Here is a 69,495-nt window from a genome sequence, read left to right on the forward strand (position 1 = left end):
AGGCCCGCTGGACTTGGTGATCCAGGTTTGCTCTCTGGGCCTCAGTTTCCCCCTTCCAAACAGGAGCTTGTGAGGGTCCCTCCATTCCTTAAATGTCAGGACGGCCGGGAGGCAGCACACAGCGTGTGCTCAGACGCCGAATCGGGTGGTGCTGGTGTTTCTGTGCATGCAAGCAGGCAGGCCAGGTGCCTCTTCGGTAACATAGCCAATGCTCCCGGTGGGCTTGTCCACACCTGGAAGGCATGAGTGCTTGGTGTGGCCCTTCTGACCTCTGGACCTAAGGCACCTTGACGTGGGTATCCAGGAGGACCCCCATGAGGCTCCTGGTAGGTGCACAAGCCCACTCTCAGCGGCCTGCAGTGCCTGGAGGCACCCCAGCCCTGTCCCTGGGGGGTTGGTCCCCGTCCACCTTTGCTCCAGGGTCTCGCCCAGCTGAGGGCCATGGCCCTGTGGAATGCCACACCTCCAGAGTCACAGCCCCCAGTGAACTGGCTACATTGCTCCCAGCTGCCTCCCACCTCGGGGCAATTTATGGGGTCACAAACCACCTCGAGGGTGCAATTCCCTATCCTGGTGTCAATTGGTCCCCAAAGTGCTTTACAACCTGCTTGTAGCACCGAGGAAGGCAGCAGCCCCTGGACTCCTCTAACCTCGGCGGCCCCGCCATTTGGCCCCAGGCTAGGGCAGCCAGGGCAGCCCAGGTCCAGCCACCTGGAGCCCAGCCCGGCCGGGCCGCGGCGGCCCTTCCTCCTGCCCGGCTTCTCTGGCGGTGTTGACAGAAGTCACCTATGGTCATTTTTGAAGTCAAGCCATCCAAGTGCCTGGCCCCCCAGGATGGGAGCAGGAATCCCACCTCCCCGTGTAACATCATCCACCTCGCTGGGCTTTGGGTTCTCTAGGTGTGAAAGGCGGGTAATAAAAGCTAGTTTCAAAATTGTTGTGAGGATTAAATTAGATGACAGATGTCAAGCGCTCAGGGGATGGTTATGATTTTATTAACATGAAAGTGGAAATTACCCAGCATTTCACCTTCCAGAGGTCAGCCTGCTACTATCTAGGGTCACTCCTTGGGACCTTTTGCTTTCTTCTTCTTGTTTTTGTGGAAAATAGCATACATACTAGAAAGTACATGAAAGACAGTGCAGTTTCACTGGAAACCTTTTAAAATTGACGTGTAGTTGGTTTACAATGTTGTGCTGGTTTCTGATGTACGGCAAAGTGATTCTGTCCTACATATATATGTGTGTGTATATATATATTCTTTTTCATATTATTTTTCATTATGGTTTATTATGATGTAAGAGTTGGACTATAAAGAAAGCTGAGCACCAAAGAATTGATGCTTTTGAACTGTGGTTCTGGAGAAGACTTTTGAGAGTCCCCTGGACTGCAAGGAGATCAAACTAAAGGAAATCCAAACTAAAGTCAATCCTAAAGGAAATCAATCCTGAATACTCACTAGAAGGACTGATGCTGAAGCTGAAGCTCCAATACTTTGGCCACCTGATGGGAAGAGCTGACTCATAGGAAAAGACCCTGATGCTAGGGAAGGTTAAGGGCAGGAGGAGAAGGGGGTGATTAAGGATGAGATGGTTGGATGGCATCATTGACTCAATAGACATGGGTTTGAGCAAATTCCAGGAGATAGTGGAGGACAAGGAAATGTGGCGTGCTGCAGTCCATGGGGTCACAAAAAGTCAGACACGACTTAGCAACTGAAAAACATGGTTTATTACAGGATACTGAATGTAGTTCTCACTGCTATACAGTAGGGCCTTGTTGTTTATCTATTTTATATATAGCAGTTTGTATCTGCTAATCCCAAACTTCTAATTTATCCCTCCCTCACCATATACCCCATTGTTCATTGTGGTTATTGTTCAGTCGCTGAGTCGTGTCCAACTCTTTGTGACTCCATGGCCTGCAACACAATTTACAACAGCTAAAACCTGGAAAGAACCTCAGTGTCCATCTACAGAGGAATGGATAAAGAAGAGGTGGCACATGCAGTGGAATATTGCTTAGCCGTAAAAAAGAATGAACTGATGTCATCTGCAGCAATATGAATGTACCTAGAGATTATCATACTAAGTGGAGTCAGTCAGAGAAAGACAAGTATCGTATGATATCACTTACATGTGGAATCTACCATATGACACAAACGAGCTTATCTATGAAACTGACTCACTAACAATTATAAGGCAAAGACCCACAGAAGCAACACCCAGCACGAAGAACCCTCCCTCCGGCCCTTCTGCAGCCCCATGCCAGCCTCCTTTCCCCAACATAATCACCCTTCTGACTTTTGTGAAAATAATTTCCTTGTTTGAACCTGGACCCACCTCTTGATGTTAGCTGCTCCGCGCGTTGCCTTCTCCCTCTGTGTTATGTTTGTGAGTTTTGCTCCTGGGGCCCCATAGACTTGTAACTCATTCATCTTTCTTAGCTGTGTGGTATCCCACAGTGTGACCATGCTGTGCTTCATTTATCCATTCCCCTGTAGAGGGATGGCTGGACCGTTTCAGGTTCTAGCTATAGGGGTGCAGCTGCTCAGAAGGGCTGGTGGGGCAGGCCGATCCTGCTGGGCAGTGGGATTGTGGGTCATGGCGCACTCGGAGCTTCTACATTGCAGAACGATGCCAACTGTTTTTTAAAGCCAACTTTTTTGCTCTGCGTCTATGTAGCCCCCTTTGAAATGGCAATGGGGTCAGTATGTGCCCACACAAAACCAAAGGCTCCCCAGTACCTGCTTGTGCGTGCAGAGGACGCTTCAGAAAAGAGAAGTCCCAGCCAAAATCTGTTAGCAAGCGGACTGCTGGGCACGGACCTAAGTTTACGCTTCATTTTCTGCCCTTTCGATGGTGTGATTTTATCACCACGGGCACATTTGCTTTATAATCAGAACGGGCTTGTACGTGGGCATTGTTTAGAAGCCTGGGTTTATTAAGTACCTTGAGCTCCGGCAAATCCACCTCGCTCCCAACTGGCACAGCTGCCCATGGTGTGAGAGTCAAACCATCTCCAGGAGCTGGACTTGCAGGTTGGTTTCCATTTCTTACTCCAGTGAGTGAGACTAGAACGAATTTACCTGTGTATACATTTCTACCCATTTCTGTGATCTTTCCCCCAGTTCTAACCAGGTTTGTTTTTTAATCATTATAGATGTAGTTCATGGCCTTTAGAGAAAATCTGGGAATTGGAAGAAAAAGAAAGAGGCAGGCAGAGCCCGCCACACCCCCACCCGATGCCGCTGTCGCCTGGTCTGTTTCCTCTGGTTTTGTTTCCCAGCCATGTTGGGTTTCTATTTGCCCTGAACTGGAAGCCACTGTACATATACTCCTGCACTGAAGGCCTGAGTTTGGGGTCACGCGGTCTTCCCTCAGCTGCAGGTGGCAAGCAAGGTCATCATTTTACTGCCTCCCTCCCCGCCAGACACAGGTCAGCAGCTGCGTTGTCTCTGAGAGCCCGCCTGACCCACACCCCAAACCCCCGACTTCTTCAACCCTCCCGTGGGGAAACCGGGGTGGGCAGTACGCAGAGTGAAGGTGGGCCACCCATGGCCGCCCAGAACTCTGGGCTAGCCTGTAGCTCGTAAATTTCCCTTCACCCATCTTCACCCCGCACATGAACCCTGACTTCGTTCAATCCAGAAATATTTCCCAAGCAGCTACGTCACTCTGGGCAGGTGCTAGGTGCCGGAGAAACAGCGACATTCAGGTGGACAAGCCCTCAAGAGCCGTCAGCATGGGAAGCATGAAAGTCAATGAACATACAAATAAAAGAGTCACGTTATGTCACGTCGTGTTGGGGTAGAAGGTTTTCCTGAGTCTCTTCTCTCCCCAACCCCTCCCTACAGTTATCCAGGCAGCATTACCATATTGAATCACCCCAGGATCTGTGGAGTTGTGCAGTGCACAATCTGGGCCACTGGACATGGTGGGCTTGAGCCAGGGCCCCCCAATTCACAGAGACTAGGAAGCTGACAAACAAAGCCTCCTGAGGCCTGGGTATTCTGATCCACCTTTCCTATAAGTATCAGCATCATGCAAGAAGCCTCTAGGGAGGAAAATACCTCCTTTCCAACTGACTGGGTTGCTGGGAGACAGAACCAGAAAATGATAGCATTGACCGTGTGCCAAGTACTGTGTACGGTGATTCCATTCATCATTTTATTTCCTGTTCGGAGGAGCCCCGTCTTCCAGATGAAGACAACGGCAGCTCAGAGAGGCTGGGGAGCACCACAGAGCAGGTGAGTGTCAGGCTCTGGAGCACCTGGGCTTTGCTCAGAGTCAACTGGCCCCTGAACTGTAAAGGGGGAGCCCCCTCCCCCCTTGGAAGAGCCACAGGTGGCAGCCCCCAATTTGTTCCCTGCCCATTAACAGCCCCGACCTCTGAGCCACACTGGGCGTCAAGGAATTAGGGCAGAGATATGCCACCTTTTGGGAGCTGACACCCCACTTCTTATTTAATTCTCCCCGCCTCCTTCAGTCTCTCCGAGTGTCAGCTGGCAAGCATCTGTCCACTAAATCAAAGCCCTCCCGATTCGCTGGGTGTGACAGGTCTCCGAGAATTTCATGGAGCCCTTGGGAGGAGGCATGGTCGTGAACCGCGAAAGTATTTCACAAGTTAAAAGCCTGCTTTGTGAGCACAAAGTGGTCTCGAGAGGCTGGACCCCGGGGGGAGGTCACCGCCTCGGGCAGACATGGATTCCACCCAAGAGGGCAGCGCCCCGACCCTCCAAGGAAGCGGCAGGAAGGTTCCGGCTGGCGGGGCCGGAGTGGCCAGGCCATTGTGCCCAGAGCTGGGGAATGTTTGGGAGGAAGGTGACACTTGGGGACTTGTAAGGCTGGGCCGTCCGCACACCTTTGACCACTGAAGCCGCACGGACGTCCCCGCATGTGGTCACGCAGTGTTGACCGATCGGAGTCACTCAACCAAGCCTCGGGGATCCTTTGTCTGCTGCCCTGAGTCAACGTCTCAGAAATAGTTGATTCTAGAGCTTCTGTGTTGCGATTTTAAAGATGATCCGTTTTCAGTGTAGCGCAGATAGAGAAAGCACAGACATAGGCGAATAGGAATGAAGTGGATGAGTTATCTTTTTCCTGTAGCTCGGAGCGTGTTTTTATTCTTTTTTCCCCCTTCTTGCTTTCACAGTCAGAAGGTCGCTGTGCACCCAGCCGGTGTCCAGCTCTGCGCGCTCAGCCTCCATGGAGACGATTCCAGTTGGGGACCCAAGAGTTTGGTTGCTCCCCCGCTCACCTGACTGTGTGTTTAGCACTGAGCATGCAGCCTCCCCCTCTGTTTCAGAGTCACAGGTTTTCTCCCCAGGCCTCACCCACTATGGGATGCAGAGGCCCAGCTTCCAATTGTTGGGTTTGGCCTGGTGGGACTATGCCAGGGTGTTCTGGGGGCCTGGGGAGGGCACATTGGGAACCTGGCAGGCCAGAGGGAAGCCAAGCCAATGAGCCCTTCGGCCCCCAGGGTGCCAGGAGGGGAGCCCTTAGTGAGCTAGCGTCGAGAGGCCGCCTGGCCCTTTCCCGGGGTGACCCTCTCCGGCCAGTCCTGGGCGTCTCTCCCGGCTTTCCAGAGGACCCCTTGCCCGCCCCCTGGGGCACACACAGAGGTCCCCTGCCTCTGCTCCAGCCCTCCTCTCTGGGCAAAGGAGGAGCCATCTCGGGTGGACAGTGTGGGACTGACCGAGCCACCTGCTGACAGGGGGCTGACCTGTGTCCCCCAAGGATGTCCACCCGGAACCTGTGAGTGTGACCTTATTTAGACAATAGGTCTTCACAAGGAAATGGCAACCCACTCCAAAATTCTTGCCTGGAGGATTCCATGGGCAGAGGAGCCTGGGAGGCTACAGTCCTTGGGGCAGCAAAGAGTTGGACATGACGGAGTGACTAACTTTCTTTCCTCCCTGCTGCTCCTGCTGCTAAGTCGCTTCAGTCGTGTCCGACCCTGTGCAACCCCATAGACGGCAGCCCACCAGGCTCCTCCATCCCCGGGATTCTCCAGGCAAGAACACTGGAGCGGGTTGCCATTTCCTTCTCCAATACATGCATGCATGCTAAGTCGCTTTAGTTGTGTCCGGCTCTGTGTGACTCCATAGACGGCAGCCCACCAGGCTCCGCTGTCCACAGGATTCTCTAGGCAAGAATACTGGAGTGGGTTGCCACTTCCTTCTCCAAAAATGCACTAAAGCTAAAAAACTAGCTAGACACTAAACAGGAAAACTAGAAGGCTGAATTCAGAATAGCAGTGTGACATGTAATGAAAGTGATCAATATTAAATTCTAAACTTCAAACCCCAGTTCAGCAGCAAAGATCAACCACAAAAGAAATACAAAGTTGAAATTAATCACAAAATAATTATACCATATAGAAAAATCATACTTACATTTCGATGGAACTGTGTAAAGGACTGAATCACGTAGAATCGATGCATGTACACTGTAGCAGTGTTGATAGTCAATTGTGAGATGTAATCAGGGAACTTGAAATGAGATCGTCCTGGTTTACCCAGGTGACCCCCGAATCCATGGATGAGTGTTCTTATGGGGAGAGGCAGAGGGACATCTGACACGGAGAAGAGGGGAGAGAGAAGCCACGTGATGATGAAGGCAGAGGCTGGAGAGAGGCGGCCACAGGCCGGGGGACACTTGGAGGCCCCCGAGCTGGAAGAGGCAGGATCCTCAGATACTCGGGCAAGAACCAGCCCTGCTCACATCGAGATCTTGGGCTTCCAGGCTTGGGACGGTGAGAGACAGGCTGGTGGGTGCAAGCCGCCCCAGTTGGGGTCATGTGTGATGGTCACCCCTGGACAGCGATGTGGAGCCCTGCGCTGCTGCCCGGAAGCGCCCTGGCCCCCCCAGAGGGCAGCCATGCCTTCGCGCAGGGGTGAGGACCTGGGTCGTGGTAGAGCCTAACGTGTCGGAGGTGCCTGGAAAGGCCATCAGGTGATTTGCAGTCAGAGAGGATGGGAAGCCAAGGGCCACCCCTCAGGAGTATCTCCTGCAGCCTGGTGGGAGGCGGGGGGCCGTAATGCCTGGTGGGGGGTCTCAGGGCTGCGGGAGGGGCCTCCCCTGTGGTCAGTGCAGCTGCCGACCTCACGTCAGAAAGGGCAGAGGAGCCAGGGCTCAGCCCAGCTCCTCATCTGGGTCGCTGGTTCCGAGATCCAGAGGAAAAAATCCCATCTCTCCAGCTCTCTCTCTCTTTTTTTTTTTGAATTAAGCAAAACTATATTATAAACATAGAATGCTTCACGACTTCATGCGTCATCCTTGCCCAGGGATCATGCTTATCTTCTCTGTATCGAACAGATCCCATCACCTCAACGCTCTTGAGGAAGCTTCTAGAAGGAACCAGGAAGAGATACAAAAACCATGGGAACTAGACACTGAAGATGGAAGAGGAAGCTCCGCCCACCACAGGTCAGGTGTTCTGCACTGGGAAGGGGTCCTCTCCACTGCCTGGGGACCAGCAGCTCTGCAGGGGACACCCCACAACCACCCGCCCTCCAGGGTGCTTAAACAGCCTTCTGGAGCAACCACAGGGCCGCTGCCAGACTTAGGCCTTCGAATCCAGTTCAAATGACGGGCGTGTCATACTTGCCCAATGGTTAATGCTTATCTTCTCTGTATAGAACAGATCCCATCACTCCAACACTCTTGAGGAAGCTTCTAGAAGGAACCAGGAAGAGCTACAAAAACCATGGGAACTAGACGCTGAATGGCAAGGATGACACGGGGCGGGGAGGAGTTGGCGGGGAGGAGCGGCCTGTGCGTGATGGGCCCCAGTCAGGCCTCCTCCAAGGCCAGCCTTGGGTGGGGAGGACCTGGTCCATCCATGGGACGGATTCCTGGCCTCCTGGGATCAGGACCAGCTTGGAGAAGGTGCTGACGCTGGTGACCCCTTCCTGGAAGACAGGACAGAGATTTGGGGGCTCATAGGTCTGGCTCCAGGGACCAGGAATGAGCCGATGCTGTTCTGTAAGGACACAGGGGTGACATCGAGACCCGAACCAGGACTCGGGGCTGGGCAGTGTGTGGGAAAGAGGGTGAAGGGGTTGGAGCACCCTTCTACCTCCACTGGTGAAGGTCAGCTGGCCGGCTGCTCCCTGCCTCACTCTCCCCGTCTGCAGAAAGGGGCTGCGTCCTGTAGACGGTGGGAAACGAGACTCAGGCCAGACACAAGGGGTCGGGTCACCTGGGCGCCCACAGGCCGTCTTGGGATGGAGGGCAGGCTGCAACCAGCTCCTGTGGACCGAGCGGCGGGGTGTGGGCCAGCCAGCCTGGGAGCCCCCCGGCAGCAGTGCTGGGGGCGGGGACCAGCCAGCCTCTGGAAGGAATCTCCAACCCCTTGGTCTGTGGTATGCGCAGCCAGAAACCCTAGCTGGAGTGGAGGTCGGAGCATCTGTTTAAACGCCTCAAAACAGAAATACCTCTGGTCTCCGCTGACCTTCCAGAAAGGCAGGGCCGGAGGCTTGGGCGGCTCAGGACGCCACTCTCGTAGGCTTCCCCCCTTCCCTCAGTGGACATTTATCAGGTCAGATGCACACCAGGGCCAGGCGGGGCCCCGAGGCTTCAGTACCTGCCGACACCTCCAATGTCCCCACCACGGAGCTCACGGACACTGGGCAGAGGGCAATACGGGACCAACGGCTGAAACCATCCTTTGATGAGAAGTGCGGTAAGTTCTGTAAACGGGGCCAGGGTCCTTTCTGAGCTGCATTTCCGCAGCTGTGAAATGGGGACAGTACCCTCGGGGGGCCACGGCCGGAGCCACAGGTCCCAGGGGCTTGTGCACACAACCACACACACATGTAGGTACACGCTCAAGCACACTCGAGTACACGCCTTCATGCACATACACACATCTGCACATTCACGAGTGTGCACACACATGCACACAGCGTCTGGCCCAGAGCCTGGACTCAGCTCCACGGTGAGGACCGTCAGTAATAAACGGTACAGAATGCTCTGGAACGTTGGGTCAAAGCTGGACTTCTCACCACCTTCCGATTCCCCAAAGGGCTATTCCCTGTTTTCTAGGCTTGGGATTGCCTCTTAGGTAACCCCTTCCAAGAGGGGGCTGACTCCCCACTATGGAATGAGACCGCTCTCCCAAGTCTATAAACATGGCTTCCCATTTTTAAAAAACAGCATCACAGGGACTTCCCTGTTGGTCTAGGGGCTAAGACTCCACACTCCCAATGCAGGAGGCCGGGACTCGATCTCTGGTCGGGGAGCTAGATCCCACATGCTGAGATGAAGATCCGAGATCCCGAGTGCACCAGCTAAGCCCAGTGCAGCCAAACAAACAAGCAAAGAACCAGCATCGCTGATGAGTGAAGAGAAGCCCCGTCGGAAGCCAGGCTGAGCCCCTGTCTGCTGGCAGGGAGGGGCAGGGAGGAGCCTCTGAGGACTGGAGAGCCTTTGGGGTCAGTGCCCAGGGGATGGCTGCCTCGGAAAATATGTCCTGTGACATCAGGGAGGCGACGTGACTCCGGTTCACCCAGGAGACACGCCCCCGGAGGACCCAGAACAGCCCGACTCCTCCACCCCCTCCTGGTGCCGCGCCACGCGTGGTACGGCGGGCCGGCCACGTGGCCTTCCGGAGCTCAGTCTCCTGCTCTGGAAAGCGGTGAGATGATAGCAAACCTGGGGAATCACAGCGCTCTTGCTGCGCTTCAAAGGGAGCGCGCCTGGGAACCTGGCTGGGGGCTGGAAACCCCTCCCCAGTGGGCCAGTCGCTGCCTGGACGAGAAGCCGTGAGTGGGTTCCAGGCAGGTGGGTGGGGCTTCCCCCTCTATGTTTAATTTTGAAAAATTCCAAACCACCAGAGAAGTTTCCTGAACAGCCTCAGAAACCCCCATTCCCCGCTTCCTCCACAATTACTGACGTCTGCCACGTGTGTGTCTTACTCTTCTGTGTATGTGCAAGCTCAGTCATGTCCAACTCTTTGCGACCCCGTGGACTGGAGCCCGCCAGGCTCCTCTGTCCATAGGCTTTCCCAGGCAAGAATACCGGAGTAGGTTGCCATGCCTTCCTCCAGGGGATCTTCCCACCCAGGGATCGAACCCTTATCTCCTGCCTTGCAGGCCGATTCTTTAGTACTGAACCACCTGGGAAGCACTCCTTACTCTCCTACACACATGTTTTTCTGAACCGTTTGAAACTTAGCTGTGGATGTGTAACACTTTTATTTCTAAATACTTCACAAGCAAAGACACTTTCTCCAGAACCACAAGAGAAGGAGCAAACTCAGGAAATTTAACCATCACAGACTGTTAACCAACAGACGGTCCACATTCACACTTCCCCACGGGTCGCAGGAATGTCCTTTATAGCAGTTTAGTTTCTTTTGATGGGGTTAAGACTTTTCAATGAAAGAATTTTTAAGTATAGTGGAGTCACAGTGTTATGTTAGTTTCCGGTACAGAAAAGTGATTCAGTTATATGGCTGCATGTATCTGGGCTTCTCAGGTGGCGCTAGTGGTAAAGAACCTGCCTGCCAGGGCAGGAGACTTAGGAGATTCGGGTTCGATCCCTGGGCTGGGAAGATCCCCTGGAGGGGGGCACAGCAACCCACTCCAGTATTCTTGCCTGGAGAATCCCATGGATAGAGGAGGTTGGTGGGCTATAGTCCACAGGTCCGCAGAGAGTCAGACACAACTGAAGTGATTTATCACACACGCGCTCATATATCTATTCTTTCACAGATTCTTTTCCCATACCGGTTATTGAATAGAGTCTCCTATGCTCTACAGTAGGTCTTTGAAGATTAACTATTTTATGTTTAGTGGTGTGTGTATGTTAATCCCAAACTCCTAATTTATCCTTTCCCCCACCTTCCCCCTTTGGTAAGCATACATTTGTTTTCTAAGTCTGTGAGTCTGTTTCTCTTCTGTAAATAAGTTCATCTGTATCCTTGTTTGTTTTGGCCTTGCTGCCCAGCTTTCAGGAGCTAAGTTCCCTGATGAGGGACTGAACCCAGGCCACAGAAGTGAAGACGCTGAGTCCCAGCCCCTGGACTGCCAGGGAATTCCCTCGTTTGCATCATTTTTTAGATTTCATATATAAACGATATCACATGATATTTGTCTTTTTCTTTTTTATTTACTTCATACAATCATCTCTAGGTCCATCCAGGATGCTGTAAACGGGTTTATTTCATTCTTTTTTATGGCCGAGTAGTATTCCATCGTATATAAATGTGTCACATCTTCTTTATTTACTCCTCTGTCGACAGACATTTGGGTTGCTTCTGTGTCCTGGCTGTTGTAAATAGCGCTGCTATGAACACTGAGGTGCAGGGATCTTTTCCAAGTACGGTGTTCTCTTGATATACGGTTGAGCAGGTGTGTTTTGTTTGTTTAATTCTTTTACTTTGGCAGTACTCTTCTAATTTTTAAAAAAAATGTTAACTTGTTGATGCCATGCAGGATCTCAGTTCTCCAATCAAGTAGCAAACCCAGCCCCTCTGCCCTGGGTGCTCAGAATCTTAACCACTGGACCACCGGGGAAGTCCCTGGGCAGGGGTGTTCAGAGTGTGTGTGTGTCGGGGGAGGGTTCTTTTTTTAAAGACTTTATTACAGATCCAATGTCACACTAGACTGTGTATGCTTTTTTGGGGGGGAGCAGAAGGAATGTCGCTACAGTAGAGTATGTTCCTGGGGACTTCCTGGCGGTCCATGGGCTGAGACTCTGCACCCCCAATGCAGGGGGCTCCAATTTGACCCCTGGAAATAGATCCCACATACTGAAACTAAAGATCCTGCATGATGCACCTAAGACCCAGTGCAGCCAAGTAAATAAATAAGCTTTTTAATTTAAGAATGAAAGCATGGAATACGTTCCTGTCCCCTCTCTTCTGTCCACAGGCTGGAGGTCTCTGGGCCCATCCACTCCCCTCCCTGGTTTTTATTTTGCTCATTTATGGATGAGGAGCTTCTAGGAAACCGTCTCGCAGGTCCTGTCCAGCCTCAGAATTCTGAGCTCATCCACTTCAAGTGAGCTAGGACAGCACACTCAATGTCCTGGGCGCTTGCCAGGAGGCTCAGCGGTAAAGAGCGCACCTGCCAACGCAGGGGATGCAAGAGACTTGGGTTCAATCCCTGCATTAGGAAGATCCCTTGGAGGAGGAAATGACAACCCACTCCAGTGTTCTCGCTTGGAGAATCCCATGGACAGAGGAGCCAGGCGGTCTATGGTCCATAGGGTTGCTGAGTCGGACATGACTGAGTGACTTAGCACGCATGAGCTTAGCATCAGGGAGCATCCGTCCTGACTCAAGGTCTCCGGCCAGGCCTGCGGGCAGTTGGGCCAGGTAGGAGGAGACCATCCCTGAGCCCCCCCGGTGACCTCACTCAGTTCCTCTCCCAGAACCCGCTCCTGGTTCCCTCAGCCTTCAGTGGGTCTTTGCCCCCAGCCTGGCTTTGAGCCTCCATCTCTCATCTGTCAAATGGGTCAACAGCCGACTCACTGCTGCAGGAATTCTCTGCAACAAAGGCGGAAACTGCAGACCGTCCCCCAGAGATGAGGTCTCTGAGGCGCAGAACGGGGTCTCATCGCGGGTAAAGTCGCCATTCCTCCTCCCCGCAACACTGGTGGGTTTTTCTCCTTGTCACTTTGTCTCCAAGAGGAATTCCAGCATTCCTCCGGTCAAGACGAACACGACAGCGGACATCTGAGTCCAGCAGTGCTCTCCAAAGTGTAGTTACGGTACAGGGGGCTCTCCTGCTTTGGACTTCTGAGAAAGTTCTCGTTTACACTACCCAGTGGGCCCAAATCACCCTGTGACTGAAATCCCAACCACACCCATGCAGGGCCTCCCTGCCTGCATCTCTGGATGCCCCAAGCACACCCCCGGTTGTGGGGGAAGCCCCGATTCCAGGGACCGTAGGGCAGGAAGAGGGTCTGACACAGGAGGTCTGACCCATCAGAAATGCTCAGAAGGGCTGGCAGATCAATGCAAAACCGACACGGTGATGAAAGCCAGAGAAGGATGGACGGAATGAACAAGGAAAGGATAGACAAAGAGTCCAGCCCAGTGAATTCATGGCCACGTGAACCCCTCGTGGCTCCTTTAAATGATTTGAGGAATGTTTCTTGACCACTGACTTTGAGTCAGAATCTGCACAAGGTCCGAGGAGCTGTGTCCAGGAGGGGGCAGAGACAGAGCCGTGATGACACCAAGCCCCAGGTGTGACTGAGCCGGGGCCACTCTGAAGTGGGGGGGTCTCTCTTGCTCTCCTGCCTGGAATCAACCCAGGGGCTCAGATGACCACTCTCGGAAAATAGCCAGACAAGTGATGGGCTGAAGAATCGCCAGGCAGGGTCCTGGCTCTGGGCCAGCCTCTGAATCTGGGTGGGCCTCTCAACTTTCTGAGAGTCTGCTTTTGGTTCTCCCTTCTTTCTGTTCTTCAAAAATAGAGTGAAATGATTAAAGAGTTTTATAACTTGAGTTCAGACAGCACTGGATTCAAATCCAAATTCTGCTGTTTATTATTTGTGCCTCTGGGCAAAGTACTTTCTGAGCCCCACTTTCCACCTCTTTAAAATGGGTCCTTTGTATTCACAAGTGCCAAGACGTGGAAGCAACCTAAGTGTCCAGTGGCAAATGAATGGATAAAAAAGATGTTATATACATATGTGTGTGTATGTGTGTATAGAAAAGAATATTACTTAGCCATAAAGAAGAGTGAAATAATGTCATTTGCAGCAACACGCATGCTCCTAGAAATGATCACATTAAGTAAAGAGAGTCAGACGGAGGAAGACAAAGTATCGAATGATATCTCTTATATGCGGAATCTAAAAAAATGATACAAATGGACTTGCTTGCAAATCAGAAACTGACTTTCAGACACAGAAAACAAATGCATGGTTATCAAAGGGGAAGGGGCGGGGGAGGATACATTAGGAGTTTGGGATTAACACATACATACCACTGTCATGAAATAATCAGCAAGGACCTACAAGTATAACGCAGGGCACTCAGGACTCTGTAATAACCTATATGGGAAAAGAATCCAAAAAAGAATAGATACATGTATACATATAACTGAATCACTTTGCTGTATATTTGGAGTAAACACATTGTAAAGCAACTAGACTCCAATAAAAATACAGTGGGCGCTGTGAAAATTAAAGGTGACAACATAAAGAGCCCAGCACACTTCTTGTCATGTTCTAAGCATTTGCTAAGTGCCTGCCACCCCCAATCCCGTCCTCATCCCATCACCAGGATCACCATCACTGGCATCACCAAAACCAGCAGAGCGCCTGGTATATGACAGGCAGTCAGCAAACTGGGCTGGCTGTGCATCTCAGGATTTCCCACAACCTTTGAAATCAGAAAGAGAAAATGCATTTGTTGTTGCTGTTTTGGAGAAAGGCAAAAAAAAAAAAAAATTGTGTATCAAGTCTGAAAGACAGTCAATTGGTGGACACTGGGTTGGCAGCCTGGGGTCCTGGTACTTTCCAATTTCAGTATTTCAATTGTATCTTAAGGACATCAGAACTAGCATGGTTACTGTTTGCTCATCAAGCTACATTTTTTCCCCCCACTGGATCACATTTACAGCCTTGCTGCATTTTTACATCGCTACACTAATGGGTCAAAATCTTTTCCATTGGAGCACATTTCTGTTCTGATGAGAGAGGCAGTGAGAAAATAGAATTCTCAGGCAGAAATCACCTCTGCGGCCAAATAGGCAGGGATTCATCCATCCCAGGAAAAGCCTGCCCTCTCCTGTTATTGCAAACGACAAAAGTAAGGCACAGCCACACCCAGGCCCCACTGGACATGGGGTGGGGGAGTGGGGCTGGTCGGCCGGGGGGGTCTCAAGCCCTGGGGGCGAGGATAAAAGAGAGAGAGCGTCTGAATCAGCAGCAAGAGAGGTCGCCAATCCCGGCAACTCTGCCCCGTCAGTGACCACTGGTGGTGGCCGTGACTTAAACACAGCGTCAGACTCACCCAATGGGGAACCCCCTGGCGGTTCAGTGGTTAAGACTCTGTGCGCCTAATACAGCGGGCACAGGTTCGATCCCTGGTCGGGGAACTAGGAACCCACACGCTGTGTGGTGTGGCCAAAAATAGAAAACTTGTGAATTTTCAGCTGAAGCTGAAACTCCAATAGTTTGGCCACTTGATGTGAAGAACTGACTCATTAGAAAAGACCCTGATGCTGGGAAAGACCGAAGGCAGGAGGAGAAGGGGACGACAGAGGATGAGACGGTCGGGTGGCATCGCTGACTCAATGTTTGAGTAAACTCAAACAGACTCAGAGTTTGAGTAAACTCTGGGAGCTGGTGATGGACAGGGAAGTCTGGCGTGCTGCAGTCCATGGGGTCGCAAAGAGTCACATGTGACTGAGCGACTGAACTGAACTGATGAATTTTTGCCTAAAAAAATTATGATATTTTGATTCCACTTGTTTGACTTATCATGAATAGAATGCTAGGTTTCTAATTTAAAAAACAGATATGCAATGGGCAGCAAAGATTTATTGTATAGCACAGGGAATTATAGTCAATATCTTATAATAACATATCATGGAAAATAATTTTAAAAATAAGTATATATGTACAACTGATTCACCTCGCTGCGTACCTATAACTATACCTCAACAACAACAACAAAAATATGTATATTTTTTAAAAAAGCAAAGAACAGATTGGCCCTGATTGTCTCTGGAGGAAGGTATACCTCCCTCAGTGTGGACAGAGCAGGGTAGTTCCCTAATTCCAGGAGAAAGTCCCCACAGCCTGCGCTGACCCAGTGGCCTCATGCTGACGGGATCCACTGGGAACAGAGTCCAGTAACTGCCCTTCCGAGAGCGGACAGGTGTGAGATATGCCTCCACGGACATCCTCCCCTGTGTGATGTGGGCGGGGAAATTGGAAACAAGCTAAATAGACAGCAACAGGGGACGGACCACACGCCCCGGGGTATCCCACTCGGGTTTACTGGCACGGAGAGATGCCACATGCAGAAGGCCACCTCATGCCACGGGAGATGATTACAGTAAGCAGGTAATGCGCGTGCGTGCACGCTAAGTTGCTTCAGTCCTGTCCGACTCTTTTCCACCTTGTGGACTGTGGCCCACCAGGATTTCTGTCCGTGGGATTCTCCAGGCAAGAATAGGGCATGGGTTGCCCTGCCATCCTCCAGCCGGACCTTCCTGACCCAGGGATCAAACCCAAGTCTCTTGGGTCCCCTGCATTGGCAGGGGGATTCTTTACCACTAGCGCCACCTAGAAGCCCGAGTTGGTAACAGTTCAACTCAGTTCAGTTGCTCAGTCATGTCTGACTCTTTGCAATCCCATGGACTGCAGCACACCAGGCTTCCCTGCCCATCACCATCTCCCAGAGTTTGCTCAAACTCATGTCCATCGAGTCAGTGGTATCATCCAACCATCTCATCCTCTGTCATCCCCTTCTTCTGCCTTCGATCTTTCCCAGCATCAGGGTCTTTTCCAATGAGTCAGTTCTTCGAATCAGGTGGCCAAAGTATTGGAGTTTCAGCTTCAGCATCAGTCCTTCCCACGAATATCAGGACTGATTTCCTTTAGGATGGACTGGTTGGATTTCCTTGCAGTCCAATGGTCTCTCGAGAGTCTTCTTCAACACCACAGTTCAAAAGCATCAATTCTTTGACGCTCATCTCTCTTTATAGTCCAACTCTCACATCCATACATGACTACTGGAAAAACCATAGCTTTTAGGTTGGTCATAACTTTTCTTCCAAGGAGCAAGCGTCTTTTAATTTCATGGCTGCAGTCACCATCTGCAGTGATTTTGGAGCCAAGAAAATAAAGTCTCTCACTTTTTCCATTATCTGCCCATCTATTTGCCATGAAGTGATGGGATCAGACGCCATGATCTTAGTTTTTTGAATGTTGAGTTTTAAGCCAGCTTTTTCACTTTCCTCTTTCACTTTCAACAAGAGGCTCTTCAGTTCCTCTTAGCTTTCTGCCATAAGGGTGGTGTCATCTGCATATTTGAGGTTACTGATATTTCTCCCCGCAATCTTGATTCCAGCTTGTGCTTCATTCAGCCCAGTATTTCACATGGTGTACTCTGCATATAATTAAATAAGAGAGGATGACAATATACAGCCTTGACGTACTCCTTTCTAGTCTGGAATCAGTCTGTTGTTCCATGTCCAGTTCTAACTGTTGCTTCTTGACCTGCATACAGATTTCTCAGGAGGTAGGTAAGGTGGTCTGGTATTCCCATCGCTTGAAGAATTTTCCACAGTTTGTTGTGATCCACACAGTTGGATCACAAGTTGGTAACAGGAGGATGCAATTCAAGTACTTTAAAGGAAAAAGAAAAAGCTATGTATACACTTTCAAAAGTCTGAGGAAGAAACTCACCCAATTAGAAAGGGTGACTCAGAATGGGGTCATGATATTCCAGGTTTCAAAATTTTCCTTTGTGCTTTCCTGTGTTTTCCAAATTTCCTACCAGGAACAAGGCCTGTTTTTGCAATGAAAATGTTAAATATCAACTATATTGAGGCTTAATTTAAAATAAGATGTCCCCTAGTTTGGACAAACGTCATTGCCTGTCCCGTCGTTCCAGAAGGCATCTTCTAGGCCTTTCCAGCAGATCCACCCCCTCTCCTGCCTTGGGCAACCAAGGCCAGTTTTGTGACTGTAGGTTAGATTGGCCTCTTCAGTGTTACCGCTACATTTTAAAATAAATAGTAAGCATGGCAAAGATAACCCATCTATTACATACCTTCATTGGCCAGGTGGATGCTCTGTAAGTATGGAGCACTCCTTTTTCTGTTTCACAGACAAGGAAACTGAGGCTCACAGAAGACCTCCCCTTTTTGGCCTAGCGGGGAGCCCTCTTTTTAGAATAATGATCCTAACAGGGAGAAAATGGGCTTTCGTGAAACAGAACACTCTGGGGGAAAGGATGCACGTCCCAGAGCGTGCGTGCTACGTCGCTCAGTCAGTCGTGTCTGACACTTTGCAACCCTATGAACTGTAGCCCACCAGGCTCCTCTGTCCATGAGGATTTTCTAGGCAAGAATACTGGAGTGGGTTGCCACGCCCTCCTCCAGGGAATCTTCCCACCCCAGGGAATGAACCTAAATCTCTTATGTCTCCTGCATTAGCAGGGGAATTCTTTACCACTAGCGCCACCTGGGTAGATTCTGGCAAAAATATCAGGCGAAGACTCAGATGCCCTATTCCCCACCCAGAGCTCCAGCCTAAGGGGGTCCAGAACTCACTGTGTGGCTGCTCCCCCTCCACCCCTATCCAAAACTTCACTATTTTTCTGTCCCCTAAGTTCTTATTTTTTATTGATGAAGATTTTCTTTCTTTCTTTTTAACCAACACCCAGAAGTTTCTGTAATGACAAAGTACTTCTCCACCAAGGGGTGGGGGCTGGGGGTTTGGGATGAGCACATAGAAGTGTTTGTGTACTTAAGAAGGCACGTCAGAGATTGTAACGTAAATTTCTAACCGAAAAGTGAAAAGAAAAGGGATTACTTTTACAACGGCAAAGCCTGGAAGTCAAGCTAAAAGAGGAGATCTTCGCAGCTGTTGGGATGTGGGTTTAGAAACAATGGAAAATGACCACCATCAGAACAAAACCAACAAGCTTAGATGAAGGGGGGAGACCCCAGGAGAAGGGTTTAGGGCGGTTAAAAAGGGCAGCTAACATCAGACCCAGAACAAAGCCGCCAAGCCAAGCCCTTCTGGCCATCTGGGCCTGAGACCGCTGGGGCCCTGCGTGGGGATGGCGGGGGCATGGCGGGGATTGGACCTGGCTTGCATTGTCCACTCCACTCACCAGGGTGAGTCAGATGGTTCAGCCACCTGGACCAAATCAACGCAGCCCGAACACTGAGCACCAGCCCCGCCCAGCTCACCGGGGCTGCGGGGGCGGGGTCTGCGGTGCGCAGCCTGGCGGCTGGCCGCTCCTCCCCTCCATCAGGCTCGCACCAGGAGAGCCCCACAGTGGGCGACAGCGCCCCCCGCTGACCAGCGCCGCCTTTCCTCTGCGCTTCCCCGCTTCCTCCAACCACACGGACCAGTTCAGCCGCTCAGTCGTTTCCGACGCTTTGCGACCCCACAGGCTGCAGCCCGCCAGGCTCCCTGTCCTTCACTCTCTCCCGGAGTTTGCTTAGATTCATGTCCACTGAGTCGGTGATGCTGTCTAACCATCTCATCCTTGGTAGCCCCCTTCTCCTTTTGCCTTCAATCTTTCCCAGCATCAAGGTCTTTTCCGGTGAAAAAGGCTCTAAAGTTTTGGAGCTTCAGCTTCAGTATCAGTCCTTCCAGGGAGAATTCAAGGTTGATTTCCTTTAGGATTGACACAGACCAGGGGTACCAGCAAGCCAACAAAGGTGCTGGGTCCGACCACCCGGGGTGTCAACCCTCGCTGGCTGCCTGGCCAAGTCTGTAAGCCTCAGTGTCCTCATATGTAGCTCGGATTAATCACCAAAACTTGCAAAGCACTGCTCTGACCACAACATTCTATGAACGCAGCAGCCCCTGAGAGATGCTTGCCCTTCTCTGTGAACTGTGTCTGAGGCGCTGTCTGTCCACTCTCCAGTGCGACTCCAGACAAGGCTGAAGCAGGCATAAGGAGGCAAGAAGCCCCAGTGGGTTCATGACCTGCCTGGGGAGCGGCTGGGCGTGATCCGTGCTGCTGAGGATCTGACCCTGGGACCCTCGCCCCTTTTAGGAGGCCACACCGCCTCCCTGAAATGCAGCTTGACCTAGATTCACAAGCCTGACAGCCTGGGTTCACCACTTACATACTGTGCAACCTTGGGTCACTCTGGCACCCTGACCCGGGCAGCCCCAGGTCACTCTGGGGCCCCCTGTCTGTTCACTGGCGTCACCAACTGGATGGACACGAGTTTGAGTAAATTCAGGGAGTTGGTGATGGACAGGCCTGGCGTGCTGCAGTCCATGGGGACACAGAGAATTGGACATGACTGAGCGACTGAACCGAACTGTTCACTGGGGGAGGGCAGAAGATGCTCAGAGCAGGGCCTGGGATCAGGGCCTGCCCAGGCCTCTCCAGCTTCCTGAGCGCCTGGATGGGGGGCAAAGCGGTCTCTCCGCCCACTGTGGCCTTAGGAGGGGCAGCAGAGCCGTTGCGGGTGGAACCAGAGGCCCCCCTCCCCTCCTCCCCCAGCCCAATTTGGGGCATGGCCCCCAGTGCACCCTCTGCCATCCTCCTCAATGCCCTGCATTTATCCAGGGTCTTTAAAACGAAAGCTGCAGGAGAGGGCAATTAAGTTTAATAGGAGCCGCTGTCGATTTAAAGCCACAGGGGGTAAGTAATTAGATTTAACAGAAGCCACGGCTTTCTGAACCAAGACACTCAGCGTGGGGGTCCCCGGCCCATAAAGCTTTCGAGATGTCTTTTTTTGTAAAGACTTTCCTGGTGACATTTTCTGCGCGCTCCGTCATTAACGCCAGTCACTGGCTGGGGTATGAACGTGGTCTTTATTCATTGAAATTCATCAGGCCTGGCATAGTTTTCTCTCCCAGTCTCCACTGTGGGCCCTCCCCCGGCGCCCCTGGGCTCAGCCAATGTGGCATCTCCCCAAAACCAGCCTCCTGGAGCCCCACACATCCCGGAGTCGGGGGCAGGTGGTTGGAGGAGTAATGAGAAAGAACCAATGTTGAGCCAAAGCCCCCTAGAAGGACCCCTCTCTTTCCCGCAGGGGCATTCTCCGGATGTGGTTTCCTTTTTCTGAGCCTCATCAGAAAAGCCATCCGGTTGGCGCGGGGGGGGGGGGGGGGGGCGCACTTCACTGGGTGGCCCCAGTTTCCCCAACTGGTGCCTCTCCCTGCCCGCCGCTCCCCGCCCCCCGCAAGCAGCGCCCACCACTGCTGCCCTGCCCCTCCCCACCAGGTAAGGTGCTCCCCCAGTACCTGTCGCCCCCGCCCCGCCGCCCCGCGCCCCGCGCCCCCCCGCGAACGACACGCCCAGCCCCTGGAGAAGCTCTCAGGGACCCAAGGACAGGACCGACGACGAAAGACACAGCAAAACAGAGGCGCCTCCCTGCGCCACGCGCCCTGGAAAGTCAGTTTCCCAGTCTGCAGCTTGCAAGCCCACCCTGCCCCCCCTAAAGGCGCCCTCCTCCCAGGCTCCGGGTCCAGGGACCGCCGCGGGCCGGGCCGGGCCGACACCCGGGCTGAAGCGCCATCTAGCGCTCGCCCGCGCGACCCTATTGTTCCTCCGAGAGCCCAGGTCGCGCCTGGCCCCAAGCCGGGGGACAAAGTACTGGCGTGGAACGGGGGGCCGGGAAGGAACGTGAGAGGCTCTGAACTGCAGGGGGAAATAAATTCCAGTGGACCGCTCTACCCCCGGGACTTTGAGGACTGGGATCGTGTGGCGGGAGCGAGTGGATGCGGACTCTAGGGGAGGGGGCCCCAAAGCCGAGGCGGGGTTTTTCCCACCCGGAGTGAAGGATGCAAAGCTCAGGGTCCCCCGCCCCCGTCTTTAATGTCGGGACCCCGGCTCCGCGCAGCCCCGGCAGGCGCCCTGCGACGAGCGCATTCCCCGCGGGAGGAGGGGGGGTTGAAACCGATGGCCTGGGCGGAGGGGTGGGCTCCGCCATCTCCTTAATTTCTTTACAAAATCAAACTCGCGCAGACCGGAGCGACCTGGCCTCCCCCCAGGGCCGTCGGGAGGAGCTCCCCTCAAGTTTCCAGCGAAGGAGGGCCTCCTTCTCTTCCAGATCTGGGCGGGGTCACCCGGGCGGGGCCCAGGGAGAGGCTGGGTCGGGGGGCGGGGTGTGAGTGGGTGTGTGTGAGGGGCGGAGGGCTGATGCAATCCCCGATAAGGGCTTCGCGTCGCTGGCTGACGCGCTATATAAGGTCGCCGGCCGCCAGCCGCCGCGCCGTCGGAGCTGGAGAGGTGCCCAGGTGCCCGGAGCGTGCAGCGGTCTCCTAGCTCGAGGGCACGGCCACCCCGCCTCCGCACGCTCCGTCCCGCAGGGCCTCGGGGCCGCCGCCCAGCCTCCCGCACCCTCACCGCCCGACCTGCGCGCAGAGCTCCGAGCCCGAGGGAGGTGCCATGCGGAGCGCTCCGAGCCGGTGCGCCGTGGCCCGCGCCCTGGTCCTGGCCGGCCTCTGGCTGGCCGCAGCCGGGCGCCCCCTGGCCTTCTCGGATGCGGGGCCGCACGTGCACTACGGCTGGGGCGAGTCGGTGCGCCTGCGGCACCTGTATACCGCGGGCCCGCAGGGCCTCTACAGCTGCTTTCTGCGCATCCACTCCGACGGCGCCGTGGACTGCGCGCCCGTCCAGAGCGCGCACAGTGAGTGCCCACCGGGCCCCCACCCGTCACAGCGCCCCTTCTTCCCTTTGCCTCCTTCTCGCTCCCGGGACCCCGGCTCTTGGCACTTAGCGATCTACTCCCTCCCCGACCCCCCGACGCCGGGAGGAGCTGGGGGAGGGGGGAATGGGAGCGCGGACCCACTGCACCTATGCTCTCCCCTCCCCTTCCCCCACTTCGGCTTTTGCGGACCCGCCATTCCGGGGAACTCCAGGTCTTGGCACCTGGGCGTTCCACTCCCATCCCGGGCCCCAGACATGGAGAGGGGCTGGTGGGGGAGGGGATTGGGGAGGACGGGCCTGTACACCCACCAACCACTTTCACGAGTTGTGGGCCCCGCGGGTCCCGGCTGCAGTTTTGTGCTGTTTTCCCGCACAGGTCTGATGGAGATCAGGGCTGTCGCCCTAAGCACCGTGGCCATCAAGGGGGAGCGCAGCGTGCTGTACCTCTGCATGGACGCCGACGGCAAGATGCAAGGGCTGGTAGGTGTCTCGGTCCTGCCGGACGCGCGGGGGCGCGGGCCTGCGGGCCAGGGGGGCGCGCAGGGTCAGGTTCAGAGTTTCCTTGTTTGCCATGTCCCGGCCGGCGTGGAACTCGGAGGGGAAGGCGGCGAGGGCCGGACTACTCTTCTGTCCGACTTTCTAATTTGTAAGTTTATGGAGAACCGGTGAGGCCGGCCTTAGCATCTCCCTGGACTAGAGGCAGGTCCAGTCGGACGGAGGAAGTCGGCGCTTCGATATTAAACGGGGAACCCACCGTGGGCGTTTTCGGCTTCGGCCTGTGCGCGTGTGGCGCTCGCCTTCCCCTCCCTCCTTGCAGTAGTTTTTAAAAAAGTGGTGGGTGGGGGGTGGCTGGGGAGGAAAAAAAGAAAAAGGGTCTATCCATAACTTGGATTTTTTTTTTTTTAAGTCAGAAGAAAAATTACATTTGGGATCGAAGCGACTTTTTTAAAATTAATTTTTATCCGCTAAAAAAAAGTGATTATTTTGCAGCCGCGTTGGGGTCCTATTTTCGTGACCGCGCTCACCCTCCGGTCGGGCTCACCTGTGCGTCAGGGGCCTCTTTGGGTGGGGGAGGGAGGGCAGGCCCAGGTAGCCAGAGACGTCTGGGGGCAGGAAGTGTGCAGATGCCGGCTCTCTGGTCGCCGGAACAAAGGCTGAGTTCAAAGGGAACCTGAGCCCCTGGGCGCGCAGCGGAGGCTGTGTGAGGTCCCGGCCTGGTGCAGGGCCTCAATGCAGCCCTGCTGGGCCCAGGGCTTCGATGGAGGGCCGGGGGCCGGGGGGCAGCTGGGGGAGGGGAGGGCATGGCCCTCCAGGGATGCCCTCCTTTCCACAGCTCAGATCTCTTTGCTGTCTCAGTGTTGTTTTGTGGCTCTGATGCCCCTTTATTCTGTTTATCCAGAGATAAATAAACCTGACTGTCTCAGGTTTTATGGCATCCCGCGTGAAGGGACAAGAAAGGAGGCAAGAAAGCTGATACCCAAAGCCCCTCCGGGCCCCCACAGTTGCAACCTCTGTGATGTTTACTTAGGGGTGGTGGGGGCTCCGGGGCAGAGCCCCCCGCAGGGGCAGCTGGGTGTAACCCACCGTCATTCTAATCCAAACTGAGGTTCCCTTCAACTAAAATCCTGTTCCGCCTCTAGGTCTTGTGGTCACAGTTTAGCAAAACTTGAAGATTAAAAAAAACAAACAATTCCACATCCTCCCAGAAACTCGAAATTGTTTCACTCTCTCTTTGGCAGATGAGATGTCAGTTTCTCCCAAAGAAACAGCAGGGTGAAATAGTCACTCTATTTGATTTTAATTCCCTTGTTTATCAGTTTGCATTTCCCCCCTCTGTCTGGTGGCCTTATTCCCCGCACGGGAGCTGGGCATGTTGCTTCACTGGATGCAAGCCTTATCAGGGCCTTATCTAAGCGCAGTGCTCACCCACCTGCAGTGGAGCGACCTTTGTAGGCTTGGGCAGAAATGAGCCTGGGTGCCTCCCAGTGCAGTTTATGGCCCAGCCCTCCTAGCTCCCCGCCTTGGGCTGTGCTGTCCTGAAGAAAAACTGACCCTCTGCATTTGGGACCCGACCGGCTCACTCTCAAGGCTCTGCCTACCGACTTTCTGGCCACCCACGGGGTGCAGGCTTCCTCCTGGCCTGGGGGGAGGGGGTTGCCTTTATCTCCAGGATCCTGGCAGGCTGCCTGGAGGGCAGCTACTGAATAAAGGAGCCAGAGGGACTGAGGTTTCTCTTACCAGAGCTCCAGACAAAAAGGCTCAGGACCGCAGTCATTTGGGTCTAAATGGGAAATAGATGCTTTCATCTGGGCTCCAGATTGGATTACTCGTGATTCTTAATTAAAAGACTGATCCTAAAAGGATAACCTAGTTAGCAGTGTTTCCCAAACCGCCTGTGGACTACAAGGGACTGTTTCATGGCAATAATTATATATTTAACGTCGGGGAGGGAAGCATGCATGCCTGTCAAGGCTGTGACTTTATAGATGTTGCTCAGAACAAGACCAAGTTTAAGAAGTGATGTGACTTAGTGAAAAAATATAAAGGATCTATGTGAGCTATGTATAGATACTGAGAATATACATAGAACACATGAAATATACCAGAAGTATCTGTGTATAGTTGAAGGCTATAAAGTATAGAGGTATACAAAGTACATATATATATTTATGTCTAATATGTTGAGTGTATATGTTTAATGGTACACATGTATTTTCTGTGACATATTACTATTTACATGTGAATTCAATGTGATGTGTATTTAACGAGTATATTGCGGCTACTGCAGCTAAGTCGCTTCAGTCATGTCCGACTCTGTGCGACCCCATAGACGGCAGCCCACCAGGCTCCCCCGTCCTTGGGATTCTCCAGGCAAGAACACTGGAGCGGGTTGCCATTTCCTTCTCCAGCATGAAAGTGAAAAGTGAAAATGAAGTCGCTCAGTTGTGTCTGACTCTCTGCTACCCCATGGACTGCAGCCTACCAGGCTCCTGCGTCCATGGGACTTTCCAGGCAAGAGTACTGGAGTGGGTTGTATAACAAAAAGCTTTCATACTAAATATATAAGTACCTTCATATATTTTGGGGCTTCCCTTGTGGCTCAGCCAGTAAAGAATCCGCCTGCAATGCTAACGTATGTGTTTAGTATATATGTTTAATGTCTAACACATATTTAATGTTATAATTTGTGTTATATTTATAACATATATATAATTTATAACATTTATATGTTAATATGATGTAATATCTAATGAGTATATTAATATAACACATGCTTCGCATTTTATGTATGTGTATATATAACATTATACTAAAAATATATGTGTTTATATATGTACTTTATATGCCTCCTTGCTTTATAAACTTGCACACATCCTTGGCTGATGGCGTGGGCCGTCAGCCAATGGTGTGGACGCCTGCTTATCTGCGCCTGGTCGCCCCGCTGCCTCTGCTGGTCACCCAGCCTGGTGGGCCCCCACTGAGGCTCACGGGCTGTCTCTTTGCTTCGCAGACTCAGTACTCAGCCGAGGACTGCGCTTTCGAGGAGGAGATCCGTCCTGACGGCTACAACGTGTACTGGTCCAGGAAGCACCATCTCCCCGTCTCCCTGAGCAGCTCCAGACAGAGGCAGCTATTCAAAAGCAGGGGCTTCCTGCCGCTGTCTCACTTCCTGCCCATGCTGTCCACCATCCCGGCCGAACCCGACGACCTCCAGGAACCTCTGAAGCCCGATTTCTTTCTGCCCCTGAAAACAGATAGCATGGACCCTTTTGGGCTTGCCACCAAACTGGGATCTGTGAAGAGTCCCAGCTTCTATAATTAACGGAGGCTCTGTCCTCTCCCCTCCACCCTGGCCCTGGAGACCAGGACCCCAGGCCTGAGGTGCTTGTGGATGGGTTTTCTACAAGTATGATCCTGAGTCCAGGTTCTATGTAGCTTTAGGAGGAAACATTTAGATCTTGTACATAGACAAAGTTTTACTTGGGCTGTGCCGGTTTCTAGCGGATAGACTTGTACGATCATAAAATGGTAAGCCTTCCACCCTACCCACCCAGCTGCTGCCTACCCCAGCCCCTCAGCCCTGCTGGACGAGTCTGTGCTGCCCTGGTTCTGCTTGTACTTCCCCTGGTGGGGAGCTCACTGCCTTGGCAAGCTTCTCACACCACGCTGACCTCAGCCGTTCTCTCCTCCCATCCTTTGCAGCAGGAGCGGCCAGAGGAAAAGCAGTCATTTTTAAAAACTCATGGGCAGGTAATCAACTTTGTGAAACCTCAGGTAAATCTGACTCTACTGCCTGGGAAAATTTTTCCAGATCTCAGCTTTCTAAGAAGGACCATTGGGCCTCCCCAAGCTCCTCCAGCATGGAAGTAACTGGGTACAGGCTCTGCCCACCAAGCTCCAAGAGCAGGGGGAGCCCCGAGGCCCCTCCAGCCGGGGTCAATCTTGAGGACTCCCTGCTATGGCTGGCTCTGGGGTGGACAGCCTCATAGGACCCCTTGGCAACCCACCCTGGGCAGATAAGGTGGTCTACCCATCCCTCCTCTTCCCCTGCCTTCTCCACCAGCGCTCTGCACGTGGCCAACACTTACCCGGGGTCAGGCTGGTCCCCTAAGGTGAATGGCCACACTGCCACCTGCTTTAAAGGCATGGCCAGTCCCGGCAGCATCTTCCTTGCCATGGTGGCCGGGATTTCCAGGGAATCGATCTCTGGTTGTGTGGCTTTCACTTGAGGGCCCTTAGAGAAGGAACCCTACAGGCTTCCTCCCCCAGTTCACTCACCTCACTCTGGGGTCTGACCCACCCCCCCCCCCACCCTTTTCTACCCGCTGGGATGTTGACCTGAAAAGGTCAGAGCGAGTCCTCCGCCTGGGGTCCTGACCCTTTCATTCCAAAGCCAGGAAAAGCAAGATCTGAAAGCCCTGAATCTCACCGGTAACTTGGAAAAGCCGCATGGAGATCGAGTCCATTTTCCAGCACTTGGTTTCCACTGTGATATTTATGAGTAATTTATTGTGTTTGATATGTACATCTCTTTATTTTCTTACTTTATTTATACCCCCAAATGGTATTTATGTATGTACACGAGGTTTTTTTTTTTTTTTCTACATTAAAGCGCAATTTGTATCAAAAATTATCTGGAATATTTGTGCAGGAGAGGGGAGGGGAGCAGCCTATGTCTGCTGTGTCTGAGACTCTGATCATTGGGGCCACGTGATTCTCTGTTGGGGGCACGTGTTCCTGAATGTTCTAGGATGATGAACAGTGTCCCCAGCCGCTACTGATGATGCACCAGTAATACCGCCTCACCCCAGTCATGATAATCAAAAATGTCCAGAAGTCGCTACATTTCTCTGGGGGACAAAAGCACGCTCTCATTTGATTGAGACGCTTTGGCCTAAGTGTACAGGGTTTCTTGTGCCCAGTAACAAAGCAGGTGGCAAAGCTGGGTCATGGGCCCCGTGACGCACAGGCTGTTCTGTGACCTATGGCATCTCGGTCGTGCGCCTTCAGGGGAAACTTGTCTTCTGAAGCCAGGGACATGGACTCATCGCTGCCTTGGCCTCTCATCTGCAAAGCCTAAGCTTTCCTAGAACTTTCCAACAGATGCCACTTGAATCCAGTGAGCCGGGTCACAGGGCCCACCCCTCCACCACTGCAGGGCTGTCTGGGAAAGCAGGTGTCAGTCAGGTGGGGCGCTGTGCTGTTCTGATCCAAGGGGATGGGGGCAGGGTGTCTGCTAGTGAGAAAGGAGGTGGAGGTCGGTGTCCATGGAGGGACCAATTCAGGACCTACCTCCTAAATGCAAGTATAAGTGCGTGCATTCAGCTGCAAAATGTGAAAGTCATGGGTACCAGGCTGCCAGGGCTGGGGGTGGGGTGACTGGAAAGGTGGTGCTGAGACAGTTTTGCATCTCCCTGGTGGCGGCAGCATCACCTCCACACGTGTGATGAAGCGCCAGAATTGAAGGCGCCTTTGACTGACCTTGATTCCCTGGTTTTGATGTGGCCCCAGGATTACTTAAGATGGAAACACTGGGGGAAGCTGGGCAAAGGGGATACAGGACCTCTTTATACCCAACTTTACCACTTACTGTGAATCTAGAATTATTCTAGAATCTAAATAAAAAATAAGGCCCCCCCAAAACCCCAAACAAAACGAACCTGTTCTCTGATATCATAAAAAGCTCAAGTGTTTGCTCCTCAAGTCGTCCAGGTCACAAATGCAGTGAGGCTAAGAGTGAAGCCTGGAAAATGGACTACGGGAGGCTCAGCAGATCCTCCTCCACCTACTGGCTGTTCATCCTTAGCTGAGTCTCGACTTCCTCATCTGTAAAATGGGCGGAGAATGGAGCCACAGCATAGGGCCTGGTGTGAACAAATGTCGGCTTCACTCACTCAGCAGCGGGGGGACTGGGTGCTTAGGTGGGCCTCTTACGATGTTTGAAGTGTTAGTCGGTCAGTCGTGTCTGACTGTTTGCAACACCATGGACTGTAGCCTGCCAGCCTGCTTTGTCCATGGAATAATCCAGGCAAGAATACTGGAGTGGGTAGCCACGCGATGCAAAGAACCGACTCACTGGAAAAGACCCTGATGCTGGGAAAGACTGAAGGCAGGAGGAGAAGGGGACCACAGAGGATGAGATGGTTGGATGGCATCACTGACTCGATAGACATGAGTTTGAGCAAGCTCCAGGAGTTGGTGATGGACAGGGAGGCCTGGTGTGCTGCAGTCCATGGGGTTGCAAAGAGTTGGACTCAACTGAGCGACTGAACTGAACTGAACTGGGCTATTCCCTTCTCCAGGGGACCTTCCCGACCCAAGGATCGAACCCGGGTCTCCGGCATTGCCAGTCAGTCAGTGAAGTTGTTCAGTCGTGTCTGACTCTTTGCGACCCCATTGACGGTAGCCCACCAGGCTCCTCTGTCCATGGGATTTCCCAGGCAAGAATACTGGAGAGGTTGCCATTTCCTCCTCCAGCGGATCTTCCGACCCAGGGACCAAACCCTGCATTGGCAGGTAGATTCTTTACCTCTGAGACACCAGGGAAGCCCCTGCAGTTGAGTAGCATTATTCGTGAAAGATCCTGATACAGAGCGGGCTCCCAGCGACAGCAGCCCTCACCGAGGCTAGAACTCTACCCAGAAGCATTACTTCTACAGGTTCTCAGATTTGACTGTGGATAAAAAATGTCACCTGTCACATCAGTCAGCAAAGGGTGTTGCAGCCATCAAGCCCTCAGCCACAGCGGCCACCCCAGACTGTGCACCCCAAGGGGTTTCAGGGTGGAGAAAAGCAGGATGCTGGCCCCAGAGGGCTGAGATTCAATCAAAGAAGTGATTTCAGTTAGCCCAGACGCCTGCATCTGCCCGTACAGAGAAAACTGCTAAATTCATTAACTTGAGATGTCTGGTTTTTCTGTAATGGTAATCTTTTGATGTCTAAGCTTTCGATGTGAGTACCTGGTTTTGTTTGTCTTTTGGGTCTTCTTAAAGCAGTCCCTCAGAACTGTCTGAGAGGCTCAAGTGCTCAAAAAGTCCATGGAGTAGAACATAATTCTCAACTTCTGGGTGGTGTATCTTTTCAGTTGACAGGTTGCACACTGGAATCCCCTGGGGTGGGATGACTAACCCCATCCCTGGAGATGCTGGTTTAATTGGAATAAGTGTGGTCTGGACACAGGGATTTTTTAAAAAATTGAAGTATGGTTGGCTTGCAGCATTGTGTTAATTTCTGCTGGATAGCGGTAATTCAGTCGCGCACACACACACATATATATTTACATATATGTACATTGCTCTTTAATGCTCTTTCCCATCATGGTTTATAATAGGACACGGGACATACCTCCCTGTGCTATGCAGTGGGCCCTTGTTGTTTACTCATCCTGCATATAATAGCTTACATCTGCTAACCCCAACCTCCTACCGCACTCCTCCCCCAAACCCCTCCCCCTTAGCAACCACAAAGCTCCTTTCAAGGCCAGAGGGACTTTTTAAATCTCCCCCTTGGTTCTCCTCCGCAGCCTAGGTTGAGAACCAGAGAAACATCTTACACCCCATCCTTTGTGTTCTAGAGACAGACACTCTAGGAGAAAAATGAAGCGCCTCCCTCCCTGGAGCCTCTATCCCTACAGCATAACTAATGAGTAAATGCACAGCTTTGTTAACTAATTTATACTAAAGTGTTGATGGTTGATGTGCTTTCTCTCCAGGTCACATTTTCACTTGACCCAGAGGCCAAAGAGTCATGATGACTGTCTCTATGGATGATATGCGTACTTTGGCAGGAAATGGGGAAGGTTACTTTTTTGAAACTGCCTCTCAGCACCCACCCCCCTGCCCTGCAATGTGGGAGACCTAGGCTCAATCCCTGGGCTGGGAAGGTCCCCAGCAGTAATTCAGTCATGCACACACACATGTACTTACATGTGTCCATTGCTTTTTAATGTTCTTTCCCATTATAGTTTATCATAGGATGTGGACCATAGCTCCTTGTGCTATATAGTAGAACCTTGTTGTTTATCCAAGGGAACGGCTACCCACTCTAGTATTCTGGCCTGGAGAATTCCACAGACAGAGGGCCTGGCAGGCTACAGTCCATGGGGTCGCAAAGAGTCAGACACAGCTGAGTGGCTTTCACTTTTGATTTTCACTCACCACCCACCCCGCTGCCCTCCCTCCTCCTGGAAAGGTGGATTGCCCTCTTGCTGTCTTTCCCCTCCCTGCTTAGATAGTGTTGTCAAATTTAGCAAAGAAAGTTCAGCATGTCTAGTTAAATTTGAATCTCAGATAAGCAAAGCTTTGTCTCTCTCTCTCTCTTTTTTTTTTAGTATAAGTATGTCCCATGCAATATTTGAGACATACTAAAAATTTATTTTAGAAGGCTGAGCACTGAAGTATTGATGCTTTGGGATGGTGGTGCTGAAGACTCTTGAGAGTCCCTTGGACAGCAAGGCGATCAAACCAGTCAATCCTAAAGGAAATCAACCCTGAATATTCATTGGAACGACTGATGCTGAAGCTGAAGTTCCAATACTTTGGCCACCTGATGTGAAGAGCCAACTCATTAGAAAAGACCTTGAGGCTGGGGAAGATTGAGAGCCAGAGGAAAAGGGGACGACAGAGGATGAGATGGTTGGACGGCATCACCGACTCAATGGACAGCTCTTGTCCATTGAGTGAACTCTAGATGGTGAAGGACAGGGAAGCCTGGCACACTGCAGTCCATGGGATCACAGAGTCGGACACTACTTAGCGACCGAACAACAATAACAAATTATTGATTGTTCATCTGAAATTCACGTAAAACTGATGTCCAGGGTTTCATCTGGCCATCCTAGCTTTAGCTCCTCACCACTGACATGGGGTCAAATGATGCGGGAGGACCAGGGGCAGAAAGTGGTTCATCTGGACAAGCCTGTCCAGGGATCAGAGCCCAGAAGCAGAATCCAGATGACCCCACGGGCAGGGCACCCTTCGTAGAATTCCATTCTTTGTTTGGGCCGGCTCCTGTCTGTAAAGTGAAAGTCTTGACACCCCAGCAAGGCCTGTGCATGCTGGGTCTGGGCCCAGACAGCATCCGGGGTCAGGGTCTCGTCCCTGCTCCCAGGCATCTCCTTCCTCCGTGATGACGAGGCCGTCCCCAGCGGTGCCGGCTTCTCTTCCATCCTCCTGCCGCGTCAGCAGGGGTGACACACAAGTCTCTCCTATCAACGGCTCCTGCAGGAGTCCCAGAATCAGGTCTGGTGGACCCTTATCATGTCCCATCTTCTTTCCGCACCAGATCTCTACCGCCAGGGGCCAAGATGCTCTGGCTGGCCAGCGCTGTGTCACTTCCTCCAGCCCCCAGAGGAGTCGTCCCCATGAAGCTCTGGGATGGAGGCGGGGTTGGCTGCCTAGAGGAAAACCCAGGGGGCAGAGATTCCCTCTAAATGCCTACCTCCACCATTTAGGGCTGAGGCTTCCCTGGAGGCTCAGATGGTAAGAATCTGCCTGCAATGCTGGAGACCTGGGTTCCACCCCTGGGTTTGGAAGATCCCCTGGAGAAGGGAATGGGCACCCACTCCAGCATTCTTGTCTGGATGTTTCCATGGACAGAGAAGCCTGGCAAGCTATAGTCCATGGGATCACAAAGAGTCGGACATGATTCAACAACTACCACACACTCCACTTAGTGCTCGATTGGCTGGGCGTCTCTCTTCGGGGTCAGGACATGCCATCTAGAAAGGATCCAGAAGACCGGGAGATTTAAAGGGTGGGTGAATGTGGCACCCCCCTCCCCGCCCCTCCCCAGGATGCAGAAACTGCTCACCCAGTCACAGAGGGCAGGACAACCTCCCAGCCCCACTTTGAGACTCCCCTCCCATGTTATTGGGGCACCAGAAAGGAGGCTCGACTACAGGAATGTGGAGAGGAGGTGTGTGTTTTGCAACGAGAGGGAAAGACAGAGAGAGAGACTCTGGGTGTCACAAGACACACACACAACCCCCCTCACTGTGGGGGTCCCCGCTGGGGGAAAGGAGATTCCAGGCGCTTCATGATGTGAGTGGAGGGGAGGAAGTGTCTTTTTATTTAGATCTTTTGCTCCCCGACTCACCTTCTATATACAGTTGCCTTAAGTATTTTCTCTGCAAATGTTGAGTCCCGCATCAGATGTTATCATTTTTGATCCACCTATCAAACAGGATTTTAAGAAACACCTGAGAAGGATAGTCTCATGTCTTAATATTTACCCCCTGCTGCGACAAATACCTGGTCAGTTCAATCCTCTTCTTTCCTCTCTGAAGTTCCAAACCTTCTTCTAATTTCTTTGAATCTTCAGAGAACCTCCTCTAGCCATTATTTCCTGGTAGGGTCACTGGCAACAAATCATTCTAGTTTCCATTCATCTGAGAATGTCTGTCCTCCTTCCATTTGGAGCCACCTGGTCTTTGGAATTCTGTTATTGGGGCAGCCTCGCTGGACCAAGATAGAACTCAACCTCTTCCTTCTTCCTCTCCCATCCATCCTCCATCCAGCCATCCAGCTATCCATCCATCTGTTCTTCCATCATCCATCTGTACAACCAACCATCTATCCTCCACCCATCCATCCATCCATCTAAACCAACCATCCATTTCCCTTCCATCCATCCATCCATCCATCCATCTAAATCAACCCTCCATCCATCCATCCATCCATCCATCCATCCACCCATAATATCTATATAAGCTTCCTTCCCTCCTTCCTCCCATCCTCCCTCTTAGCTTCCTTGATAACTTTAAGCTTCCTGCTTACTTTCTCTTCTTCCCATCTAGGATTTAAGGCAAATGTCACCAACTGCCGTCCTTCCTAGAGGCTTCTGTGTGCAGGGAACCTCTCCGGAAGGAAGAACAGACAGCATGGAACTGGAGGGTAGAGTCTGCACATGTATCTGTATTATGGATTGAATTGCATCTCCCCAAATTCATATGTTGACACTGTAACCCCCAGTGTATTTCTGGGTGGGACTGTATGAGGGGATAAGGTCTTTAAAGAGGCTAAAAAGAGGTCATTAGAGGTCATCCACATGACTGGTGTCCCTATAAGGAGAAGAAGAGACACCAAACATGCACACAGAGAAAAACCACAAGAGGACATGGGGCCAGATGGGCTGCCAGCCGCGGAGAGAGGCCTCAGGAGGAAGGAAACCTCCTCCCTACAGCCTCAGGAACAGAGACAAGACGATTCTGCTGTTTCAGGCCCTCGTCTGCGGTTTTAATGAAATAGTTGTTTTACAACGTTGTATGAGTTTCAGGCATACAGCAAGGCGATTCAGTTCTACACACACACACATATATACAGATATCTGTGTACATATATGTTTTAATGGATTCTTTTCTATCAGTGGCTATTATAAGATATTGAAGATGGTTTCCAGTGCTATACAGGAAGTTCTTGTTGTTTTATGTATTTTAGATATAGTGATGTGTATATTTTAATCCCAAACTCCTAATTAATTTCTCTCCCCTCTTCCCTTTGGTAACGGTAAGTTCATTTTCTATGTGAGACTATTTCTGGTTTGTAAAGGTCATTTGTATGATATTTTAGATTCCACATATAAGTGATATCATATGGTATTTGTCTTTCTCTTTCTAACTGGCTTAGCGTGAAAATCTCTAGGTCCATTCATGTTGCTGCAAATGGCATTATTTCATTTTTATGGCTGAATGTGATGCTATTCCGTTATATACATATATGCCGTGTCTTCTGGATCCATTCCTCTGTCAGTGGACATTCAGGCTGCTCCCAGGTCTTGTAAATAGTGCCGCGGTGAACACTGGGGTACATGTGTCTTTTCGAATTCGAGTCTTCTCCGGATATACGCCCAGGCGTGGGACTCCAGGGTAATTTTCTTATGTCACACTTGTTGTTATTTAGTCGCTAAGTCATGTCTGACTCTTTGCCACCCCATGGACTGTAGCCCACCAGACTCCTCTATCCGTGGGCTTTCCCAGGCAAGAATACTGGAGTGGGTTGCCATTTCCTTCTCTAGGGGATCTTCCCGACCCAGGGATCGAACCCACGTCTCCTGCCTCAGAGGTGGATTCTTTACCACTGAGCCACCAGGGAAGCCCATTAGACACACTTAGCAAATTAATAAATACCCCCACTTACTTTTGCTGAGAATGCAGTCCAGAGGAGAGAATTTAACCTGCACGCAGCACATCTTTCCTGGCACGTAGGCTCCTCGAGGCAGGTGTTAATGTTCAGTCCCTGTTGTACCCGCCCCCCAGCCCCTCGACACCTGCAGGCTCCCAGTGCATGAGCCCATGGAACCTGTACCCGCTCCAGGCCTCGAGGGTGTAGTTTCTCTTCTGGTGGGAGGCTAATGGGCAACTAGGGGGAGTGAGGAGCCTAGTGAAGGGTCCTTACCAGTCACAATTCTGACATCAGCTGCAGAGTTTGGTTCTTTCTGGGCCTCCACCTTCCCACCTGTAAAATGGGGGCTCGAACCTGGGTCTTTAGATTCAAAGTGATTTTCCTTTTAGAAAGGTATGTATTTAATTACACGAACAATGATGCATGAGTTATTTTTGTGAAAGAGTAAATTCTATGGGCAAAGAATAAGTCTGTCCCCATGTCACCCGCTGCTGCCCACCCTCTCATCACTCTGGACCGCTGAGTGCATGGGTACATACGTGGTTGGCACCACTGTGGTCCCAAGTCCATGTCACTCCTGGCTCATTCCTCTCCTCTCCCTGCCCCCCTCCCCCTCCCCACTGCCCACCTCTCCGCCAACATCTCTGGCTTCCGCACAGCTTCTCCCTCCTGACCCCTCACCCTTAGACTCTGCCTGGAGTCATCTCGCCCCCACACTTCAATGCAGACCTTCCAGACCACACTGACTAACCCAGCCAGCCTTTTGTCTACACCGGATTCCATCCCATGCACGGACCGCTCCATGGAAGCCCACGGATGCTGCGATGCTTCGCCCTTATCAGCAGAGACGTCCTGGAACACATCTCCATGCTCAGCAGCAAACACTTCTCCAGGGTGCTGGGGTCATTTCCTAGAGCTGCCGTAACAAAGGCCCTCACACCAGACCGCAACAGCATGGCTCTGTCCTTCCCAGTTCTGGGGGCCAGTTCTGATGCCGAAGCTGAAGCTCCAATCCTTTGGCCACCTGATGTAAAGAGCTGACTCATTGGAAAAGACCCTGATGCTGGGAAAGGCTGAAGGCGGGAGGAGAAGGGCACGACAGAGGATGAGATGGTTGGATGGCATCACCAACTCGATGGACATGAGTTTGAGCAAGCTCTGGGAGATGGCGAAGGACAGGGAAGCCTGGCGTGCTGCGGTCCATGGGGTCACAGAGACGGACAAGACTGAGCGACTGAACAACAAGCTCTGGAGGCCAGCGATCTGAGATGGAGGTGTGGGCAGAGCTCTGCTCCAGCTTCCAGGGGCTCCAGGAGTCCCTGGGCTTGTGTCCGCGTCCCTCTAGCCTCTGCTTCCATCCTCACGTGGCCTCATTTTCTCCCCCACGTGTCTGCTTTCTGCGTCACAATATAACACTGGACCCTGGATTCAGGGCCTTGTGGGTAACCAGGGTGCTCTTGCCATCGGAGCCTTATACTTGCAAAGACACTTTTCCAACTAAGGTCACATTCACAGGTTCTGAGGTTAGGACTTAATCATATCTTTAGGGGGCCATCCAACCCATGACAGATGGACAGACATTCGTAAAATTGTGTTGGAAACTGTTAGTCACTCAGTTTTGTCCGACTTTTTGGGACCCATGGACTGTAGCCCGGCAGGCTCCTCTGTCCGTGGGATTCTCCAGGCAAGATTACTGGAGTGGGTAGCCTTTTCCTTCTCCAGGGGATCTTCCCGACCCAGGGATCAAACCCAGGTCTCCTGCATTGCAGGCAGACTCTTTACCATCTGAGCCTCCAGGGGAGCCCCTGTGTTGGAAAGTGCATGCACATTTAAAACATTGCCAGAGGCTGTCAGACTGCATCCTCAGTGTATCCAGGGGTGATGTTCACACGCGCTTGGGCGCAGAGGCAGACTTCTCAGAAGCTCCGACCTCATTTACTTTGGGGAGACTGAGGACAGGAGGCAACAGTGCCTCATCCAGAGCTTCGCCCACCGCCCACGCCAGCCCGGCCTGGGGCCCTGCCGTCCCCATTGGCAAAGGCTGGCGGGGCCTGCGGCAGGCTGGCGAGCATGGGGGTCACCTCCTTCCTTCTCAGCTCTTCCATCCTGGGCCTGGGGCCCCAGGTGGAGTGACTGAGGCTGAAGCCTGGACCCCAGCGCCAGCCTGCAATGAGGAGTCTGAGACGTTGGATTGAAGTGGGACTCAGATTCAAGCTACCTGGCTGGACCAGGCTCCAGGATACCCCTGGGGGATTTGGAAGGCGGGGCTGCGTAACCAGGCTTCTCCCATCAGAACCAGGTGACCTGTTCCCTGGCCCATGTTTCCTTGTCCCCATGTGTGATCTGAGGGCCCTGAGCCAACAGGGGCAGTGGACCAGGGCTCCGTGATCAGTTCCAAGTGGGGGCCGGGTAGTCATGGGGCTGAGTCGAGTTGCAACAGAGGTGGCTGCCCCCCCCCCGCCCCATCCTGGCTTGGACATTTGCCTCTTCAAAGCCCGGTAGCTGTCCGGAGCCTCTGTGAGTAATGCTGATAAACTCCGTCTCCACGTCTGCTTTCAAGATGACAGTGATAACCTGAGAAGAGGGTCTGACACACAGTGGCTCCTTATCGTGGTTATGGTTCCGGGCTGGAGAGGTGGAAGCTGGGGGTAGAATGTTCCAGCACTCGTAGGCCGAAGGCCGGCAACGACTGGGGGGTACGGGAGTCCTGGTCCAGGGCTGCGGCAGCTCGGGTGAGGCGGGAGCCCATCCGAAGCGCAATGGTGCCCCCAGGTGGCGACTCTGGATCCCGAGGCTCGCGTTGCCAGCTCCCGCACCATCCTCTCCAGGCTCGAGCTCAGATCTCATCCTGGGGTTGATCAGTGGCAGCCCACCCATACTCTTTCGCAGACAACCCAGGGAGGTGGGAGAGTCTCCAATCATGGACTCCGGAAAAGTGTGAAAGGAGAGGAAAGCTTCATCCCTTCTGCAACCTGACATTAAAAGTGTATTTATAATATTTATGAATTCATCCTATTTCCCACATGCCAGGTACTCACCCTTTTATCAGCCCTCTGAGGTGGGTGTCAATATCCCTCCCATTTTACAGATGGGCACGCTGAGGCATGGGCAGGGGAATTCTACTAACGCCCAGTGGGTGAGACTCCATTCAGATACCGCCAAAGCTGGTTTCCTGCTGGAGAGCAGAGGAGGGAAGGGCAGGCTGTTGAGGACCGTCCCCCACCAACCCCACCCCACCATTATTGCCAGAGACTCAACTCTGGGCCTGACTGGGGGCCTTCCGGATGCCACCCTCCAGCTGGGGAAGAAGGGGAAAGGGGCGGGGGCTGCCTGGAGGTGGAAGGGCTGCGGCCCCAGGAAAACCCATAGAGGGGTCCCAGGCCAGAGGGGCCACAGAGCTGGGAGGAAGACACTGGAGGCCCAGAGTTGAGGCCCCTCTGAGGAAAGGAAGGGGTGTCAGCCACATGGAGATGCTGGAGGGCCCCCACTCTGGGGTCATGAGTCACGTGTGCCCTGCAGGACGGCTGTGTTGTGCCTTTGCCCATCATCTGACCTCAGCAGGCCCCTTCCCTCTCTGGAACACCATGCCTGGCTGGACCGGTCACTGCCTGGTCCGAGGCTCTGCCTCTCCATGTGCAGTACATTCCTAGAGGGCTGCCTCCCCTCCTGGTGGAAGATCTCTGAGCTCTGACCCTTTCTCTGATCACCTTCTATTTCGGGAAGGCTCTGTGGGCAAACACAGCCATGGTGGCCTCTGGCCCCTCCTCCTTCCGAGGGGCTGAGGGTTTGCTTCTCAGCCACCTGGGTCCCCTCACTTATTGGTTCAACAGCCTCTTGCTTACATTCAACAACCGTCTACTGGGCATCTACCTGGTGCTAGATCCTGCACGAAACGAGCTCTGCGGTTTTGGTATCTATTAATACTAACACTCAAGAATGTTCGTCTCATCTTTGCCACCTTCGTGCTCTGCTGGGCTCAGTCGCGCCTGACTCTGCGACCCCATGGACTGCATCCCACCAGGCTCCTCTGTCTGTGGGATTTCCCAGGCAAGAATACTGGGGTAGGTTGCCATTTCCTGCTCCAAGCAGGGTCTTCTGACCAGGGGATTGAACTCGCATCTCCTATCTCCTGCACTGGCCAGCGGGTTCTTTACCACTGCACGATCTGGGAAACCCCTGGGCTTGGAGTAACCATCGCCCAGCCGTAACGGATTCTGTGAAAGTGGGAAATAGCCCTTCCCCAATTAAGCCCCTGAGACAGCAGCGTTTCTCTACCCCTGCAGCCCAGCCTAGCTCAGCCTAACACGAGGTGAGCCCTCCTCAAAGCGGAGGGCTTGTTGCCACGGCTTTGTGCCACTCTCCCCAAGACCTCTCTGCTCCTCCATCAGCGCGTGACCCTCAGGGACCCGCCTGGGTCTGAGGAAGCAAGGAGTCCGGCCCTGCCTGCTGGGACTCTCCTTTCAAGAAAGGAAGTGGCGGTCAACCCGGCTTCTCCTTCCAGCGCTTGGAATCGAAGGCTCTGCCTCTGTGGATCCCAGAGTAGAGGCAGAGAGATGAACGACCAGGAGCTGGGGGGCTGGGCGCGCACAGTCTGGGCCGCATCTCAGAGCTTGTCCTGCCCGGCGCTGGCCTGGGCGGTTCGACCACGCAGGGGTTTCTGCTGCCTCGGGGGCAGAGACTGACCCCTGCTGGCCAGGGCCCTTCTCTAGAGCAGCAATCCCCAATCTTTTTGGCACCAGGGACTGGGTACTTGGAAGACGATTTTTCCACCAGGTTGGGGGGGGGGTTCGGGAGGTAATGCTCGCGATGGGGACCAATGGGGAGCTGCAGGTGAATCTCCGATGGTCACTTGCCACCGCTCACCTCCTGCTGTGCACCCCCTTCCTCACAGGTCGCAGGCTGGGGACCCATGATTTAAGGCGCTCAGGGGACCCCTACTGGTGGTCACTGGTCACAACTCAGGCTCCCACCACAACCCAGGTCTCCTGCTTTGTGGCTGCGGGGGATTCCTGTGGAGGCAGGAGGAAAATGGCCCTTGCAGGCAGGCTCCAGAGCGCCTCTGGAAGACAAGGAGCAGAAGAGACTCCGCCAGAGAGGCTGGAAGGGACTCAACCCTTGGATTCTCGGCCCCCTGCCCCAGCGGGTCACACTTGGATGAAAGCCTGGAGAATACCTCTTTTTCCAGTTGCGCTTTCCCTTATGGGTGGCTCAGTTGGTAAAGAAACTGCCTGCAATGCAGGAGATCCAGGTTCGATCCCTGGGTTGGAAAGAGCCCCTGGAGAAGAAGAATGCTACCCCCTCCAGTTTTCTTGCCTGGAGAATTCCGTGGATGGAGGATACAGTCTGTGGAGTCGCAAAAAGTCAGACAGCTGAGCGACTGACACTTTCACTTCGTGATGCCCGTAGTACAAGACGGAGATCTGTTTCCTGGAAGAGAGTTGTCATCTAATGACTTCTGTTTAAGACATTGAAATCCATTTTTTTTCCCTGCTTATGAAAGGCTATGCTACCTTGTGATTAAAAAAAAAGATCAAACTCATAAAAACATAGAAAATAAGTATTATTCACAATCTCATCAATCCTATCCCCCAGAGAGGAAGTTCTGTAAATCAAGGACTTGGATAAGATTAATCTACACTAGGAAAGGGACCCCAACTCTGCAAATTAGTTTTGAACATATATTAAAAACAGTCAGTATACTTGCAGGTTCCTTCTCCAACCACCACGGGAGCAAATGACACATTTTGTTTTTAACTTGGTTTGTTTTTTTTTCATTCTAATAAAATGGTCATGTTTCCAGTTCAGCCATTATAGAGCTCAGATCAGGTTTGGTTTGGTTCATTTTGGAGGTTGCCTACTATTTCACTGTGAATATAAAAATTAAAAAAAAAATCATTTCCAATAAGACAACACTTTCCAATCAACTTTGATGAAGTTTTTCATTTCAGTTATATCCACTTGGTTCTCTTTAAGAGAAGAAAATGCAAAACATTTCTATTTTTAAGATTGTGTTTTATTTGTTAATATGGTAGATCCCTGGCTTCTCTTGTGGCTTGGCTGGGAAAGAATCCGCCTGCAATGTGGGAGACCTGGGTTCGATCCCTAGGTTGGGAAGATCCGCTGGAGAAAGGAAAGACTACCCACTCCAGTATTTTGGCCTGGAGAGTTCCTTGGACTGTATAGTGCATGGGATCACAGAGTTGGACACAACTGAGTGACTTTCATTTCACTGGGAGTTGATTATACCAGCTCCTTTATATTTTTGTTATAAATTATTTAATATTAATGTTTTGAAATCATTGGAATAAGTGCAGCTAAGGCAGCTTTCAGAGGAAACTAAGAATGGAAGCTTAGAAAGCTCTATACCCTTGAAAACCTTTTTAGATAGTTTTCACTGTGCCCATTTAAACCATCCCTTGTTTTTAAAATTAAATTCGTTATTTTTGGCCGTGTTGGGTCTTCGCTGCTGCACACGGGCTTTCTCTAGTCGGGGTGCACAGGCTTCTCACTGGTGGCTTCTCCTGTTGCAGACCACGGGCTCAGTGTCATGGCGCTTGGGTTTAGTTGCCCCGTGGCATGTGGGATCTTAGTTCCTCAACCAGGGATCGAACCCATGTCCCCTGCATTAACCACTGGCCCACCAGGGAATTCCCCAAACCATTTTTATTTCCATTCAATTAGATGGAGAAATTTCAGTTCCTGAGATAAATACAAGCAATCATCACAGCGTTTTCTCAGAAACTAATTTAACAAGGAGAGAGATCAATTCCGATTTTTCCTGCTTGCTTTTTATGGGTTCAGTTGCTAACTCAGACACCAAATTTGAAATTTAGCTAAAATTTTTGCAATAAATTATATTTGAACTTAAAACTTAGCCTTTTTCTACATTTAAGGCCCTAGCTTTAAAGTCTGGTCCTTGTTAGAAAACGAGGCAATTTGTGAAAATAATATTAAAAAGCCAAAATAATGTAATCAAACTCTTGGATTTCAATGTTAAGACAATCTGTGTTCAAAACAATATTTTAGGAACACAACCAGAGAAATAAATGCAGTGGTTGGGGGGAATCCCTGTAAAGCTTTAATTTTCCGACTAACAATTTGAGTCAGTAATGTTGACTTTTGTAACACATACAATCTTTCAAAGCTTTTGCACACGTCTTTAAAGCTTGAAATTAATTCGTGCTCCTCTGTACAAGTCTTTACACCCATGAGTTTTGCCGTACGGCTGTGTGCACGCTCAGTCGTGTCCGACTCTTTGTGGCTCCGTGGACTGTAGCCCACCAGGCTCCTCTGTCCATGGACGTTTCCAGGCAAGCATACTGGAGTGGGTTGCCATTTCCTCCTCCAGGGGATCTTCCCAATACAGTACAATTGGTCTCTTTTTTTTCTCATCACATATCAGTTTCCCTCTGCCAAAAAAACAGAGCTTTTACTTTCTTTCAGCAGATAACGGTTTATGCTCATGACGTGTATTTTATGTATGTAATAATAAGAGAACAGTTCCTTTACTTGGGACATGTTTGCAATACAACATGAAGTGTTTGGTGGGGGTGGATGTAAAGTTGTACATATATGAAGATTATTTTTCTGTGGAAATTCAAAGGGGAAAATGCGACAAAATTAGCAAAAATGAATTGGTGACCATAGTGGATTTGTTTGCTTGCGTGTTTTGCCCTTTTTCTTATATCCCAAACGTTTTGTGATTTCATTTGTTTATGAAAAATGGACAAAAAAGCTAACAAAGAGAAGATAACAAAATAATACATAGTCTACTTCACTTCATCTTTACAAATATATTTTTCTTGGCCTTTTTATTTAAGTAACTCATGTTCACTGTATGAACATGGAATATTCAGAAAAAAATATAAAAGAGGAAATTTAAAATTACTGTAATTTCAAAATCTAGATATAATCACTGTTAACATTTGGGTGTTCTTACTTTAGTTTTTTAAAAGCATAATTATTTAATGTCATTGGAGTCAGAGTATATGTAAAGTTTTTTCTTTATTTTTTACCCTTTGTTTCTATTTTTTTTTTATTTTGTATTTTTTATTTAAGTATCATTGATTTGCCATATCATGTTTTAGGTGTACTAGATTTTTTTCCTCTTTTTCTTTAAACATCAGGAGCCTTCTCTGTGACATTACTCTTATTTGATATATTATTTTTGGTGGGCGCTTAAGTCTTCACTGCGAATATCCTACCATATATGTACCATCATCCTCACTTTGTCATCACTTCCGGCTTTTGTAGCTCATGCTATAATACTTCATTGGACATCATTGTACAGAAAATTTTCACTTTTCTCCGTTTATTTCCTTGAGCTGAAGTCCTAGAAAGGAAATTCCTAGGTAGAAGGGTAAAAAACATTTAAAATGTCCTTATCTTTTTGAACTGCTAGACCAAAAGGTAGCTTTAGCTTAGGCATCTGTGGGCACTGACAGTATTTTCCTTCTAAAAATGGTGATTTTTTTTTTCCATTTTGAAAAGGTAAAAAATGAGGCTTGTTCTTTTGATCCACATTTTTTTTTTTTAACTACTAGTAAGTCTGTCTTTGCTATACTTTTGTTTGCCAGCAAACTGTATTTTTTTTTTTTCTGTGAATTGTATATTCAAGTCCTTGGGCCATGCTTTTCCTTGTTAAGATGCATTAATTTCTTATCCATTTTAAGAGATTCTTCATAAACCAGAAACATTATTCCTTTAGTTATAATATTTATGACCAATACATTCCCAGATTATCTTTGGTTTTTAATTTTGTTCATTACCACGTTTGCACATGCGTGTGTGTTCAGTTGTTTCAGTCGTGTCCAATTCTTTACGACCCCGTGGACTATAGCCCACCGGGCTCCTCTGTCCCTGGGATTCTCCAGACAAGAATACTAGAATGCTTGCCATGCCCTTCTCCAGGGGATCTTCCCCACCCAGTGATCAAACCCATGTCTCCTGCGCCTTCTGCGTGGGCAGGTAGATTCTTCACCCCTGAGCCACCTGGGAAGTCCTATTACCACGCTTGGACTTGCATAAATTTGCATTGATTTTCCCTTTGTGATTTCCCCCGTGGCTTTTCAAGTGTTGAAAACGAGTCTCCATACTTATCTGAATGTTCCACCTAAATTTTTAAATGTCTTGCTTTTTTCTTTAAAAAAAAGAGTCTTTAATTCATTTAGAACTATTTTGATGAATGGTATGAGATATAAAGGCTTTCCAGATGACATAGTGGTAAAGAAGCCACCTGCCAACACAGAAGACGCAGGAGGCACAAGAGATACCAGTTTGATCCCTGGGTTGGGAAGGTTCTCTGGAGAAGGAAATGGCAACCCATTCCAATAGCTTTGCTTGGGAAATTCATGGACAGAGGAGCCTAGCGGGCTACAGTCTATGGAGTCACAAAGAGTCAGACAGGGCTGAATGACTGAGTACATGAGATATAAATGGAACTTGACTTTTCCCAGACAACAAGTTTTCCCATTTTAGTGATTGATGAATATCCCTTTCCCCCATTAATTCGTGGTGCTTTTCATCCTGTGGGAAGGTTTTCTGTTTCCTGAGTCCCCTTCCAGGCCATTCCATCCCTATTTCATTCACCTGTCTATTCTTGAACAAACATGCTACAATATTTTTATGGATACTGTTGCTGAGTCACTAAGCTGTGCCTGACTCTGTGCAACCCTATGGACTACAGCCCTCCAGGCCCCTCTGTCCATGGGACTGATTTCCCAGGCAAGGATCCTGAAGTGGGTTGCCGTTTCCTTCTCCAGGGGATCCTCCTGGCTCAGGGACAGAACCCATGTCTCCTGCATTGGCAGGTGGGTTCTTTACCACTGAGCCACCTGGGAAGCCATATTTTTATGGAGACTTTCTTTTTTCACATCGGGTATAGCAAGTCCCCAATATCATTCTCTCTTTCAAAAGCATCTTAGTTATTCTTATCAACTTATTCATCCAGATGAAATTTATTTATTTATTATTTTAATTTTTTATTGCTTTGGCTGCACTGGGTCTTTGTTGTGGCTCAAGGGTTTAGTTGCTCCATGCCATATGGGATCTTAGTTCCCTGACCAGGGATTGAACCTGCATCCTCTGCATTGGAAGGTGGATTCTTAACCACTGGACCACCAGGGAAGTTCCCAGATAGAATTTAGAGTTTGACACACTTCCCCCAGATCATGTGGAAACTGGGGTTGCATTTCTTCCTGTCTTGGGTGGCGGGGTAGTTATCCTTGCATAGGTTTTGCTCAGATCTTATTTCTAAGAAACTTATTGTGACCATGATAAAGTGGATTTCCTGAATATCCCTGCTCAGACCACGACTAATTATTGTTAGAATAACAAAAAGCAAGTGATTTTTTTTTGGCGATTCAACTGCATAGCTACTTACTGAACTGTATTATGAATTCTGAGAGGGTCTTATATGCTTATTTTGGAATTTCTAGATGGACCGCCATACCTACATATAATGACACTTTGTTGTCTTTTTTCCCCAAAGATAGTTAAGACTTCATTTCATTGCTCCATTTTATTGCACTGATTAGGTCTACTAGATATGTTCAAAGCATTCTTGTTTTACTCCTGATTTTAATGGTAAAGCTTTTGGTAATTTATATCTATGTTCCACTGTGGCTGATAGTTTGACATACCTTTAAAAAATTGTGTCCAGGAAGTACCTGCCATGGAAATGACAAATGGGAGGACTAACACTATAAGCTATTTTTTTTTTTAAAGGGGGGTGCCTTCAGCTGGAGAGGGCTCTGGGGGTTGTTAATCACAAATCATTTTGTGCTGATTCTTGACTCTCTGCCTGAATTATGAATAGCTCTACTTTTACTTGTAGCTCAGCTTGTAAAGAATCCGCTTGCAATGTGGGAGACCTGGGTTCGATTCCTGGGTTGGGAAGATCCCCTGGAAAAGGAACGGCTACCCAATCCAGTATTCTGGCCTGGAGAACTCATAGTCCATGGGGTTGCAAACAGTCGGACATGACTGAGCCACTTTCACTCACTACTTTTACTGGGGTTTCCCTGGTGGCTCAGATGGTCAAGAAACTGCCTGCAATGCAGGAGACCTAGGTTCGATCCCTGGATTGGGAAGATTTCCCTGGAGAAGGGAATACCAACCTACTCCCAATATTCTTGCCTAGAGAATTCCATGGACAGAGGAGCCTGGCAGTCTATGGTCCATGGGGTGGCAAAGAATCAAACACGACTGAGCGACCAACACTTTCATTTTCTTTCTGCTTTTGCTTTAAAAACAACCGCAAGAATAAAAACACAAACACTTTTATTTCTAGTTTTCAAAGAACTCTAAAGTTTTTAAAACCGATGCCAACAGTTATTCATTGAGTGTTAAGAGGACCTAGGCTGTTCCTTTCACCTGCTGCTGTTTCAGATTCCCCGGGGGTCTGGTCAGCGCTGCGTTGTTTCTCGAACAAACAAAAGCCCAAAGGCCCTGGAATACCGTTATCGTGGATTCAGTGGCCTTTTAGGCGGGGGTCTCAAGTCTGACTTGGTCCTGGAGGGTGGCCCTTGACTGTGGATCGGGGTCGGCAGGGGACCGGGCCACTTTTCTCTGGGTACTGCCATTCCACGAATTGCCTTTATTGGAACTTTTCCCCTCCAAACCCCACGGGCCCAGAGCCTGTGAGCCAGAGTTCCGGGAGGGGTTTGGTTCTTTGATAAATTTTCCAAGTTTCTTTCCCTGGTCCTTTCTGAGCCGCTGTTGGCAGTTCGGTGGCCTCTGCCTGGTTTTGGGAAAGTGAGATCACGGGTAAGCCCGGCGTAGACAGGTGGATGCTCCAGGCGGGGACCGATTGACCAGTTCGCGGCCCGAGCCGGGAGGCGGGGCAAGGGGCCGCGGGGCAAGGGGCCTCGGGGCGGGGCCGCGTCCCGGCCTAGCCCCACCCAGTGCCGCCGCCGCCGCCGCCGCCGCGCACGCGCCCTGGGCCCGCGCCGGCGCGTGCTGAGCCCTTCGGCGTGCCGTCGTTACCCGGCCTGCCCCGCGCAGCCGTCCCCGGAAGTGAACTCGGCGTCGCGGGTGGCCGGGGTTTCCGCGCCACGCTGTGGCCTCGCGTGTCCGCGGCTCCATCGCGGGGCGGCGGAGCTCGACGGGCGGGGGCTGGTCGGCGGCCGCCATGGCCGGGGAGCAGGACATGTTAGACGCTGTCGTGATGGCAGATGAGAGGTGGGTGGGTCGGGGCCCCCCGCCCTGGCGTGTTGGCTCTCAGCCTTGGGGTGCGGCCCTGGGGGAGCGCATTGGGGCCGCAGAGGCGGCCGGCGCGGGATGGCCCAGGATGCTGTTACTTTACTCGTCGGCTTCTCGGGCGAGCGCCAGGCACCCAGCTGCTCCTCCGGACCCGCCTCCCTCCTCCGGGGCTGCCCCCATGCATCTGCTCGGCCTGCTGACTGCCTCCCTCCAGGGACGCCCTGTCCTCGGGTGGGGCGGACCTCTGCCATCTAGGCGCTGCCCACCTCTTTCTTGTTCCTCAATGGTGCGACAGACGGCCGCATTCACGGACAGGCTCATTAAGGTGTCAGGCGTCATCCTTTTCCTTCCTGAGCCCCTGGGCAGCGCCTAGGGGCTATGACAAGGAGCGGGGCTCTTGGCTGCTTTGATGGCTGTCTTCCAGTGCCCGGCCTGCTTGAGACATCGATAGACGACCGTGAGAAAGAGGGAGCAGTAAGCGATCAGTCGCTGACAGTTCATTTGGAACTTGCTGTGAGCTGCATGCTGAACTAAACCTTGTACCCCCCGTTATCTATTTTATCCCTACTTGTGAACTAGATCCCGTCTTTGAGATGGGGAGGCAAGGTCACTCCCAGGGCGGGAGCCAGGATAAGTGGGAGTGACACACTTGGCCTCACCGGGGGCTCCAGCCTGCCCCTTTCACTTTGGTGGCCCGTGGGTTGTGCTGGTGACAGTTCCACTGCCGGCCCCTGTAAGTCAGAGCCTTTATTCTCCCGCAGTCTCTGCAGTCATGGTACGCTTTGCAGTGCCCTGATGGCACTTCTCCCTGCTTGGCTCCTGAGGTGTGATGGAAAGCCTGGTGCAGACAACAGTTTCCCTTGTCTGTCTGTTTTGAAGCACTTGCCCAAACAGTCTAGCTTACAGACTTACGGAACTGAGGTTGCTGACTAAGTCACTGGGGAGATTTCAAAAAGCAGATTCCTGAGCTTTACTGAATATGAGGGGCGAGGCTCCTGCATTTGTATCTTTGGGATTTTCCTGTGTGTTTCCAGTATTCTGCCCAGTTTGGGAATCCCTGATTCAGCCCAGCTTCCTCATTGTAGAAGAGCTGAATTTGGCTTCAAGACGTACAGCAGCTTCAGAAGCAGAGGCTTCAGGAGGGAGCTGACACCGGACCTAGGTTTTATGGCTCAGGCTCTCTTGTTTTCCGGTGATACTAGGTCTTGTCTTGCGGTCTGGGTCTAGGTCTGGGTCGTGTGGAGGAGAAGAGTTTTTCCAGGAAGAATCCTCTTTCTCCTGTGTATTTACTCAGCCTTGCTCCTTCTCCGTCACAGGTTTCACAGGGAAGGGTACCGGGAAGGCTATGAAGAAGGAAGCAGCCTGGGTATGATCGAAGGGAGACAGCATGGCACGCTCCATGGAGCTAAAGTCGGATCTGAAGTGAGTGGGACCCCCGCCCCACACCCCCCGCCACTTAGCAAGGAGTCCTGTTCTTTTACTGTTGACAGTTTACCTTGATGGTCGGTATGATCAAGCCACAGTTTCAGGCCTCTTAAAATGGCAGTAGGCTAGATAGAACATTGATGGGTTCATATTCCTAGGACAGAGCCTGCAGAGCATGTGGCTGTGTGATGATGACGCAGTCGGGTGGGCTGGAGGAAAAACCAGCCGCTCGTCACCTCGGTGGGTGTCAGTCCTGCAGAGAGCGCCCCGTGTTGTGTGACAGTGTGCCATTGGTATTTACGTTGGAATTCCATAAAATCCTGATTTTCCTTTTCTCCTGCCTTTTGTCCTGGATAGGCCCTCACTTACAAGTAACTGGCCGTAAACAGCGAAGTCTGAGGCCATCGGAACTGTGTTAGGCATCTGCGGCTTCAAAACAAATCAGCACAAGCCACGTGGCCTTAAGACAACCAGTGTTGCTCATCCGACAGAGGTCCTGGGGTCCGTGGTCCAGGAGCAGCCGAGCCAGCTGGTTCTGGCTCAGGGCCCCTTGATGCTGGAGCTAAGAGTCAGCCAGGGCTGCCAGCCACTCGAAGGCTTGCCTGGGGCCAGAAGAGGTGCTTCTCAGACGGCCCGCTCCCTCGGCTGTCTTCAGCACGTGGCCGTCTGCATAGGGCCGCCCGAGTATCCTCCTGACCCTGTGTGGGTGGCCCAGGTGGGCAGGGCAGAGCTGACGTTGCCTGTTAACACCTAAATCCAGAGGTCACATGCTGCCTCCTCTTCTGCGTTCTGCTCATCACGGCCACCCGATACAGTCGGGAGACCACGCAGGCATGAGTACCAGCGGAGCGGGGAGGTGGGGCCCAGCAGGCCACCTTGGAGGCCGTCTGTCCCGCTGATGACTTGACCTCTGACCTCCAGTTCCTGCTCCAGGACAGTATGAGAAGCAGCGCCCCTGTGCCCCCTCCTGCCCTCCGCCACCTTAGTTTTGAGAGCCTGATAATTAGATCAAATACAGCGCTCGGTTATTCATCACACTCTTCAATGTCTCGTCAATTCACAGATCGGGTGCTACCGAGGCTTCGCGTTGGCTTGGAGAGGCCTCCTGCACGGTTGCGCCACTGAGAGAGACAGGTAGAGCTGAGCCTGCTTCCTTCTTCAGCGTCGGGGCCGGACTTGCGGCTCCGTGGTGCACCCTGATCGCGGGTGGTTAGAGTCCCCGTCTCCTCGTCTGTAACACGGAGAAGATAATCGGGCTGAAGTAACCTCACGAGATTGTTACGAGGTTTACAGGAAATAGTACCTAGAAGGTGCTGGGCCTGTTTTGGGTGTTGGATGAACACCTACTGTTTTCCCAAGAGTCCTCTGATCTCCCCCGCCTTTTCCCTGGAGGCCTTCAAGCACTTGGTGACGTTCAGTGGCCCTGCCAGTCAAGGCGGGTTGGAAACGACTTCATTGTCTCGTTTCCTTTGAGCTTCTGATAAACAGAGCACAGTAGTCTGGGTGTGATCCAGGCTCAGAAACAGTGACTCCGTCGTCACCGGGGCTTTTAATGTAGCCAGAAGGTCTAACGAGATGACCCGGTCCATGTGTTTTGCCGTATCAGCCTGGAAGCACTAAGGAGCCGTTAGCTGTCCTCTGTAGCGTTTGTAGCCTTCTGAACATTTTCTTACGGGGTGCCTCTTCCCGAACCCCCGGGACCGTGTCCCCCGCTGCGGTCTTCACTCTTCACCCTTCCGTGCAAGGCTGTCCCGCTGCTCAGGGGAGTGGACGTGGGGCTTCGGTGGCTGCTCTGCGTCATTCGGATGCCCGGTGGCTTTGCCTGGCCGGGGAGAGGCTCCAGGAGCGTGAGTGACAGAGCGCAGAAGCTGGCATTCCCCCGTCCATGTGACTTGTCATTTGGAATGTTTTGAATTTCTAGAACTTGTGCCACTGCCATATTCACGTGTCGGAGCAGGGATGCTTGAGACAGAGTCTGGGTGATCCTGGGGTCACTGCTGTCTGAGCTGTCCCATCACTGAGCCAGTGGGAGCTGACCAGACTCGTCCGTCACGCAGGGCCACCTCGAGGGGGTTTTCCTCTAAAGACCCAGCGGGCCGGCGGAGTAGCCAGTGATCTGGTTGGGACGGTGGGTGGAAGCCCTGGGGGCGGTCAGGGCTGAAGGTGCCTCTGCACTCCCGGTCCTGAAGGTGGGCGGGACGCGCCTGGAATGGAATTCCCCAGTAGCGCCCCCCTCCCTGCGCTGGTGTCTGCGGCTCACGGAGGGCGTGAAGGTTCCTGTATCTGGGGGTTGCCAACTCACACCCGGGGCAGGGGTCCCCCTGTCCTAGAGCCGTGCCCCCAGGCTCCATCAGAAGAGGGTTGTGTCAGGACTGGTGGGAGCCCCACTGCCCCCGCCCCACCAGCAGAGCCTAAACACGTTTATCTTAGAGGAGTGATTTTTGGATTTTCTGAGTCTCTACAGTTTTAAAAAAAACAATAGAAGGCGGACAGAGGTCCTTCCGCTGCTTTATGTTCCAAGTAATGATGTTAAAAGAGAAACGCCTGCCCTGGGTGTCCTCACTCGGTGAAGCCGGGGACTCTTCACCCCGGAGAAGGTGGTGGGAGCCTGTCTCAGCCTGCAGGATGGGGTATCCAGCGGGTGACCCTGGCTCTCTGACCCTCCCCGAGATGCCCCTGCCCTCCCGCGGGCCGGTGGAGCCCCGTTTTCCTTACTGGAGCCCTGAGTGGGCCACACCCCCGGGGCGCGCACCAGCCTTGACCGTGCCCCGGGCTGAGTGCGTCTGGCGCAGCTGCGGTAACTGGCCATCGGACGGGGCTGCTCGCGGACTTGAGAGTGGGCGGTGGTCCCCACGTGTGGGCACGCACAGCCGTCCCCACGTGAGGGCACCTGCTTTCCGTCTACTGGCGACCGAGTGCCTCGGCGCTTTCCTTCGCTTGCCGTGATGCTACGCGGTTGTGTTTTCCCCGAGAGGCAGCTGTCGTGATTCTGTAAACTGGTTTAAGAGCAGCAAACGTGAGCGGTCCTGGTCGCTTTGAAGGGCTGTCGCTTCATCCCAAGGAAGAGTCCTTCGCGATTCCCTGGGAACAGATACTAGTATGCTCCTGACGCCCGGGGATCGGAGGTGGGCAGGGTCGCTTGCCCGTGACCCAGAAGGGCGCCTGCCCTCCCCAGTGGGAGCCCCGGCCTCCAGGGTGTGGTGGAGACTGACCGTTACTCAGCGCTGTTCTGCGACAGGTCCTGGGCTTTCTCTGGATTACTGATCCTCCTGAGCCTGGGAGGTGGCCGTCAGGGCCCCATTTTACAGATGAGGATGCCAAGGCCCAGAGCTGTGAAGTCCCTGAGTTCCTTAGGGCAATCCTGCTCAAGGCTGAGCCCCTTGTCTTTCTGGGGAAGAGGGCTGAACTCAGATAGCAGACACTGTGGACGGAGCAGGCTTGGTGTTCACCTGCTGTTAACCTCCCTGAGGCCCTGAGTGTGAAGGTTCCAGATCCGAGAAACCCCCCAGATGGGAACAGGTGTGGCCATGCCCCGCGCTCTTTCCTTCTGGTCCTGTGCTCCGGGGTCAGGCCTGGGGACCGGTGGTCTCGGTGCTCGTTGCTTCGGCCCCTGGTCCAGGCCGCAGCTGGCCCGGTGAGGGCGGTTCTCACTTGATGTCGGGTGCAGGGGTGGGCGGGCGCCCGTTGCCAGGCGAGAGAAGGTTGTTCAGTGACGACTGAGTTAGCCGCCAGCTTCCGAACCCCGGCGTGCTCAGCACCACTGCCTTAAGGAGCGCTCCTGGCGCCTGGCTGCATAGGCCGAGCCTGCCGTGCCGGGGACTGAAGGTCTTTCTTTCTGTGTCTTACAGCAAAAAGATGAAGGTCTTAGAGGCATTGATTGGGATGATTCAGAAGTTCCCTTACGATGACCCTACTTACGATAGACTTCACGAAGACTTAGACAGAATTAGAGGGAAGTTTAAGCAGGTTTGTGTCCCATGTGTTTCTGGTTGATCGGGGTGCCTGTCTTAGACGTGGCTAGGTGCCCTGGGGGCCCCCTTTGCTAACAGTTTTGGGGCCACCCGTGCCGTGTCTTTGGTCCATAGAGCAAGTCCTCGTGTACCTCGATGTGAGGAAACCGGGTCCATCTGGGGAGCAGGCGCGAGGACCCCGTGGAGGGTGGTGGCCTAGAGAGAGGAGTCTGCACTCATCTAAAAAGCCACCTTTTTCCTCTTGCGTTTCCAGTTTTGTTCATTACTGAACGTTCAGCCCGACTTTAAAGTCAGCACGGAAGGTTCTGGACTTTCATTCTGAGGACGACAGATGAACAAAGACAGGACATCAAGGAGCAGATGTTCGTGTGTTGAGTGTTGAAAAATGTGATTAAAGGCATTCAGTGAGGAGGATTCATCGTTCTGCAGGGTCGGTTCCAGTCTGGCCGGTGAAAGGGCCCCGTTCCCCAAGGTCCCCCTGTGTGGCCTCCGTCACCCACCCTCCAGGGGCCCCTCCACACAAGCCCATCCCTGGTTGGGTCCTGTCTGCCCCGCAGTCTGGGCGCGGCCCTGGCAGAGCCCTCGAAGGCTGCTCGTCTCCGCTCCAGGGTCCAGGCCGCCAGCTCATGGGTCCCCGCCACCTGGCAGGCCTGGCTGGATGCAGACCTGGCTCTGGATGGAAGAGACACCCCTGTTACTCCCCGGGCTTGGTCAGTGCTCAGAGGGGCCGTTTTTTAAAAACGAGGAGACAGGGTTGGCCCGGCAGGAGTGACGGGCACTGTGGCGTGTACTGAGCCTCGAGATGCGCCAGCGCTTTGTGACCTGCTCCTGGTGTTTTATTTCACCCCTTCGGGAGCCCACGAGGCGGGCGTTACGAATGGTTTATAGAGGAACCCGAGGCCTGAGAGACCGCCCCGTCCAAGGGCTGGGACTCCGGCCCTGGCGCTCACCAGTCTCCTGGTGCCCGGCCCGGGACACACGCCCGCACCCACAGGCCCGGGTCCCCGCCCGCAGTCCGCGCTGTGCTCATCGCCTCCTGTGCCCTGGACGTGGGCATCCGGCTGAGAGGAGGAGAGGCCGGCCGCGTCCCTGGGGAGCCGGGACACCTCCATGGACGCGGGCATCCGGCGGAGAGGAGGAGAGGCCGGCCCTGTCCCCAGAAGCAGGGACGTGCCCTTCCACGTCCCTGGGTGCGGGGAGGTACCCTGCTGTTAAGAACGGTCTCGGGGGAAGATCTGAAGGTCGCCGCTCTGCCTACAGACACCTTGGGGTCGCTGTGAGTCCGTTCTAGCTTTTACAATCCTCCCAGAGCATTTGGGTGCACTCTGCTCCTCTGGCAGCTGCTGAGGGTCCCTGCGGGGCTTGGACATTCAGCTGGCTGGGCACCGAGGGAGGAACGTCTTCTCGAGGCTGGTGGACACACTGCGGCTCTGCCCGGGTCGCTGTCCGCGCGTCTGGCCGTGTGCTCCTGGCCTGCAGCCCCTTCTTAGCTCTGGGTGGGCCGGGCCTCAGCCCGCCGTTGTCACAGAGACCGCCAGCTCATCTCCGTCCAGCGGGGTGGAGGGCTCTGTTGTGTTCCTGGGCGGAATTTTGTGTTTCCTTGGATAATGTATTATTTTTATAATTAGAGAAAAATAAACAGCATATTTTAAAGCCAAAGGCTGGCTGGGACCTTTCTGATATGACTTTTCGTGAATTCGTTCCTTCTTCCGTGGTACTTGGCGGGGAGGAACCAGGGTCGCATGGGGCAGCCCCCTCTTGCGTTTGTGTCTGGCTTTAATTAACCACGTGGAGGCAGCTTCCGTGGGAGGGCGGTCTTGCTGCCGCCAGCCCCCAGCCCCTCGCACGCATCCCCGCTGCCCCCTTGCCCTCCCGCCCCGTCTCGGCCTCTCCGTGGCCCCGTGTCAGGCAGACCCGCAGCAGCCCGTTCCTCTCCCCCATCCCAAGGGGCTTAGCTGCCTTGTCGCTGTCTTCAGGGCCCCTGGACCCTGTGCTCACCCTGTGGCTGCCCAGCTCTTTCCTCGAGAGCTGATACCCCGTGGCCGGGAACCCTCGGTCACCGGAGAGATGTCCTGGATTGCACAAACAGTCCCCGCCCCATTGCTCGCACTCTGACCCCACAATGCCGCCTCCAGCCACGGGGTCCAGAAAGCTTGCTCTTCTGGGTGATGAGATGGTGGAGGATGCTGGGGGGCTTTGGGGGAACGTCACCTCACTCTTGAGGAGACGGGCTCTCTTTTGGAAGTTGTCCCTTGGGGATGTGATAACAGAATTTTGACAGGCAGGTCCTGATAGGGCCACCCCTGTGCCTGGCAGGGCCGAGCCAGGAGGACCCCCTGATGTCGTCATGAGGAGCTGTGCCAACCAGCCCCCGAGGCGCCCCCTGGCCGACTTCGAGTTACAGGAGCCTCGTGTGTGCCCTGGCTCTCGGCTTCCCGGGTGGTGCCGATGGTATAAAGAATCTGCCTGGCGATACAGGAGACGCAAGAGACGTGGGTTTGATCCCCGGGTTGGGAAGGTTCCCCTGGAGTAGGAAATGGCGCCCCGCCCCTGTCTTTCTTGCCTGGGAAATTCCATGCCTCTGCAGTCGGCTTTCCATGCCTTGCTCACCTGCCACATCCCGTCCTATCTCTTCCTGTCCACCTGACCCTTGGGTTTCACCAATGGTTCACCCCCTCTCTGGGGGGCTCAGGTTTCCCAAGGCCTGCTCACCCTTCCCCCATCGGAAGTCCCCCAGCATGTTCTGTGCCACATTATCAGTCAGCCAGGACTGCCACAGCAGATGCCCCACACTGGGAGCCTTAAACAACAGGTATCTGCTGTCTCCCAGTCGAGGCTGGAATCCAAGACCCAGGTGTTGGCAGGGCTGGTCCGTCCTGAGGCCTCTCTCTGGGGCGTGCAGACGGCCGCCTCCTCATGTGCTCACGTGGGCGTCCTGTGTTCTTAAGGACTGCAGCCCTGCTGGGTCCGGGTCTACCTTGATGACATCTTCAAAGTTCCCATCTCCAGATGCAGTCACATTCTCAGGTCCTGGGGATCCATTCTCCACTATGAATGTTGGTAGGGGCATCATTCAGCCCATAAGATCCACCCCGTCTGGCTGCCTGGACAGACTTAACTTGGAAGAGAAGAACGCCATTCCACTTAAACGTTGAAGTTACTCCATTTGGTTTTTCTTGAACATTATAACCGGGAATAAGCAGACTAATCTACCTTCTAGCTGAACTTACCCTTTGGGGCTACACTCTCAGGCACCATGATGGCCGAAGGGTTTTACATCCAACAGAGGTGGGATTGTAGCCCGCCACACTTAGTTATATCACCTTCAGCCCGTTGTGTTTCTCCACCCAGTGGTGAGGAGAGAATGGAGGGATCTGGGGGACGGATAAGAAGTCTCAACTTATCCGTGTGGCTGCCCAGGGCTGCCTTGACCTTCCTCAGGTCCCTGAAGCGTCCACAAAGCCTGCGAGGTGGGGCCACTGTCCCCCCCGGCCCCCCACCCCCTGCAGATGGAGGCGCAGGGCACCCGGTTGAGCTGAGTGACGAACCCGACGGCTGCAGTAAGTGGCCAACCTCAGGCCTCACTGAGCACAGCGGGGAATGGGCGGTCTGCACGATTACTCTTAGCCAGAACAGGGCCTCATTTTCCTGATAACTCACAGCCTGTCTGTGTGACCAGTCTTGCATCTAACTGATTGGGGTGGAGGCGGACGGATTTATGGGACGGGACCCTCGCTGGCTGTGGCCGTAGAGGCGGGAACGGAACGGACCACCACCTGCGCCCAACCCTGTGAGCAGGGCTCACGGAAGCATGGGCGGGGAGCCTGGAAGTGTGTGTGTGGGGGGGTGCTGTGTTCAGCTCTGCCTGGGGAATGAGGGAGTGGGAAGGAGGGCAGGAAGGCTTCCTGGAGGAGGTGACCTTGGCACAGCTCACTTTGGGAGCTTTCGTTTGAGCTCAGCACCCTGGAGAGTGTCTCTTCCACCCTACCCGGGGACACCCTGTAGTTTGGAGAGATCAAAAGCTGCAAGTTAACAGGCACGGTGGTCCCAGCTCCACAGTTATTCCAGTCCTTAGTGAGTGAAGTGAGGAACTGGTCTGCAGCCCAGGAAACGAGTCCCCAAGTGAGTCTGATCAAGCAGAGAAAAGCGAGCGCTGTATTCAGTTCCCCCAGGACGTGAGCGGCGTGCAGATGCCGGGCCAGGACCCCAGGGCGACAGGGTCCTCTCCGCGCCACCAGGACTAAGGGGCTCAGTGGGGACTTCACTGTTCCAAGAAGGACAGTCGCTTTTTGCCTGCAGCCCTGACGGTGACTGCACTCCTCACCTGACGTCCAGGCCCTGGCTGGTCGGTCCCTGGGGGTCCCCGTGATCAGATCGGCTGGGCTGTGGGTCACCGGGGTTGTAGTGACACCTGAACGTGATCCTGTCTCTGCTGACTAAAGAGTGGGATGGAGCGGGGAACCCCTCCCTCCGGTAAACAACCACGTAACTGAAGACTTGGTGGCGGATGTCTCCACCCCTTCAGCCAGGATTTACTGAGCTTCCGTTTTACTCCGTGGACATGAACCCCTGAGATCATGGGGTGCTCCACAAATGTGCTCCCTAGCTCTAAGAGCTCAAACACACCTGTTGGGTTGAGCTGTGTCCCCTAAAAGATACGAGAACATTCCAGCCCCTGGCACCTGGGAATGGGACCTTCTTTGGAAATAGGTCGAAAACATGCAGAGCATGGAGCAGTTAAGCTCTGAAAATGCCGGGAAGGCCACATCAGACGAACTCCAACGGTAAGGAACAGTCCTGGGCTCCTGGAACAAAGGGGCTGGCTCGATCCAGCAGCTTTCCTGGAGGCCTGGTCCCCCTCCTGCTCTCCTGCCGGACCAAGCTTGCGCTCAGGCTCCACTCCGTGGCTGAAGCTCCCCGGGTGCCCCCCGCGAAGCAGCAGAAGGGCCGTGCCAACCCCCGGAGTCCTAAGGATCAGGGTGGAGGGGTCTCTTTCCAGAAGCTCCAGAAAAATCTCTCCCCGAGTCTCGAGTCTCGCTGGCTGTTAAATTTCACATCTACCCTTGAACCTGCCACTCTTCCCAGGGGGCAGATGTGCCGTAGGCTCTGAGCCCCTCAGCACCTATCCTGGAGCCGGGGAGGGGGTCAGTCCCCCCAAAGCCACGGAGCTGAGAATGGTGCTTCCCTCTGAGCGAAATCTGGGGGCTGGCAACAGCAGGAGAGAGGCATGAAGACCAGGACCTGCCGGGGGAGGGTAATAAGCATGGCCTTGACCACCCTCGGGGACCAGTGGGGCCTCCTTGCTCAGCTGGACACTGCATGGGGTGACGGCGGTGGCCCTGGCGGGACGGAGACATTTACTGAGTGAGGCCCGTGCAGCAGGTGTGTGCTCAGGGCCGCATGGACCTTGAGTCATCGGTCCCCCCATCACCCCTGGAGGCAGGCACTGAAGACAGCCCCGCTCGCTTCCCTGCTGGGCGTGTCACAGACGTTAGCATGCGTTCCTGGAGCCTCCATGCCTATAGACAGGACTGTTGCCAGCTTTCTTTCTTTCTTTCTGTTTTTTTTTAAATTTAGGCTTTGCTGGATCTTTGTTGCCGTGTATGGGCTTCTATTAATAGCTGCGTGTCGAGGACTCAGCAGTTGCAGCACGCAGGTTTAGTTGCTACAAGGCATGTGGGCTCTTAGTTCCCTGATCAGGGTCGAACCCATGTGTCCTGCATTGGAAGGAAGATTCTTAACCACTGGACTACCAGGGAAGTCCCACGACAATCCCCATCTTCTGGGTAAGAAATCCAGGCCCAGAAGGAGAAGCCGCACAGCCTGGAAGCTGCAGAGCTGAGATCCACCTCCTGGATCTTTCCCTCTGAACGGGCTCGTGGGGCAGAGGCTGTGTCTTTCAAACAACCACTGACCACATCAGATGCTACTACTATGGATAGAATGCCTGGCCTCCATTCTCCAGGCCCACTGACCAAGATCCTACGCTGACCACAGGGACCGCTGACTAGAAGCCTTGGATGTGGGTGGACCTGACCCTGATCCCTGGGCCTCCGGGCACATCAGCGCCCCGAGTGGATGCACTAAGCGTAGGGCAGTGGTTGTTCAGTTGCTCAGTCGTGTCCGACTCTGCGACCCCATGGACTGCAGCACGCCAGCCTTCCCTATTCTTCACCACCTCCCGGAGTTTGCCCAAACTCCTCGAGTCGGTGATGCCATCCATCCATCTCATCCTCTGTCGTCCCCTTCTCCTCCCGCCTTCAATCTTCCCCAGCATCAGGGTCTTTTCCAATGAGTCGGCTCTTCCCATTAGGTGTCCAGAGCATTGGAGCTTCAGGCTCAGCAACAGTTCTTCCCATGAATATTCAGGGTTGATTTCCTTTAGGACTGGCCTTGGGTGAAAATACACAAATGAAGTCCTCGTGAATTTTCTTCAAGCGCATCTTTGAAGACCTTGTGTCCTCAGCAGGGCAGCCAGGCTGACTGATGGGGGAGAGGGGTGCGGTGCAGGCCCCAGGGACACAAACCCAGCCACTGGCCTGGCCCCGTCACTTCCCCGCTGTGTGGTCCTGGCTCAGTGACTTCACCTTTCTGGGCCTGTTTCCACACCTGCAGCAGAGGTCAGCTCAGTCCCGCCCTCACCCAGACCCAGGCCGGCTGTGCCCAGGGCTCCGTGCAGCAGGTTCGAGGGGCTGGATGGAGAACACAGCCTGTGAAGCCCCGAACGCCCACTGCCTGGCCTGGTCCTTTGTGGAAAGCCTGCCAACCCTTGACCTGGAAGATGGGGTAACTGTCCCTCCCAGAGCGAACGTGGGCTCCGCGGGGCCTATCCCCAGTGTGCCCCCTGCTGGTCAGCAACCCCTGGGGGCTGTTTCAAGGTTTAGGGAGAGGTGACGTGTTTGACCCATAGCACGGTATCTGGTCCCCAGGGCGTGACTGGTGAACTTGAGCTATTGTCCTCCCACGATGGGACCCAGAGGACCACCGCCTGGCGAGCTCCAGGATGTGGGCTGACCTTCCAGCTAGGTGGTTCTTGCTCTGGAGGACTGCCCTGGGGAGGCCATCTCGGCTGCCGTTAGCTGCAGCTTGTAAGGACGAGCGGAGCTGCCCCGGCCGGCGGCAGCCCTTCGGTGAGAGCTCCCCCATGCCCCGTGCGCCCTGGGCTGGCGGCGACAATGCCCCCGGATGTGGGCCTCCAGCCCCTGTTGCCGAGCTGCCCGCCCACCGGCCGTGGCTATTGTCTCCTGGGCCCCGGTGTGGCTCAGGGCAGGGGCCGGCGGGCAGGGGGACTGTGGGAACGGATTAGAGGCCAGGGGCCGGCTTGCGTCCCCCCTGCACCAACTCCTGATCAAAGGCATTCCTGGGATGACAGAGCCCTGTGCGCTGGGAGGCCGGCCCAGCGTGCGGGACACACACCCCACACAGGCGCCCCCCACCACCACCCCCCAGAGCTGGGACTGGGTTCACGGTGGGACAGCCAACCCCTGCCACCTGCAGGGCCCAGCCTGGCTTCCAGGGGGACAGGCTCAGGGTGGGGGGGAGGTGGGAGCCTGGCCCCCAGCCGTGGTCACCCAGGGCCCTGACTGTGACCTCCTCTGCAAACATGCCTGCCCAGGGACCACCCCCCGCCCCCAGCCTTAGCACACAGGCCGTGTCCGGGGGCTTACTGAGCCTCCTCGGCAGGATCAGGAGCTGCCCAGCTCCAGGGGAGCCCCCAGCCCTGGATTCCTCACAACACAGGGGGCCTGCCCACCACACCCAGGTCCCGAAGGGCCTCTGCAGCTCCACGCGCCCCACTGTATGCAGGCCAGGGGTGCACCCCACCAGCCAGACGGCTGTCTTCCAGGGCTCACAGTCCAGAGCGGGGAAGCACCGCGTGTGATGGCTCCTGGACCACCCAGAGCCGCCCGTCGGGGCCGGGTGGGGAATGCTCGCAGAGGGTCTTAGGTCAGCCTGGGGGAGGGCGGGGGGAGGGGACTCCAGGCACAAAACTGGAGGTGGTCTAGTCGTCTGCCGTGTCCTGCAGTCTTGAGGGCAGGAACTTCGGGGCTAGAGGGGGGTGACGCTGGGGGAGATGGGGGCGAGGCCCCGGAGTTGGGCCCAGGTCCCAGGACCACGGATGGAGCTGGAAGGAGCTAGAAGCCCCAGTGAGGTCTGGCAGAGGGTGGAGGGGCCGCCCGAGGCAGGGAGACTGGCTGGGAGGCAGGGAGGCCCCAGGTGAGTGGCTGTGGGCCCAACTGAGACCAGGCTTCCGGGAGGGGGCGGTGGACTAACATTGGACAGCTTTGTCTCAGAAGCCCCTCAAAGGCCCGCGTTTGTTGCCATGACAGGCACGGGGCAGCCAGATCGCCAGGGGCTGGGGCCTTCACTGCCGTCCCAGGCGGGGACCCCTCTGGGCCTGCAGCATAACTGAGGGGAGCCCACCCAGCTCCTCCCGGGGGCTTCACCGCTGGAAAGACGGGCCCCGGAGGACCCTCAGCCCAGGCCCTGTGTGTGCTGGGGGTCACGCATTTCATCCACGCTGGGCCCCCCGCTTTGCCTCCCCACCCCTGCTCCACACACAAGGGCCGCCTCCCCATCACACCCTCTTCCTTCCACTGTCGGACCTGTCAACCCACAAACACATCTTCCACTTGAAATCCTAGACTCCACCCAACAGCCCGCAGCCCCAGCCGCCCCAGCGTCCACCTCCCCCCACCCCCTGCCGGCACAGCTTCCTCTGTCGATTCTCACTGGGACTTAATGCATCACTCTTGCCTCTAGGAAGGTGTGTACTCAGTCGCGTCCATCTCTCTGTGACCCCATGGACTGCAGCCCGCCAGGCTCCTCTGTCCACGGGATTCTCCAGGCAAGAAGACTGGAGTGGGTCGCCATTTCCTTCTCCAGGGGATCTTCCCGACCCAGGGATCGAACCTGTTGTCTCCTGTGTCTCCTGCATTGCAGGCAGGTTCTTTACCCACAGAGCTAACAGGGAAGCCCCTGCTCCCCACTGAAACTGCCCCTCAAGATACCCCAGGCCCTGATGGTATCAGAGCCTCGCTTGGGCCCCTCTAGGCCTGCGGTCTGGAGGGACCGACCATCGATGTCTCTGGGCCCTGGGGCACGTCCCGGGGTAAGCCACCGCAGAGGAGCAGACCAGCCTGGCCTTCAGATGCCCCCCGCTGCAGCTCCATCCCTCTGCCCCTGCAGAACCCTGCGGGCTCCCACGGCAGGGACCTTGCCTCCCTCCCCCAATCCAGCCGGCAGAGCAGCAATTCAAGCCCCTCCATCCCACCCCCTCCCAGAAGCTACAGGCTCCATGGACTCATGGGTCCCCCCACCCCCACCCCTGCAGCCTGGTGCAGAGCAGGCTCTTCCTAAGGGCTGCAGAGAGCTGACCTGGTGCGTAGAGGCAGACTGGCCACGTGACCCAGGCCTGCTCCTGGCTCCTGGGCTCCTGGCTCAGTGAACACTTGTGGGGCGGAGGGGGGTGGACAGAGGGTACCTCAGGGACCCCCAGGCTTTGAGAAGAGGCCCCGGCCCCCGCAGGGCTGGGACCAGGGTTCACACAGTATTTCCATCTGGTGGTGGGAATGTGGGCAGCTCGCAGGCCTCTGAAGCCCAGGGGCAGCCTCGCAGGTGGCCAGCAGGCCTCGCAGGTGGCCAGGTCTGGGCAGAGGCCACTGGACCGCGGACTGGACACTCATATCACTCCCGCGGGCTCAGGGCCCCTTGGGGCCACGATTCACCTAGAGCAAACAGCATTTTGTGCCAGAAGAGTTAAGAAATGCCAACTTTACTTGACTATCTGCAAATAACTGGAGGGGGCAAACTGGCCGGACGTGGGCTGATCCACGGGGGGACACGGTTGCATGACTGGGCCCCCAGCTGCTGTCTGAAGCGGTTAGGGCCGCTTGTAGGCACATCCCCCATCTCCGGGGACCCACGTGCCCCGCCCCCCCCCACCGCAGACCTCTGGTCTGGATTCCCTCCTGCTTCTCGCCAGGGGACCGCTGACATGTCGAGGCGTTCTTGGCTGTCACGACTGGACGTCCTGTCACCTAGCGGGTGGAGGCCAGGGAGGCGGGCAGACACCCCGCGACACCCCATGGCGCCCGGGGCGGCCCCCGCCACAAGAGGACCCGGCCCCGTTGTCCGAAGTGACCCACCTGCCACCCCGCCCCAGGAAACACAAGCAGGCGCCGCGCTGGGGTTTTACCAATTTTATTTCTAGACTTTTCACGTTTGTCTTGTTTCCTGCTGGAAACGTGCCGGTTACATGTCTGTGCTGGGAAACACCGTGGTGTGTGACCATAAACACACACAGACCCCCAAGCGCCCGCCCGCCCGGACCCCCCCGCCCCCGCCCGCTCACCAGTCCCGGGACAGACTGCCTGTGCCCCCAGACCTGCCCCCGCCTTTGGCCTCAGAGCACACACGTTCCCCCACCCCCCGCCACCGGCAGACCGTCCAGCTCGGACCCCGTTTGGTTCAGACAGAGGTGCCGCAGCCAGGAGGGTTGAGGTAAGCGCAAGCGGGTCGGCTGCAGGGTGGGGGGGGGGGGGGGGGGCTGCACCAGCCAGGGGCCTGCGGGTTGCGGCTGCCCCGCCTGGGGCCGCGGTGGACGGTGCAAGTCCTTTTGGTTCGGCAGCGTGCTTGGCGGCTCTCGGGCACACAGCCCCGTTAGCTGGCTTATCGTTGAGATCTGAAGTCTCTTTAAATGAGCAATTATTATTTTTTTTTTTTTTTGCTATAATGACCAGAACCACAAACAGAACACTAATATAACACATACAACACACCCCAAACCGAGACACAGTCTGGGGGCAATTGCAATCATGCCAAATGACCAAGTCTACAGCACAGCACCACGTGGCACATGAAGACACACTTGTTACAAAACAACAACAACGATGCAGTTTTCATAGCTATACGCAAAGAACGATACAGCCGTAAAAAACCTACTGGATGGTCAATCTCAGGTGCAGAGTCCAGCATTACAGGCGCAGGGCAGAGGAAACGGGCGCGGCCTGTCTCCAGAGACGCCCAGGGGTCCTCGTGAACGTGGCCGGGGGTCGGGGATCCCCACCGGGCCCCTTTTTTTTGGGTTCTCGTCCACGTGTCTGTCTGCCGAAGCAGGAGGCCGTGGGTCAGACGGAGCCTGACCGCCTGGTCTGCAAATGGCTAAGTGAAGCTTGAGGTATTGTGAAACAGGAACCTTTTTGGAATAGAGCAGTAATCACATTAAGTCAAAATTGATCACATAAAAAAAAAAAAACCTACAAAAAAAAGGCATCCGTAATACATTTTTTTTTTCTATGAGAAAATTCAAACTAGAACATGGCTAGTATATGACATTGTAAAACAAACAAAAAAAAAAAGTCTGATACTCCAATAGCAGCAAAACAATGTGAAAGATAAAGAGAAGCAATGTGAATGTTTCCAAACTGTTCTGGGAAGTCATCGGTAGCAGCGAATAAAGAAAACGGAGCCGCAGCCTGTCCCTCGAGTGGTCCCCGCCCGCCTCCCCTCCGCACACGTCCACCCTCACCTCCTCGCTCCCTTCAAACACTCCCTACAGAATAATTACAAAAAGGTACATAGCCAAGATGTGCAAATTACCTATCGGTTGCTAAGTTTCTTTTATGAAAGGAGGGGTCGGAGATCATATTAGAACTGAACTTGTTTCCAAGCATCCTATTTGTCCTTGAAACTGATGCCTCTCCAATTGGATCACTCTGGGAAACACCAAACAGGCCAGAACAGCTAAACTCACGTCTTTGTGTTTTTCTCTCGGGATTTTCTTCCCCCCCTTTCCTATAAAAGGATCTAACTTTAATAAACTGTCCTACACTTGCAACATCTAAGGCAGAAAAGTGTGTATGTGTGTGTGTGTATGTGTGTGTAAATCAAGGGGAGATTGCATTACTTTATAAATCATACTGGCCTTACGAACACCCTCTGCAATAAATATTCTTTTTTAGCCTTAACTATAAATTATATATTTTAGTGTTTAAAAACCTTCCGTTGCAAAACATCTAAAGTTAACTCTGAAACTGCTGGTTCTCTAGGTAAACCTTTAAGGCCTCTACTTTCAAACACCAGTTGGCACTGAAGGATTCCTAAACTTCAGCTTCTCTACAGAAAAGGAAAGGAATACACCATCCTGGCAACGTGAAGAATGAATGCACACTTTCTTCTCCTCGACCAGAACCTAGCCCTCCAAAGTATCACCACCCCCTCCCGCTAACACCACAGTGTCAAGCACCGGCCTTTCGTCCTGCCTGCACCCTAGTACTGGAATATCCCCAAACCATTCCATTAGGAAACTGTTCCCCGCCCTCCACACACCACCGAAGCAGAGATGTCACCTAGAGACTGAAAGTGCTTTGAAATGGAATGGTTTTGGAATATCGAGAAGGAAAAAAAAAACAACAAAACAGAACAGAAGAGCTGTAGATTTCACCTGGATATAAGCAGGCTGCAGGTCTGTTGAGTGAGAAAAAAAAAAAAAACCAGCATCTCATAAACAGGTTAACTACAAAAATATGAAGATTATAAAAATAGAATATATTAGGTCACTATTGCAGTTTCTCTTTCTGGTAGTGGACGCGAGGAGCTGGCGGCGGCCTCCCATCACCGTGATGCAAGCCGGCGCCTGACAGACCCCTCTGGTGGTCAGTCCACAGGGAGAAAGAGGATTAGCCTTTCCAAGATGCCGAGCTCTAATGCTACCCTAGCCAAGAGGTTACATTACATCAACCATTGACAAGGTGAAGGTTACACGTCTACCTACAAAATAAAATAAACACATGACTTATAAAGTGACTACATGCGTAAGCAAGATATAGGATGCCTAGAACTGCTTTAAAGCCGTGTCCTTAAGAAAAGCACACGCGTATGCTCCCCTACCTAAAATCCTCTTCTACTTTAAAAATGGGATGTGGACTTTTCTCTATTATTTTTTTTTTTTAAGAAACATTTTTAAGCTTTTTTTGTTTGTTTTAAACACATAAAGAATCAAATCTAATCCTCTCCTGCAGACTTGCTCCTTGTGTTAATGCCTATTCTTACAACACGGAGACACAAACACATGAATATCAAAACTAGTTGATTACAGGGCATAAAATCCTCTATTTTTGTAGCACAACCCTCTCCCCTCTCTCCAGCTCAGGGTTATGTAAATACTATTTTTTTTTCCTCTCCTTTTTTGTTTTTTTTTTTTTAAAAGACAACTTTTAGGGTACTTTTTTTTTCTTTTGCTTAAGTCAGAGACGGAAGGGAGAAAGAGCGAAGGAAAACACCAGGAAGGTGAGGAGGGGGCCAGACCGGGTGGCTTGGTCCCCGGAGCCCCGGGGCAGCCCCTCCCTCGCCGCGGCGCGCTCAGATGTTCACGTCGCGCACGTCGGTGGGTGTGCAGGCCAGGTCCACCTCCTCCTCCTCCTCTTCCTCCTCCGCGGCCTTGGGGTCCAAGTTCTGCTGCTGGGCCTGGCGCAGGCTGGACTCCAGGAGGGCTTCGATCTGCTCCTGGCAGGCGCGGAGGCAGTCCTGGGAGAGGGGGGTGGGCACGGGGCTCTCAGAGGGTCTCCACTAACCTCATACGCTGAGGACGCTACCCCGACCCCAGGATCCACAGTGCCGACCCTCTCTGGCCACCAGCTGCCCCCCTGCCCTGGCCCGAGGAGCCCAGAGATGACCCAGGCGGTGGCAAGCCCGCTCAGGACCCAGGGGCTCCGGTGGACACAGGTGACCCTGCCCACCTGCCCGGAGCCCCCAATAGAGCCCAACCCCCAGGTTCCGACTGGCCCCACTGCGGCCCCCTCAGCACATTCGGCACCATCATCTGAGCCCGGACCGGAGGCCCTCTGAGCCCCCGCTTCTTGGACTTAACCTCTGTTGTGTCAGCCCTGGTGGTGAACCCAGCCTTGAGTGATGAACGGCCGTCAAAAGTATTAGGCCATGCGTGACCCAGGATGAACGCCGGGCTGCCCCGGGGGACCTGGGTCCTTTACCGCCATCGTCTCCCGCTCGGACCTGCATCCCTGGAGATGCTCCGGCCGGGCACGGCTCCTGCCCGCCACAGACCTCCTCCCGCAGTGACCACCCCACGCGTTCAAGGGGGAGGAGGAGCCGCGGACCTCTGCTGGTCCCGCCCGGGGGCAAATCTCCCAGCAGCTCGAAGGCGCCACTGGCAGTTCGGTGGCCACGGTTCCCAGGCTGAACAGAGAGGCCACATGGGGCTTCTCTCCTAGAACCAGGAGAAGGCTTCAGGGCAGCCTGGAACCCAGACCCAAGCCTTTCCCACAAAAGTGAGGCTCAGCATGGGAAGGCACCCCCAGCATCCACCTAGGTGGGGCTGGAAACGGTGAAAACTGCCCCAGAGAAGAGAAGCTGGACCAGGAGGGATTGAGTGAACCCCTGGGGGTCTTCCACAGATACAGGCATTACGGGCTGGGGAGGCTTTCCGAGACACCTTTTCAACATTCATCACGGCAAAGGAAAAAGGCATGTGTGTGCACATGGCCCCATTTTACAGAGGCGGAAACTGGGCGGGGGACCCAAGATTGCCGACACCCCCCTCAGACTCCCATCCAAACACCCACCTCTGCCTCCGGAAAGCCCTCCCACTTCCCCACCATAGCAGGAAGCCCCCCTCTCCCCTCCTGGAGATAGCTCGCTTGCCCCTGTAATTCGGGGGGCCATGAAGTGGAGCTAGAGCAGAGGGGTACAGGAAGGGCCCCCCCTCAGCCTCACAGCCTCATCCCGTGGAAGGCAGACGGGGGCATGCCTCCACCACCGAGAACTTTCTGTGTCTGAAGCTCAGTGCCATTTGTCACCTGGTCACCAGACTAACTACTCCCCCACCGCCCCGTCCTTCATCCGGGAAGCTTTTGTCTCAGGTCTAATTACAACAATCTCTATTCAAATCAGGGGTCATGTAGCTGTTTCCTACAACTGTCTGGGGACAGCACCGTCGGTGGCGTTTCTAGCCGAGGCTGACCCCTGGCAGTGAGGCCAAAATGCCCGCTCCCTCTCCATTGCGGCTCCCTCTCCGAGATGCCCATGCCTCTAGACAGGAAAGCTTCCTCCTCTGGGGGTCACGCAGGCCGTGGCCTGAGGTCAGGTGGGCGTCCACCCCACACCCCGCTTTCCTCTGCCTCCCGCCTGCTCGAGAGGGGACCACCAGCAGCCCGAGCCGGACCTGGACTAGGGTCAAGGCGGTCACTGGCTCCCCCACGGGACCCTGCAGGTCCGGTGTGACTCCCCCCGCACCAAACCTTGCTGGTCTAATTTGGTAAATGCCCCTGACCCTTGTAATTGTCACTTTAATTGTTTAGGAAAAGAATGGGGGATAAGACAATGGCACCTTTAAGGAGAAAGAGACAATGGACTCCGGCATTCACAGAAGCAGCCTCTCAAAAGGGGCCATAAAAACAAGTTGTCTGGAGCAGGCTTGCCATGGAGGGAGACCTCACAGGAGCCCTTGTAAAGCGTCCATTTATCGGGCATCCACATTGTTGCCCGGACAAAGCTCGAACGGTCCCCACCCCACACGGCATTAGGGCACGGACCGTTGACCCCGCCTGCCTTGTGGCCCCTCTTCTTGGATGGCTCCCCCACCCGGGAGGGGTTTAAGCTCCAGGGGCCCCCGGGGACCACCCTCCTACCCACTGACAAGTTCCCGAGTCTTTTCTCCTCAAAGAAGCCCCGCCCCCCCCAACCCCGGGAAAGGGCGTGGCGTGCCCCCAGGCACTCTGCCAGGGCCGCAGCCTGGCCCCGTGCGGGATGCAGACAGCTGCCGGTCCATCCATCCTCCACCCGGCCCCTGCTTCCCAGGCCCTTGACGACCTCTAGTACCCAGAGCCGGGCAGGCCCCTTGCCCACGCGGGAGAGGGTCACTCACCGGGTCACATCTGATCACCTTGGAGAGGAACCGTGTCAGGCGGTGATAGGAGAGGAAGCCGTTGGCGCTTCCCAGGTGCAGGCCTTGCACCGCGGCTACCACGCTCCCGGCAGCCACCATGGAGGGCGGGTTGGAAATGAACTTCACGTCTGTGGCAGGGGGAGACAGAGCCAAAGGGGTTGAGTGGGGACGCCCCAGGACCCTGTGATCTGGGCCCCCCCACCCCGGCCTGTCCTGCAGACTTCAAAGGGACGGTCAGGAAGTAGGCGAGGCGCCCCACGCCCCAGCCTTGATCATTACCCTGGGCGGCAGAGAGAGCAAGTCAGCTCAGGCTCCTTGAACATGGCCCGCAATGCTCATTTACAGACACCAGAAAAGCAGACCAGGAAAACCGCTGGCAGAGGCCTCTTGGCACGTAAGCCCATGAATGGATCGTTTATTCGCACAAGCACATAGAAGAAGAGTCGTAAGAAGGTGGGGCACACCCACGAGGAGGGTGGTGTCTCTGTACAACGCTAACCCCAAGCACCGGGGCGGCCATCCTCCACGCGGGGAGACGTGCCCAGATGTTCACTCCATTTACCCGCCCCCAGGGACTTGGGAGGGGTGCAGCGTGACTTCATGACTGCATCCACCTGTCCTCAGCAGCTATCTGCACGCTGCTGGGCAAGTGTCCACCCCAAGAGGTGGGGTGGTGGGGGAGGAGGCTGGCTCCCTCGGTGGCGCCCGGCCAAGGTCACCTGTCGGCCACTCCCTGCTGTGCTGACACCTGGTTTCCCTTCAGGGGGAACAGCGTGATGGGAGGTGGAGAAGCCACGAGGGCCACGGAAGGGACCCAGGGCCTGCAGGCTACCCCTTTGTCGTTTTCAGTGGGGAATGACTGGTGGGAGGCTGCTGATTTCAGCATCTGAACCAGGCGGGGCCTCTTGGCCTGGAGTCGGGCCCTTAGGAGGTCAGTCCCCGCCGCCTCACCCTGCCCCACTAAGCTGAGTAGGAGGGGACAGGGCACAAAGGCAGTGGGACCCCCGGGGGGCACGCCCCCGCCCCGTGGCCTGGCTGGAGACTT

General features: G+C 53.7%; 3 protein-coding genes and 1 non-coding gene across 5 annotated transcripts in view; 2 read left to right on the forward strand and 2 right to left on the reverse strand.

Moving 5' to 3' along the window:
* Positions 1-7,243: 7,243 nt before the first annotated feature.
* On the reverse strand, positions 7,244-7,345 carry LOC122677704. Its single transcript, XR_006335896.1, has one exon. It is a non-coding gene; the product is annotated as a U6 spliceosomal RNA (small nuclear RNA).
* Positions 7,346-21,937: 14,592 nt separating this feature from the next.
* FGF19 (fibroblast growth factor 19) lies at positions 21,938-27,449 on the forward strand. The gene is made up of 3 exons (XM_043919394.1): positions 21,938-22,309; positions 22,706-22,809; positions 25,841-27,449. The coding sequence occupies exons 1-3, from the start codon at positions 22,069-22,071 to the stop codon at positions 26,150-26,152; spliced, it is 657 nt and encodes a 218-aa protein (XP_043775329.1). The 5' UTR covers positions 21,938-22,068; the 3' UTR covers positions 26,153-27,449.
* A 19,485-nt stretch (positions 27,450-46,934) lies between these two features.
* Positions 46,935-54,205, forward strand: LTO1 (LTO1 maturation factor of ABCE1). Its single transcript, XM_043924356.1, has 5 exons — positions 46,935-47,129; positions 48,467-48,572; positions 49,639-49,709; positions 52,424-52,541; positions 52,800-54,205. The coding sequence occupies exons 1-5, from the start codon at positions 47,080-47,082 to the stop codon at positions 52,866-52,868; spliced, it is 414 nt and encodes a 137-aa protein (XP_043780291.1). The 5' UTR covers positions 46,935-47,079; the 3' UTR covers positions 52,869-54,205.
* Positions 54,206-62,733: 8,528 nt separating this feature from the next.
* The window catches only part of CCND1 (cyclin D1), a 12,565-nt gene continuing 5,803 nt past the window's right edge, over positions 62,734-69,495 (reverse strand). For both annotated transcript variants that reach the window (XM_043924367.1, XM_043924373.1), the window contains exons 4-5: positions 68,430-68,578; positions 62,734-66,073 (exon numbers count right to left, since the gene is read on the reverse strand). In XM_043924367.1, the coding sequence (XP_043780302.1) occupies positions 65,909-66,073; positions 68,430-68,578 (314 nt within the window). In that variant the 3' untranslated portion in view covers positions 62,734-65,908. The remainder of the gene's footprint in view (positions 66,074-68,429; positions 68,579-69,495) is intronic.

This window comes from Cervus elaphus, chromosome 2 (genome assembly GCF_910594005.1).
Source record: "Cervus elaphus chromosome 2, mCerEla1.1, whole genome shotgun sequence".
Classification (NCBI taxonomy): Eukaryota; Metazoa; Chordata; class Mammalia; order Artiodactyla; family Cervidae; genus Cervus; species Cervus elaphus.

What these genes read in the sequence shown, in the direction of transcription:
- LTO1 (XM_043924356.1), top strand. Translation starts at nt 47,080, where the DNA reads ATGGCCGGGGAGCAGGACATGTTAGACGCTGTCGTGATGGCAGATGAG. An exon ending in GAGCTAAAGTCGGATCTGAA is followed by an intron (nt 48,573 to 49,638) that starts GTGAGTGGGACC and finishes GTCAATTCACAG; the next exon opens with ATCGGGTGCTACCGAGGCTT. An exon ending in TGCGCCACTGAGAGAGACAG is followed by an intron (nt 49,710 to 52,423) that starts GTAGAGCTGAGC and finishes TGTGTCTTACAG; the next exon opens with CAAAAAGATGAAGGTCTTAG.
- FGF19 (XM_043919394.1), top strand. Translation starts at nt 22,069, where the DNA reads ATGCGGAGCGCTCCGAGCCGGTGCGCCGTGGCCCGCGCCCTGGTCCTG. An exon ending in GCCCGTCCAGAGCGCGCACA is followed by an intron (nt 22,310 to 22,705) that starts GTGAGTGCCCAC and finishes TTTCCCGCACAG; the next exon opens with GTCTGATGGAGATCAGGGCT. An exon ending in ACGGCAAGATGCAAGGGCTG is followed by an intron (nt 22,810 to 25,840) that starts GTAGGTGTCTCG and finishes TTTGCTTCGCAG; the next exon opens with ACTCAGTACTCAGCCGAGGA.